Raw genomic sequence first — 71,361 nt, 5'->3', positions numbered from 1 at the left:
AGTTACATAATATAGCAACATTTCAGTGAACTTGTTCCTACTACATCCATCAGAAATTAACAGACCATAGTCATTTCTGGGCATCCCCAGAACGTTAAATAGCTTATCTGTTCTTGGATTATTGTTCCCCCTTCCTTAATTGCTCTCTACTGCTAGTTCCCCTACATTCTACATTATAAACCATTTGTTTTACATTTTTCAAAGTTCACATTAGTGGTAGCATATAATATTTCTCTTTTTGTGCCTGGCTTATTTTGCTCAGCATTATGTCTTCAAGGTTCATCCATGTTGTCATATGTTTCACCAGATCGTTCCTTCTTACTGCCGCGTAGTATTCCATCGTGTGTATATACCACATTTTATTTATCCACTCATCTGTTGAAGGACATTTGGGTTGTTTCCATCTCTTGGCAATTGTGAATAATGCTGCTATGAACATTGGCGTGCAGATATCTGTTCGTGTCACTGCTTTCCGATCTTCCGGGTATATACCAAGAAGTGCAATCGCTGGATCGAATGGTAGCTCTATATCTAGTTTTCTAAGGAACTGCCAGACTGACTTCCAGAGTGGCTGATCCATTATACATTCCCACCAACAATGAATAAGAGTTCCAATTTCTCCACATCCCCTCCAGCATTTGTAGTTTCCTGTTTGTTTAATGGCAGCCATTCTAACCGGTGTTAGATGGTATCTCATTGTGGTCTTAATTTGCATCTCTCTAATAGCTAGTGAAGCTGAACATTTTTTCATGTGTTTCTTGGCCATTTGTATTTCCTCTTCAGAGAACTGTCTTTTCATATCTTTTGCCCATTTTATAATTGGGCCGACTGTACTATTGTCATTGAGTTGTAGGATTTCTTTGTATATGCAAGATATCAGTCTTTTGTCAGATACATGGTTTCCAAAAATTTTTTCCCATTGAGTTGGCTGTCTCTTTACCTTTTTGAGAAATTCCTTTGAGGTGCAGAAACTTCTAAGCTTGAGGAGTTCCCATTTATCTATTTTCTCTTTTGTTGCTTGTGCTTTGGGTGTAAAGTCTAGGAAGTGGCCTCCTAATACAAGGTCTTGAAGATGTTTTCCTACATTATCTTCTAGGAGTTTTATGGTACTTTCTTTTATATTGAGATCTTTGGTCCATTTTGAGTTAATTTTTGTGTAGGGGGTGAGGTAGGGGTCCTCTTTCATTCTTTTGGATATGGATATCCAACTCTCCCAGCCCCATTTGTTGAAAAGACCATTATGGCTCAGTTCGGTGACTTTGGGGGCCTTATCAAAGATCAGTCGGCCATAGATCTGAGGGTCTATCTCTGAATTCTCAATTCGATTCCATTGATCTATATGTCTATCTTTGTGCCAGTACCATGCTGTTTTGGCAACTGTGGCTTTATAATAAGCTTCAAAGTCAGGGAGTGTAAGTCCTCCCACTTCGTTTTTCTTTTTTAGAGTGTCTTTAGCAATTCGAGGCATCTTCCCTTTCCAAATAAATTTGATAACTAGCTTTTCCAAGTCTGCAAAGTAGGTTGTTGGAATTTTGATTGGGATTGCATTGAATCTGTAGATGAGTTTGGGTAGAATTGACATCTTAATGACATTTAGCCTTCCTATCCATGAACATGGAATATTTTTCCATCTTTTAAGGTCCCCTTCTATTTCTTTTAGTAGGGTTATGTAGTTTTCTTTGTATAGGTCTTTTACATCTTTGGTTAAGTTTATTCCTAGGTACTTGATTTTTTTAGTTGCTATTGAAAATGGTATCTTTTTCTTGAGTGTCTCTTCAGTTTGTTCATTTCTAGCATATAGAAACATTACTGACTTATGTGCATTAATCTTGTATCCCGCTACTTTGCTAAATTTGTTTATTAGCTCTAGTAGGTGTATCGTTGATTTCTCAGGGTTTTCTAGATATAAGATCATATCATCTGCAAACAATGACAGTTTTACTTCTTCTTTTCCAATTTGGATGCCTTTTATTTCTTTGTCTTGCCGGATTGCCCTGGCTAGCACTTCCAGCACAATGTTGAATAACAGTGGTGACAGCGGGCATCCTTGTCTTGTTCCTGATCTTAGAGGGAAGGCTTTCAGTCTCTCACCATTGAGTACTATGCTGGCTGTGGGTTTTTCATATATGCTCTTTATCATGTTGAGGAAGTTTCCTTCAATTCCTACCTTTTGAAGTGTTTTTATCAAAAAGGGATGTTGGATTTTGTCAAATGCTTTTTCAGCATCTATTGAGATGATCAATTGATTTTTCCCTTTCGAGTTTTTAATGTGTTGTAATACATTGATTGTTTTTCTTATGTTGAACCATCCTTGCATGCCTGGAATGAACCCCACTTGGTCATGGTGTATGATTTTTTTAATGTGTCTTTGGATTCGATTTGCAAGTATTTTGTTGAGGATTTTTGCATCTATATTCATTAGGGAGATTGGCCGGTAGTTTTCCTTTTTTGTAGCATCTTTGCCTGGTTTTGGTATTAGATTGATGTTAGCTTCATAAAATGAGTTAGGTAGTGTTCCATTTTTTTCAATGTTTTGAAAGAGTTTGAGTAAGATTGGTGTCAGTTCTTTCTGGAAAGTTTGGTAGAATTCCCCTGTGAAGCCATCTGGCCCTGGGCATTTATTTGTGGGAAGATTTTTGATGACTGATTGGATCTCTTTGCTTGTGATGGGTTGATTGAGGTCTTCTATTTCTTCTCTGGTCAGTCTAGGTTGTTCATATGTTTCCAGGAAATTGTCCATTTCTTCTACATTATCCAGTTTGTTGCCATACAGTTGTTCATAATATCCTCTTATAATTTTTTTAATTTCTTCAGGATCTGCAGTTATGTCACCTTTTTCATTCATTATTTTGTTTATATGGGTCTTCTCTCTTTTTGATTTTGTCAGTCTAGCTAGGGGCTTGTCAATCTTGTTGATCTTCTCAAAGAACCAACTTTTGGTGATATTTATCCTTTCTATTGTTTTTTTGTTCTCTATGTCATTTATTTCTGCTTTAATCCTTGTTATTTCTTTTCTTGTACTTGGTTTAGGATTGGTTTGCTGTTCATTTTCTAGCTTCTTCAGTTGATCCATTAGTTCTTTGATTTTGGCTCTTTCTTCCTTTTTAATATATGTGTTTAGTGCTATAAATTTCCCCCTTAGCACTGCTTTTGCTGCATCCCATAGGTTTTGGTATGTTGTGTTCTCATTTTCATTCGTCTCTATATATTTAGCAATTTCTCTTGCTATTTCTTCGTTAACCCACTGATTGTTTAGGAGTGTGTTGTTTAACCTCCAGGTATTTGTGAATTTTCTAAGTCTCTGATGGTTATTGACTTCTAATTGTATTCCATTGTGGTCAGAGAATGTGCTTTGAATAATTTCAATCTTTTTAAATTTATTGAGGCTTGTTTTATGTCCCAGCATATGATCTATTCTGGAGAAAGTTCCGTGAGCACTAGAAAAGTATGTGTATCCTGGTGATTTGGGATGTAATGTCCTGTATATGTCTGTTAAATCTAATTCATTTATCAGATTGTTTAGGTTTTCAGTTTCCTTATTGGTCTTCTGTCTGGTTGATCTATCTATAGGAGAGAGTGATGTGTTGAAGTCTCCCACAATTATTGTGGAAACATCAATTGCTTCCTTTAGTTTTGCCAATGTTTCTCTCATGTATTTTGTGGCACCTTGATTGGGTGCATAGACATTTATGATTGTTATTTCTTCTTGCTGAATTGCCCCTTTTATTAGTATGTAGTGGCCTTCTTTGTCTCTCAAAACATCCCTGCATTTAAAGTCTATTTTATCTGAGATTAATATTGCTACACCTGCTTTCTTTTGGCTGTAGCTTGCATGAAATATTTTTTTCCATCCTTTCACTTTCAGTTTCTTTGTGTTCCTGTGTCTAAGATGAGTCTCTTGTATGCAACATATTGATGGTTCATTTTTTTTGATCCATTCTGCGAATCTATATCTTTTAATTGGGGAGTTTAATCCATTTACATTCAACGTTAAAACCGTGAAGGCATTTCTTGAATCGGCCACCTTATCCTTTGGATTATGTTTGCCATATTTTTCCCTCTCTCTATTAATATCCTTTATTGTACCCATACCGAATCTATTTAGTACTGAACCTTTCTCCAAGTCTCTCTGTCCTGTCTTTGTTTCTCTGTCTGTAGGGCTCCCTTTAGTATCTCCAGTAGGGCAGGTCTCTTGTTAGCAAATTCTCTCAGCATTTCTTTGTCTGTGAAAAATTTAAGCTCTCCCTCAAATTTGAAGGAGAGCTTTGCTGGATAAAGTATTCTTGGCTGGAAATTCCTCTCACTCAGAATTTTAAATATATCGTGCCACTGCCTTCTCGCCTCCATGGTGGCTGCTGAGTAGTCACTACTTAGTCTTATGCTGTTTCCTTTGTATGTGGTGAATTGCTTTTCTCTTGCTGCTTTCACAACTTGCTCCTTCTCTTCTATGTTTGACAGTGTGATCAGTATATGTCTCGGAGTGGGTTTATTTGGATTTATTCTATTTGGAGTTCGCTGAGCATTTATGATTTGTGTATTTATGTTGTTTAGGAGATTTGGGAAGTTTTCACCAACAATTTCTTTGAATACTCTTCCTAGACCTTTACCCTTTTCTTCCCCTTCTGGGACACCAATGAGTCTTATATTCGGACGTTTCATATTATCTATCATATCCCTGAGGTCCATTTCGAGTTTTTCAATTTTTTTCCCCATTCTTTCTTTTATGCTTTCATTTTCCATTCTGTCATCTTCCAGGTCACTGATTCGTTGTTCAACTTCCTCTAGTCTTGTACTATGAGTGTCCAGAATCTTTTTAATTTGGTCAACAGTTTCTTTAATTTCCATAAGATCATCCATTTTTTTATTTAGTCTTGCAATGTCTTCTTTATGCTCTTCTAGGGTCTTCTTGATTTCCTTCATATCCCGTACTATGGTCTCATTGTTCATCTTTAGTTCTTTGAGTAGCTGCTCTAGGTGTGTCTCTTCTGGTCTTTTGATTTGGGTGCTTGGGCTTGGGTTATCCATATCGTCTGGTTTTTTCATATGCTTTATAATTTTCTGTTGTTTTTGGCCTCGTGGCATTTGCTGAACTTGATAGGGTTCTTTTAGGGTTTCTAGACCAGTTGAAGTCCTTATCTCTAATTTATCAGATCTACAGCTTCGTGGAGTACACTTTCTCTAACTAACCAGCAGGTGGCGTCCACGAGCCACCTGTTCTCCACAAGCCAGATCTCCCCTGCTTAGCCTTTTTGGTGAGTGGGGGAGTGAGTCTTGTGGGGCCCAATTGGTGTACCAAGCTTGCGTGTGTAGTTGGTGTTGCCTGCCCTGTATGTGGGGCGTGTTTCTGGGCAGTCGGGGAGGGGGGGTGGCCCTAACAATCAAATCTCCCTGATGATCCTAGAGTTTTAAAGCTACTGCAATAGTCTAATCCTTCAGTTCAGTCCTGCCACAGTTTGTCTCTGCCACTGACCCACAAGTCTTTGGTATTGGCGTATGGCTCCTGAGACTTGCAAGTGGGCCCCTCTTCCAGGCTGTGCACCCCGGGTCCTCTGTTGAGGGATGACTGTGCTATGTCACAGGTGAGTGCCGTCCCCCCAGGGCAGTTCTGGGCTGCTGGGCTGTGTTGGGAGGCTCCCAGTCTGCTCAAATGATGGCTGAATAGGGCTCTGTTAATTCACACTGCTCCCCCTTCCCAGCTCTGGGACATTCAGCTGAGGTTGCAGGGAAGGCTAATGTCCACGCCCAGTTTTGTGGTGTGTGCCTGTTATTTGAAGCACTTCCGTCACACTGGGTTGTCTGGGGCAGCTCTGGGCTATGGGGCTGGCGATGGGCAGGAGTGTTTCCTGTCCACCAGGATGGTGGCTGTGAGCGGACACCCCCTTTTTCTTGGGAAGTTGTGTTGTTTAGTGAATTTTCTCAGCCACTGGATTATTGCCTTTTGTCTCAGAGCTCTCTTAGTTCTGCTCTTGACTTGACGTGCCCAAATTTCAATTCTTTGAAGCTTTCTGTATTGAGCTTCTTAGAGTAATTGTGTTAGAAAAAGCAAAAAGGATTTAAAAAAAAAAAAACGGCCCTCCTCAGAGATCTAATGGGTTACTGAAATGCTAATAGACAAAGCAACCAGGGCCATTAAGGAAAGGTGCACAGGGCAGAGAGATCAGCCTTGCTTCGGGATTTGCATATGCGCCTCAAGGCCTGATCTCCGCCCTTCCCCTTTCTGTGTTCACCAGAACTCCAAAAATCCTCTGCTTTTATTTTGGAGTTTTTCGTGTTGTTTTTTTTCTATGCCTGTCTTGTCTCTGCTGGGCTGGCTGCTCTCAGAGTCTCTGGTGTCTGGTCTCAGTCTATCTATGGTTGGAGTTTGAATCAGTAGAATGAGTTTCCGATAAGAGCAGCCACTGCAATTCTCCCTTCTCCTTCCTGGAGCTGACAGCCCCTCCTCCCCCGGGACTGAGCCTGGCAGGGAGGGGCGCGGGTCCCCTGGCTGCAAAAACTTACAGATTTCGCTGATCTCAGCAGTTCCACGTTTTCATGAGTGTTGTATGAAGTATGCCCAAAGACAGATTGCTCTGTGGTGTCCAGTCCACGCAGTTCCTGGCTTTTTACCTACTTTCCTGGAGGAGTAACTAAAACATACAGCTCACCAGTCTGCCATCTTGCCCCGCCTCCTCTCTAGTGTATTTTTAAGCTCTTCTGTTGTGCCTTTCATTCCCATAAATCCTGTTATTTTTTTTGCATGCTTTCAAATTCTTCTTTATGCTCTCCAAGTTTCTTAATATCCTTTATCTCTTTTGTCATATTTTCATTCATCTCAAATTAATTTAGGAGATTAATTTGAACACCATTGATTAGTTGTTTCAAATCCTGTGTCTCATCTGAAGTTTTAATTTGTTCCTTTGGGCCATATCTTCCTGTTTCTTAGTGTGGCTTGTAATTTTTTGCTGGTGTCTAGGCATCTGATTTTCTTGATGAGTTTACTCTGGAGGTCAGTTTCTGTTTCTTGCCTAGGTTTTCTTGGTGATTGGCTTTTTAAAAAAATTTTTTATTCAGATTGTTCACATATACAATTATTCAAAGATCCAAAGTGTACAATCAATTGCCCATGGTACCATCATACAGCTGTGCATCCATTCCAACAATTAATTTTTTTTCCATTTTTAGAACATTTTCATTACTCCAGAAAAGAAATAAAGACAAAGAAAGGAAACTCAAATCCTCCCATACACCTAATCACACCCCCTCCCTTATTGATTCATAGTGTTGGTATAGTACATTTATTACTGTCTATGAAAGAATGTTAAAATACTACTAACTGTGGTATATAGTTTGCAATAGGTATATTTTTCCCCTATATGCCCTTCTATTATTAACTTCTAGTTATAGTGTTATATGTTTGTTCTAGTTCATGAGAGAGATTTCTAATATTTGTACAGTTAATCATGGACACTGCTCACCATAAGATTCACTGTTTTATACATTCCCATCTTTTAACCTCCAACTTTCCTTCTGGTGACATACGTGACTCTGAGCTTCCCCTTTCTGCCACATTCACAGACCATTCAGCACTGTTAGTTATTCTCACAACGTGCTACCATCACCTCTGTCCATTCCCAAATGTTTGAGTTCACCCTAGTTGAACATTCTGCTCATAATATGCAACTGCTCCCCATTCTTTAGCTTTGTTCTATATCCTGGTAACTTATATTTCATATCTATGAGTTTACATATTATAATTAGTTCATATCAGTGAGACCCTGCAATATTTGTCCTTATGTGTGTCTGTCTTATTTCACTCAATACAGTGCCCTCAAGGGTTTTTCATCAACCCATTTTTTTAAAAGACAGTTTTGTTCACACACCATACATTCCGTCCTAAGTAAACAATCTTTGGTTCCCTGAATACTCACGTATTTATGTATTCACCACCATCACCACTATCTATATAAGGACATCTCCATTTCTTCCACAAAGAAGGAGGAAGAGTCAAAGATGGTAGAGAAACAAAAGAAAAAGAAAGAGAGAGAAAAAACATGATAGCTAGGAAGCAACAAAAGGAAAGATAGCATTAAATAAAGTAGAATAAAGAGTCAGACAACATCACCAATGCCAAGAGTCTCATACCCCTCCCCTTTGCCCCCCCCCATATGCATTTAGCTTTGGTATATTGCCTTTGTTACATTAAAGGATGCATAATACAACGTTTCTGTTAATTATAGTATCTAGTTTGCGTTGATTGTATTTCCCCCACAATCCCACCCTACTTTTAACACCCTGCAATATTGACATTCATTTGTTCTCCCTCATGTAAAAACATATTTGTACCTTCTATCACAATTGTTGAGCACCCTAGGTTTCACTGAGTTATACAGTCCCAGTCTTTATCTTTCCTCTTTCCTTCTGGTGTCCCACATGCTCCTAACCTTCCTCTTTCAACCATACTCACAGTCATCTTTGTTCAGTGTACTTATATTGCTGTGCTACTATCTCCCCAAATTGTTTTCCAAATCTCTCACTCTTGTCTTTTCCTTTCTGTCTGTAGTGCTCCCTTTTGTGTTTCCTATAGAGCAGATATCTTGTTCACAAACTCTCTCATTGTCTGTTTGTCAGAGAATATTTTAAGCTCTCCCTCATATTTGAAGGACAGTTTTGACGGATATAGGATTCTTGGTTGGTGGTTTTTCTCTTTCAGTATCTTAAATATATCACCCCACTTCCTTCTTGCCTCCATGGTTTCTGTTGAGAAATCTGCACTTAGCCTTATCAAGCTTCCTTTGTATGTGGTGGCTCACTTTTCTCTTGCTGCTTTTGGGATTCTCTCTTTATTTTTGACGTTTGATAATCTGATTATTAAGTGTCTTGTTGTAGGCCTATTCAGATCTATTCTGTTTGGGGTACACTGCACTTCTTGGATCTGTAATTTTATGTCTTTCATAAGAGATGGAAAATTTTCATTGATTATTTCCTCTATTATTGCTTCTGCCCCCTTTCCCTTCTCTTCTTCTTCTGGGACACTCATGACATGTACATTCCTGCATTTTGTGTTGTCATTCAGTTCCCTGAGATGTTCATATTTTTCCATTCTTTTCTCTATCTGTTCTTTTGTGTGTAGGCTTTCAGGTGTTTTGTTCTCCAGTTCCTGAGGGTTTTCTTCTGCTTCTTGAGATCTGCTGTTGTATGTTTCCATTGTGTCTTTCATCTCTTGTGTTGTGCCTTTCATTTCCACAGATTCTGCCAGTTGGTTTTTGAACTTTCGATTTCTACCTTATGTATGCCCATTCATCTCTTTTGCCATATCTTCCCTAAACTTTTTGAATTGATTTAGCATTAGTTGTTTCAATTCCTATATCTCAGTTCAAGTGTAAGTTTGTTCCTTTTACTGGGCCATAACTTCACTTTTCTTAGTGTAGGTTGTAGTTTTCTGTTGTCTAGGCATCTGGTTTCCTTGGATACCCCAACCAGGTTTTTGCAGACCAGAAGGGGCTCAGGTCTTAGAAGGAGGAAATAGTATCCAGTTTCCCTGAAGGTATGTCTTAGAAGATTGATACACCCTGTGAGGTCTCAAGCCACTGTGCTTTTCTGCCTAGCAGGTGGTGCCTGTCAGCCTGTCACTCCAGAGTGTTGTAAGGAGGTGTGGCCCATGGCTGTTTTCCCCTAGGCTCTGGGGTCTGGTTCTGAATGGAAGGCAGGTAGTAGAGCTTGGCACCACCTCTTTCCTCTTAGGGAAAATACACTCCCTAGGGAGATATCATTTGCATTTGAATAGTCTCTCTGACTCTGCTGTCTCCACCCTTGTCTGGGTCAGAGCAATGGGAACTGAAAATGGCTGAGGCTCTCTCCACTGAGCTGAAAAATGGACAGAAAGACCCTCTTCAGGGCCAATCCACAGCCACCCTCAGTTTCACCCATCGGCCAGAGATAGCACCTGGTCCTCTGGGCTCCCCCTCCCTCCCAGAGAGGTCCTCCAGCTCTCCAAGTTCAGTCATCACCAAAAGCCTCTGTCTGCTTTTTGGGGATTCATAGCTTGTATTGAGCAGTAAACATTTGTTAATTAAAACCTCAGTTGGAGCTGGGTTGAGGTATATTCACTTGTTTAGAGAGTGCTGCTCTCTATCACTGTGAGGCTTTGCAGTTCAGGCTGCCATGGGGGAGGAGCTCTGAGTGCGGGTCCGCAGTTTTTATTCTGCGATCTCGGGCATGCCTTCCAATCTAGGTTGGTGTATGATGTGTGGGCAGTCTCATTTGTCCCCCAGCAGTTATTCCAGATTATTTACTAGTTGTTCCTGGTTGTCTATTAGTTGTTCCAGGGGGGCTAACTAGCTTCTACTTCTCTTCATGCCACCATCTTCTTCAGTGATTGCCTTTTGCAAAGCTCCCTTTGATACTTGGTTCAACTTATTCTAGATCTTTAGATTAGCTTGTATTTAACTGATCAGAGTTTTTTCAGCTCTTATTCATCTGATTCTTGCCCTAGGTATTTGGGACAATTTTTCAGATTGCAATATTTCTGTAATTATTTCACCCTGAGGAGAAAGCTTCTTTTCCCCTGTTTCTCCTCCTGGAATGTTGATCTGTTCTGTTTGTTTTTTATTTTCCTATATATGTTTTTAACACTCTTTTCATTATTTCTAGCAGCTTTTACCTGAAGAGTTAATTCTGTGAGGAGGGTCCTCTGGAGAGGACTTTCCCAAGTCAGTTTTTCCCAGTCAAAACAGGCCCAGGGACCCACAAAGGGGGTGTATATTGGTTCCAAATTGCTGAGGGGAAGAGACCTGGAAGGAAGACAATCTTCTCTTTGAGGGCTCCCTGAATCTGTGCTTTTCTGGCCCATCCAGCAGATGGCATTCTTCAGCCAACTGTTGCCTGCAGTATTAAGGTGGTGCTGTGCCTTTAATTCTCAACTGACTCCACTCCTGCCAGAGGCATTGTTGACACAGAGGCTTCTCACCACCTTTGGCCAGGGCAGGTTGAAACTGTTGCTCAGCTCCCAGACTGTGTGATCTGAATTTCCTAATTAAAAGCTGCAAACTACACTAGGCCATGCCCCCCACCCCTGCCCTTTTCTTGGGGATGAGCTGCCCTTCAGCAAACTGTTCTCTGCTGCTCAATGATGGTACTGCATCTCTCAGTCAACTCTGCTTCCTCCCCTGCTGGGGTGGGGCTGAAATGGAGGCTGCCAGCTGTCCTGGGTGCATTGACACTTAACTCTCCTTAGAGCTGGAAAACAGCAATCTGAATTTGCTAATCAGAAGCCACAATCAGTACCAGCTGTGTCCCTTGTCCTTCCTGGGAAAGAGGACTTCTATTTCCAGCCAAGGGGAGCTCCCCAAGCAGCCTGCCCCACCAGTGGGGGATGGGTACCAGCCTCCATAGTGTGGAGAGATCTACTCACAGATCTTCACCGCAGTTTATCAGTCTTTCCCTTCCGTTCTTCCCTGGGTGGTGCATGGTGTTCTTCTGGTCTCCCCAGTCCCCAAACAGTTGTTTCAGACAGTTCCTGGCTGCTCACTAGCTGCCCTGGAGGATGAACTGAATCCTAGAGCTCCCTATTCTGCTCTCTTGAATCTAAATTAACTTTTAGTGTTTACATTTTCATGGCCAGGTAAATGCTTCTCATAGCTGACTCATATAGTATATTAGGCTTACTTTTTCCTCCTTGCACAGCTTTTTGTTTTTTCTATAGTTGAAATTTGTCTAGTTTATTATTTGCTGTGTAATTTATACTAATCTGTATTCAAATTCTTCACAAGCTGTCTAACTCTCCTCTTAAGAAGTTCAATCACTTCAAGTATTATACCCATTTCTTCTTCTTGGAGTTCTGTCTCCTGGAATCCCCTGACCTACTCCAGTCTGGATTGGTTGCTCTCTAGCTTTGCTGTTCAACTACTAAACTGGGATCTCCCTTCACTATTGTTCTGCATTCTCTTTGCCACTCTTATGTGGAAGCCCCTCTTTTGGGGGGAATCTCATATCTTTTTCTTTCTTAGTTTAACCTTTGTTTTGATGGAGCACATCTTCAAGTAGCTCCCTGAGAAAGGGCACATGGGAATTAGATTTATTTGTGACTGTGTCACATTTGATGATGTTTTTAGTTTAATTTCATACATCAGGAGTAGTTTGGCTGGGTATAGAAATCATGGTTGAAATAATTTTCCCTCAGACTTTGAAGGTATTTCTCCATTTTCTTCTTGCTTCTTGTGCTGCTGTTAATAAGTCCAAAGACATTCTGATTCTCAGTCCCTGAAAATAGCCTGTTGTTTTTCTCTTTAAATCTTTGACAATATTGTCTCCAGTATTCTGAAATTTCACAATGATATGCCCTCACACAGGTCTGTTTTTCTCCATTGTTCTAATCATTCAATTGGTCCTTTCAGTCTGGAACTTCATGGTCATCAATTCTGGGCAGTTTTCATGAATTATTTCTTTGATCATTTTATCCCTTTCCTTTTCACTGTTCTCTCATTCTGTTGGAACTTCTAAAATTTTAAAGAATTCCAAAATTCTTATCCTTTCTAATTTTCTCTTTCTGATTTTAGTCTATTTTCAGGGAGATATCTTCACCTTATACTTTAAATGCCTCTATTGAGTTTGTCATTTCTGTTGTAATAATTTTAATATATACTTTTTGTTTTTAATTATTCAATTTCATAGCTCCCTGTTACTATTGCATAGATGTAATACCTTCTCTTATCTCTCCAAGATAGCAGTTTTAAAAAGATGTCATCTCGCTAAGTAATCTGTCTCCTTCAAGTTCCTTTTTTTTAAATCACTTTACTTTGTCTTGTCTTTCATGGTAGAGGCTTTCCTCATATAGCCAGTGATCCTTAGCTGCTTGTCCCATTTAATAGTAGGGCATTAAATCACCAGTTGGAAGCTGTGGGTAATTGTGTAGGACTGGCTGACTCTGTACTTCAGAGATGGAGTTTGGTTGGGTCATTTCCTTCCTCAATATCATTAGATCTTTTTGTTTACTCTGCTCATATTTCCTAGGGTAGACACTTCTAATTTCCCTGGAAGGTATCTGATGGATCTGGTGTTCTGGAGTAGAGGGGTTGTAAATATATCTACATGATGTTCATTTGAGCCTTCATTTTCAGTATGGTAGCCTCTGACATTTATGTGGCTCATCCCTTCCTATTGAGAGACCCTCTGTCTTTCTCACTCCAGAAAATTAAACCTAAAATATTCTGCTTGGTGGGAGAGAGAAGACCTTGGGGTCTAACTGCTTCCTAAACAGACTTTCACATAGTCCTCCTGTCCTCACAACCCCTTTGCCACCATTTCCAGATATATCCCGGGTGCTGCCAAACCCCGAGTCTTTGAGGTTTTGCAGTGTAAGCTGGGTTGCTTTCTGGCTTTCCTCTATGAGGGGAGTCAGGTCTCTCAGATGTGCCAGAGGCTTCTCATCCAGATGCTTTCCAGATTCCCATGCTTGTTGCTGTTATCTCTTTTCCTGTTCTCTTTGACATTGTAGGTTTAGACCTAAAACAAACACACAACAGCCAACTAACCAACAACACTTTTTGAGTAGGAAGCACAGAGATGAATTCATGCATCCATCCAAAAAGATCCCAGATATATCTTGTCTGTGTTTGGGAAGACTCAATTTTGAAAAGATGCAAATTCTCCCCGAAATTAATTTGTAAATTATGTTAGTGACAACAATTAAAGCCCCGAAAGGATTTTAATGAAATTTGACAGACTTTCTAAAACTCATATAGAAGAGTAAACGACCAAGAAAAGTCAAGCCAATTCTGTACAAAAGGAGAAGGGATGGAGGAGTGACTCTACCTAATATTCCAGATTTAGTGTATGTTATAGTAATGAAGTCACAGAGTTATTGGCATGGATTAGACAATTAGGCCAATGAAACAGAATAAAGAACCCAGAAATTGACTTGGCTCTATATGGTGGATCAGTTGAGATCCCCGCAGAGGACAGACGGCATCCTTGAAAGGTTAACTGGAAAGAGTTTAGTGAAGAGCTCTTCATGGCAGAGTGAGCAGAGTTCAGGGACCCAGCCAGGGATGATGAGGCAACCAGAAACTAGCAGCAACACAGAGCTGTTACCACCAGCCTGAGGGGCAAGGAAAGGAAGATGCTCTAGGAACTGAACAATGTTAGAAGAAGGAACAACTCACAGAAGGAATGCAGACAGCATCCAAACCATGACTGGCCATGCAGGGTGGAAATGAGAGAATAAATGTCCCCATGTCCCTTTTCTCCTTCCCTCCTATCTCCTGCCTGTGCCTCCCACTGACTGAACCCAACTAGAAGCCAGAGGGCAAGGAGATCAGGCAATGCAGGTCGTAGGTGCCTGCAGCAGGGCGAGAAGGATGAAGGGCAGATTCAAAGGGGCGAATAGAGAAATACCCAACTACCCACCAGATACCAGAGGTCCCACACTGCCTTCATCAGACTCCACCCTGCCCTCGGTTCTGAGAATGACATGGCCCCCCATCCCTGCCTTCTTGACTCTTGGGGGTATCACTCTCCACTCCCTGTTTACTGTTGTCCCTGCTTTCAAAAGAATTCTCATTGTCCATCTGTCATTCAGGGTGATCTTTGATAACACACCTCAGCTTTCAACAGCTCCCCATTTCCTACAGGCCAACACTTGTCTTTGGCTCCACCGTCCCAGGTGCAGCCTCACAGACCATGTGTGATATCTCCCGGGTCCCACGCTGCTCCATACCTCTATGACCGTGGCCCCTGCTGTCTTCACCCCCTGGCAGACCTGCCTGCTCCCCTCTCCTGCCTCCTGTCCACTGAGGAGCCACTGTCTCTTGGAAAGCTCTCCTCCTCCAAGCTCCTGGCCCTCTCTGAGTTTTTAGCTGCTTTTATTCCCATGTCTGCCCCTCTCGACTGGTCTGTGAGTTTTCCCAGGACAGGACGTGTGTCCCCACTCCCAGTACAGGTTTGGTGGGACCAGGTGTCCATGAATGCTTGTTGGATGACCAAACTAGGGATTGAACAAGTGCTCCGGCTTTTCCAAAGCTCTGAAGAAGAGGGAGCTCGGGTAGTCGGCCTCAACATTCATTTCATTTCTTCACCTGCTATGTATTGTGCACTTACCATGTGTCAGACCCTGGGCTTGGTGCCAAGATGCATCAGCTAACACAGATGGGACTAGAGTCTTGGGGAACCTTCACTGAACAAGTAACTTCACAAATGATTATTTAACTTGAGTTGTGAAGGCCTCGTGGAAGAAATGACATTTACAGTTAGGAGTGGTGATGTCCCAGTGTATGGGGCGAGTTCTGGGAAGAGTGGGCCTGGTGGTGGGAACGGCAGGGGCAAAGCTCGGAGGAGGGCGAGGTGCTGCCGGTTTCAGGAGCCGACAGGAGGCCATGGGAGCTGGAGGGGGGAAGCTGGGCAGGTTAGGGTGGGGTGGGGGGTGGGGTGCAGCTCTGCCTGGGTGCTGGAGGCAGCCAGAGGTGAGGAGAGTGTGGATAAGGTCTTGGGGTGAGGGTATGACATGATCAGATTTGCATTTTAAAACTTCTCTCTGGAGTAGTTGACAGGGGCCTGAGGGCTGGGGTTGGGGTATCTAGGGTGACCCCCTCACCCCATCCTCTGCTGGTGACTAGTGCTTTTTTTTAATCTTAAAAGGACAATTTATTATCATAAGAAAGTTTGTACAAATGTCTTGTAGAACCCAAGGACAGGCGTCAGGTGGGTACTGATGGGAGATTTGTCCCTGGTTACTCCATTGAGGATCGCCTTCCTCTGCTTCCTGGCCCCCCTGGGCAGGAAACGACCCCCGGTGGCTCCTGAGTTACCCATCCAGCCAAGTGGAGAGAGTGACTGTGTTCTTACTAATTCCTGGCAGGAGAATCTGATTGGCCCAGCTTGGGTTGAAAGCTCCACCTTCATCCAATCAGCTCTGTCTAAGGGTGGGTGGCAGGGCCACGTTGTACAAAGTGGCTGCAGGGGCTTTGTGGTTAAAGTGGGGGGAAGCAGTTCTCATAGGCCAGTCAGCCACTTCAAATTGTGTGGTGACCACCTTTTAAGGCAGCCCTGGGGGCTCCTGGAGTCTGTACCACCCACCCCTGAGGGAAGCCTCTCTCCCCTGAGCCCCGCCCTCCCCCCCCCAGCCCAGGTTCCCCTCAGAGGCCTTCGCCGCCGTGGCCCCACGTCCTTGGGGAACCGGCAGCCTTTACCAGTTACCTGCTCCAGGCCTGCCAGGCTGGGACCCCCCTTGCTGAGTCAGGTCCAGGACTGGTGATTTGGTTTTCTGTCAGAGGGGCCTAATAGCAGGTACCTCACTCCTGTCAGGAGGGCCTGGGCCCATGTTTTCTGAACACTCAGCACAGGGCTTGGCACATGGGAGCAGGTCACTCGCTGAACCGAATCGAAGTAAATTCTCAAGGTTTGGGCAGGAGCCCGTCAACCAGGCAGACCAGGGTTCAAATCCCCGTTCTGCCACTTGGGCCCGGTGCCGTGTCTGTAAATTGGGTAATAAGTGCAGACGTCTCCTAGGGCAGCTGTGCGAATGAGACAAGGTTGTGAGTGGAAAGGACCCAGGCCCCTGCTGCTGGATGCCATAGGCTTTTGGAGTGAGGCAGCAGGGGGTCAGATTGGGGGTTAGATCGCAGCTCTGTCTGCGAGCTGTGGGCCTTGAGCTAGTGCCGTAATCTCTCTGAAGTTTCATCTTCATTTGAGGGTTGGCAAGGGCGGAGGAAGTGTCTGAGGGTGGGGTGGGGAGGAAGGCTAACTGGCAGATGGTTTCAGCAGCGGCCCCAGGGCCCCAGGGATCAGCCCCACAGGCCTCAGACTTGCCAATCAGCCCACCCTGAGAGGCCCCCAGTCCAGGCCAAGGCACCCCTCGGAAAATGGGGTGGAAGCTGTCCCCCAAGCTTCCTGGGGGGCCCGAGGGGAAGTTGCCCCCTCCCCCTTCCCAACTTCCACCCAGCCTCTGCCCCTCAGGCACAGATGTTTGATTTCCCTCTTTCGAGGAAATAGATCAAAGAACCCCATGTCTCCCCAGGGCACCACTCCCTTCACCTTTCACCCACACCATAGCCATCCCTCATCCTCACCTTCACTCGATGACAAAGGCAGCGCCATCTATCCCCATTTAAGGGATGGGAAAACGGAGGCTCTGGCCAGGCAAGTCAATGCCCCCCGAGGGCTGAGGGGCTGCCTGTTTTGGCTGCTCAAGCAAATTCCCTGCAGTGGGTCGGCTTAAACACTGGGAATTTATTTGCTTAAGGTTTTGAGACTAAAAGAAAGTCTGAGTCAAGGCGTTATCAAGGCAATGCTTTCTCCCCAAGACTGTGGCGTTCTGGGACTGCAGTGATCCTTGGTCCTTAGCTTGTCACATGGCAGCGTCTCCTGGTCTCTCCCTTCTCTTCTGGTTCCGTTGAATTTCAGCCTCTGGCTGCCCCCTGTGGCTTTCTCTCTCTCTGTCTGAATTTTATTCTGCTTATAAAGGACTCCAGTAACAAGATTAAGACCCATCCTGACTGGGCTGGGCCATACACACGTAACTGAAGCAGCCTCATCTAAAAGTCCTACTTAAAATGGGTTCACGCCCACAGGAATGGATTGAGTTTAAGAACGTGTTTTCCTGGGTACATACAGCTCCAAACCACCACACTGCCCACCAAAGCCTCTCTTCAGGCCAGGACCCTCTGTCCAGAGCCTTGGGAATAGCCACGTGGCCTCCCCTGCTTTCCTCTCCAAGAGGCAGCCTATGTTTGTGTCCCCTTCCCAGTTACAAGAGTAATGCATGTTTGATGTTGAACAATTGGAGAGAATAGAAAAAGATTTTTTTTTTTTTAATTCTCTCAGTCTTTTAACCAGAGGTAAAAACTTAATATTTTGTTGTCTGTCTTTCTCTTGAGTCACTGTCTATCTTTGTATCTTTCCTTCTTTCTTTTGCTTTCCTCAAATGACATCAGCATACCTAGATTTTCATGACCCTTTTCCCACATGGATAAATACCGTTCTCCAACTGGCATTCTTGCTGTAGGTTCTACGGGCTCTAGGGGGTCTGTGGACCTCTGAAAATTGAGCACAAAATTATGTCAAATGAGAGCACCCGCAGCTTTCATAAAACTCTCAAGGGAGCCTGGAACCCAAATAAAGGTACAGAACCCCTCTTCTGCCTATGATTTTTCAGACTCCCCTCTCCCTGAAAGGGGCTAACTAGACATTGGGCCCACCATGGGGGCAACTGCCAGGCAAATGTGGTCCTGGATGTGGGGACAGGATTCCTTGGTTTTCTGGGAGAGGTTTGGACCCACCTGCATCCGGGGCTTGTGAGAATACAGATGCCCAGACCCACAGCCTGGCTTCTGCTCACTCTGCAGGGAGGACCCTCCAAAGAGCCCCCCAGCTCTACCCTCTTGTGTCTCTAAATGCTTTAAAGGCTCCCTCTGGGTTCGGAGGTGCCTCTGAGTGAGTCAGGTGGCTTCCTGTGTGGTTTCAGGGCAGAGAGCCTGAATGGAAGTATTGCTTTCTTCCACCCACAGGTATTTATTTAGCACCTACTACATTCCAGGCAGCAAACTTGGCCCTGGGGTTCACGGTGAACAAAATAAGACCTCCATCCTCCTGGAGCTGGATCCTAGTGGGGAGGCAGACAACAGCAAATAGGTGTGCTCTGTGCCAAGTGGGATCAGTGTGGGGGAGGCAGGGTGGAGAAAAAGCAGGAAAGGGATAGAGAGGGAGGGAGGGGGCTATCTTAGATAGGTGACAGGGGAGACCACTCTGAGCAGGTGATGTGAGCAGAGAGACCCAAAGAAAAAGAGGCATGACCATAGAAAGTTGGTGGTGGAGGTGCATTCCAGGCTGAGAGCGGATGGCAAGCACTAGGCTGTGTCAGAAACAGTAAGTAAATTCCCTGTTCCCTGTTTTCCCACTGTAATGGGTCAGCTCTGGAGTGTCAAGGGTTAATCTAGCCAGCCCTCAGCTGAGGCCACGGCGGGGATGGGGTGTGAGGGCCCAGCTTGAGATTATTCTGGGCCCAGGGTTGCCAGATTTAGCACATAAAAATACAGGATACCAAACTTTGCACGGGATACACTTATACTAAAAAATGGTTGGTTGTGTAACAAATTCAATTTAACGAGGTGTTCTGTATTTTACCTGGCCACCCTATCTGGGTCTGGGCAGGGAGAAGTGGGCCTCAAAGTGAGCTTCAAGGCGAGCAGAGATTGGTTCCACAGGAGCAGCTGGTGTTCCTTGCAAAAGCACTGGGGCCTGGAGGGCGATGGGGAGCCAAGCAGGATAAAGAACAGGGAGTGGCAGGCTGGGGAACACCTCTCAGAAAAGCTGCTGTGTGCAGGGGAGGAGGGATTTGGGTGTGAGGGGTGATGAGGGGAGAGGGTGGGAGGTATCCAGGCTGTGGCGAGGTCCAGGAGTGGGGTGCAGAGGCCCGAAGCAGGGCAGTGGCTGTGGGGAAGGGGTGAGGGAAGTGGGAGGCATGGAGGCAGCTGAGCTGAGGGTCAGGAATGACTCCTGGGCCTGTGGCCTGGAAAAGGGGGACAGTCATGGGGCACACAGAGGGCAGAGCCTGTTAGGTCTGGGGTAGTGAGGGGTTCAGGTTTGACTCTGCCATGTCCCAGGAGGTCTCTGGAGGCAGGTGGATGTGCAGCTCTGGAGTCCAAGCATTTGGCATCACCCGGCCAGACGTGATGGTGGAAATGTTGAGTGTGACCAGCTGGGGGACGAAGGCAGGACGCTGAGAGCCCAGCAGGAAGGTGAGCTCCAAAAGGGGACTGGGAAGATGGGAGGGGGTTGGAGGAGGGCTTGGTCCAGACTGCCAAGGGGAGGAGCGTGCCTAGAAGGAAGGTGTCTTTAGTGGGAGCAGATGCTGCAGAGGGGCGGAGACGTGGCCTTTGGATTTGGTGACCAGGGCAGTGGTGCAATGTCAGGGAAAGTGGGGGAGGGGAGGGCAGCAGAAACCAGACCATATTCACTTATTCACTCACTCATCCAGGCATTGATTCATTCATCCTTTCAACACGTATTTATTGAGCACCTGCCATGTGGGGACGCAGCCGTGAATGAGGCAGTTGCCTGCCCTCATGGGGCATCGAGTCTAGTGGGGGAGCTGGACAACATGGAAAGTTAACAAGTAAATGTGTGCAGAGTATCAGATGGCAATAATTGGGATAGGGAAAAATAAATCCGTGGAGGGAGGGGGAAGGGTTAGGGGGTCTGGTGGACGGAAGAGAGACAGGAGAGGAGGGAGAAGTTAAGCTGAGAAGGGGAGGAAGGAGTGGGGACGTTGTGGGGAACTGAAAGTGAGGAAGCCCTCACTCAGTGGCTTCTCTTTGAGAAGACAGAGACGGAGCCACCTTCAGAAGAGACTGAGAGAGAGGGAGGGAGAGAGAAGGGGCATGGCAGGGGGCCTGGTTCCAGAAGGGTCAAGGAAGCCAGAATGATGGTGGCTGATGGCTGCGGGGATGGCCCGCATAAAAATATGTGGGAGGGGCCACAGTGCGGTAGCCCAGGCCTGCCTTCTTGTGATTTCCTCAGCAGTGGAGGAGGTGGGGAGGCTGCTTTGAAGCGGTGTGGGGGTGGTGGGGTAGGGGGAGGGGAGGGGAGGGCCGCGAGGCTGTCAGAGATCCCATTTCAGGACCTGGGTCCAGCTTGGGCAGGATGGGGATAGAGGCAGCCAGGGTACCCAGAGGGGAGGGGCTAATGATTTAGGGTGGGTGGTCACCAGACACCAACATCACCCAGGGCAGGGGTGAGGCTTGGGGCAGACAGGAAAATGGTGCCAGGGTCCAGAAGGATTGAGTGTGTGTGGGTGGGGGGGATGGGGAGCAGGGTGGCCCAGAGGGGCAGAGGATTTAAATGGGAGACAGAAAAGGAACTGTCTGGGGCAGCATCTGGAAGCAACCTCACTCTGGATAAAGTAAGCATTAGGCCAAGGGGAGGCAGCTGCGATGGGATTTCAGGGAATGGGGAGCAGAGGAGAGAAAAGGCAGCATTAGGGAGCTGGCCCTGATGTAATCCTGGGGCAACATGGCCCCTATGACAATCATGTGTCCTCCATCCCTCCCCCACCACAACTCCCATTGAGGCCACAGTGGTATTCCAGGAGCAAGAGAGAAATCAAGAGGCTTCCCTTACCTGTTCTGCTGACTGCACATTAAGGCACATCAGTTAAGCCTCTTTCTTGTCTTGAATGTGGTCGAGGTGTCAGACGGACCAGCTGCTGTCTGTTTCCCTCCGTGGTTCTCACTGCGCAGCCAGGCCTCTGGGAAGCCTGGGGAAGGGGCAGGCAGAGCCTTCTCACCCATGGAGCCTGGGCTGCAGCGGAATCCTCAGCCCCGTTGCAGCTGCAGGGGAGGCAAAGTGCCTGGCCCTCTGCTGGTCTACAATCTCCCATGGCTCTCTAGGACCTGCAGCCTCACCTCCACACTCCTCAGCCTCTTTGAGGCCTTCCAGGTAACCCTCTTGCATCTTCTCATCATGCACGTCCCCCACTGGCAGGGATGGAACATGCTCTGCATTTTGTGACCCCAGGTGATTGCTCAAGGGATTCCTCCTCCTAGCAGTCCCTCCCTTCCTTGTGCCCCTTTCTCAATCCTGGGTCCTTCAAGACCCAGCTTCAGTGCCCCTCCTCCTGGAAGTCCCAGCTGCCAATCACTTTCTATTCTCCTGCATTTTTTTTGTAGCCAAGATGTTAGCTTCCAGGCTGTGGGCTCCCCATGGCAACTGGTGCATGGAATTGGCACCGGTAAAGCTTTCATTGAATTTTCTACCCTGTTCACATTTAATTCACATATATTAAGCACCTACTATATGCACATACTCATCCTTCATAGAGATGTGGTGATGTCAGTATCAGGAAACTGAGGTGAGAGGCTAAGGGCACCCTGTAGTCAAATGGCCACAAGTATCAGAGCTGGGAATACACTGAGCCCTTTCTGAGTTCAGAATCCGGGTCTTTCCATCCAATCCTTTGTCCTTCCAGCTGGAGCATCTTGTGACTCTTCTGTCAAACTGGCTCTGGAAGGCAAGAGAGAGGAGTAGCCTGCAGTTTCCACATTGACTTTGATTTTAACCCACTCTTCTTTACTACAGGCATACTTTGTTTTATTGCATTTCACTTTTTGCCACTTGCAGATATTATGTTTTTTTTTTTTTTAACATATTGAAGGTTTGTGGCAACCCTGGGTCGATCAAGTCTACTGGTGCTATTTTTCCAATAGTGTGTGCTCACTTTGTTTCTCTGTGTCACATTTTGGTAATTGTCATAATACTTCAAACATTTTCATTATTATCGTATCTGTTTGGTGACCTGTGATCAGTGATCTTTGTGTTACAATTGTAATCATTTTGGGGCGCCATGAACCGCACCCATATAAGATACCTCCTTATTGCCTGAGACACAACAGTATTGAAATTAGGCCAATTAATAACTCTACAGTGGCCTCTAAGTGTTCAAGTGAAAGGAAGGGCCCTACATCTCTCAAAAAAGTTTAAATCAAAAGCTAGGAATGATTAAGCTCAGTGAGGAAGGCATTTTGAAAGCTGAGATAGGCTGAAAGCTAGGCCTCTTGACCAGTTAGCCAAGTCTGAATGCAAAGGAAAAGTTCCTGAAGGAAATTAAAAGTGCTACTGCAGGGAACACATGAATAAGAAAGTGAAACAGACTTATTGCTGATATGGAGAAAGTTTTAGTGGTCTGGATAGAAGATCAAACCAGCCACAACACACCCTTAAGCCAAAGCCTATCCAGAGCAAGGCCCTAACTTTGCAATTCTTTGAAGTCTGAAAGAGGTAAGGAGGATGCAGAAGAAAAGTTTGAAGCTAACAGAGGTTGGTACCCGAGGTTTAAGGAAAGAAGCCATGCCCATAACACAAAAGTACAAGATGAAGCAGCAAGTGCTGATGTGGAAGCTGCAGCAAGTTGTCCAGAAGATCTAGCTAGGATAAACACATTTTAAATGTAGAGACAACAGACTTAAGTTGGAAGAAGATGCCATCTAGGACTTTCCATAGCTAGAGAGGAGAAGTCAATGCCTGGCTTCAAAACTTCCAAGGACAGGCTGAGTCTCTTGTTAGGGGCTAAGGTAACTGGTGACTTGAAGTTGAAGCCAGTGTTCATTTACCATCCCCCAAATCCTAGGGCCCTTAAGAATTATGCTAAATCGACTCTGCCTGGGCCCTATAACTGGAACGATAAAGCCTAGATGATAGTGCATCTGTTTGCCACATAGCTACTGAATATTTGAAGCCTACTGTTGAGACCTACTGCTCAGAAAAATGATCCCTTTCAGAATATTACTGCTCATTGACAATTCATCTGGTCACCCAATAGCTCTCTCTGATGGAGATGTACATGAGATTAATGTTTTTTTTTCATGCCTGTCAACACAACATCCATTCTGTAGCCCATGGATCAAGGAATCATTTTGACTTTCAAGTCTTATTATTTAAGAAATACATTTTATAATGCTTAGCTTCCATACACAGTGATTCCTCTGAAAGATCTGGGCAAAGTAAATTGAAAACCTTATAGAAAGGATTCACCATTCTAGGTGCCATTAAGAACATTTGTGATTCATGGGAGGAGGTCAAAATATCAACATTAACAGGAGTTTGGAAGAAATTGATTTCAACTCTCATGGATGACTTTGAGGGTTTCAGTGGAGGAAGTGACTGCAGATGTGGTGGAAATAGCAAGAAAACTAGAATTAGAAGTGAAGCTTGAAGCTGTGACTGAATTGCTGCAATCTCATGATAAAACTTGAAAGGATGAGGAGTTGCTTCTATGGATGAGCAAAGAAAGGGGTTTCTTGAGGTAGAATCTACTCCTGGAGAAGATGATGTGAACACTGTTGAAATGACAACAAAGGATTTAGAATATTATATAAACTTAGTTGCTAAAACAGCAGCAGGGTTTGAGAGAATTTTTGAGAGAAGTTCTACTATGGGTAAAATGTTATCAAACAGCATCGCATGCTACAGAGAAATCTTTCATGAAAGGGAGAGTCAATCAATGTGGCAAACTTCATTGTTGTCTTATTGTAAGAAACTGCCACCAGACACTCAAGCCTTCAGCAGCCACCAAACAGCCATCCACACGGAGGCAAGACTCGCCAACAACAAAAAGATTACTACTTGCTGAAGGCTCACACGATGATTAGCATTTTTAATCAATACAGTATTTTTAAATTAAGGCATGTACATTGCTTTTTTAGACATAATGCTATTGCACACGTAAAAGACTGCAGTATAGGTAAGCATAACTTTTACACGCATTGGGAAGCCAAAAACATTTGTGACTCACTTTATTGTGATATTTGCTTTATTGCAGTGTTCTGGAACCAAACCTGCAATATATCTGAGGTATGCCTGTTTTATTATTTTTCTTGTAACAAAAGAAATTTGTGCTCAGGGCTGCCTGTCACTTCTAGTGCTCTTTCTGTGACACTCCTTTGCCTATGTTCTGGGTAGATTCCCTGAGGCAGAGGACGGGGAAGTCATCTGGGCCATCCCCCTCCCTTCAGGTACAGAACTGTCTCAGCAACAGTTCACCCTGAAATCCCAGGACTGATTCTCATTGGCCTGGCTTGGGTCATGTGCTCTTCCTTAAACCAATGAATGGGGAGGGGGATCCAGTACTCTGATTGGCCAGGCCTGGGTCACATGCTCCTGGAGGCAGAGAATGGTGCCATTCCCACTCAGACTACATGGACTGAAAGTGTGTGTATGTGGGGGATTGGTGAACCCATAGGAGAATAAAGGTGCTATTTACAGAAGTGAAAATGGGTAGAGGCATGGACAGACACAAAGTTCCACTCATAAATCAAACCTCTCTTCCTGGGGACTGGGTGTGTGCTCAAGTCTTGCAGGGGAGAGGGCAAGTCTCTCCTTCCTTCCCTGGGAGGTGGTGAGTAGGGGGAGGATGAGTGGGGAGTAGCTAGAGAGGACCAGGGACCAGATCCTGTAGGACCTGAGCCCATCCTCAGGATTTTGTCTTCTCTTTCCAGGGTGGTGGGAGCCACTGGAGGATTTTGAGCAGAGGAGTGCCATGATCTGACTTGTGACTTTTGGTGACCCTCACGTTAAGTGTAGACTATAGGGGCAAGTGTGGCAACAGGGAGACCCTGAGGAGGCTCCTACAATAATCCAAGCTGGAGATGACGGTAGCTGGACCAGGGTGGAAGCAGTGGAGGTGGAGAGAAACGGTCACAAATATTTTGAAGCCAACAGGACCTCTTGACAGACTACATGAGGGGAGAGAAAGCGGAATCAAGGATGACACCGAGGTTTTCCGACTGGGCGAGTGGAGGAAGATGAAATTAGCATTACCTGAGAAGGGGAAAACTGGGAGGCAGGCTTGGGGGAGAATAATCAAGAGTTTGTTTTTGGTCATGATCTACTTGGGATGCCAAGTGAAGATGCCTGGGTGCAGTTGGATTTGAGCCTGGAGGTCAAAGGAGGTCATCAAGGAGGGAGGTGATCAGTGGTGGAAACTATTTAAAGACCTGGGACAGAACAGTGAGCGGGGGTAGATGACATGGCCTGTGGCTCGATTTCAAGTCTCATCTCTGTGAAGTCACCCAACTAACCCCCTTATAGCTATGGTTTCATTGACTACTAATAATCCCATGAGGTTGGCAGGAATTATTATACTTTACAGATGAGAAGACAGAGCTTCAGAGAGGTTAAGTGACTTGCCCAAGGCTACACAGTGAGCCTAGGCCTTAGTCTGAAAACAAAAAAGTGGGATGTCAGCAAGGAAGAGGGAAGCAGTTTTATCAGGCAGGATAAGGGCATGTGACAGAAAAGCCAACTCAGTTTCAAACTGGCTGAAACAAAACAAAGCAAAATAAATAGGCAATAAAAGTATTGGTTCATGGAACTGAAAAGGGTTTTTGCTTCAGTCACAGCTAGATTCAGGGGCTCAAAGGATGGCGTCAGAAATTCTCTCTCTGTCTCTCAACTCGGATTTCCTCTGCTTTAGCTGCATCTCAGAAAGGCTTTTCTGACTCCATGTCGAAGGTGGTCACCACGTGTCAGGACAACTGGATAATCAAGCAAAAGAAAAAAGTTGGACCCCTACCTCATACCATATGCAAAAATTAACTCCAAAATGGATCAGTGACCTAATATAAGAGCTACAACTACAAAACTATTAGAAGAAAGCATAGGAGTAACTCTCTATTAGACCTTGGATTAGGCAGTGGATTCTTAAATTTGGCACCAAAAGTATGAGCAACAAAAGAAAAAAAATAGATAAATTGAACTTCATAAATATTAAAAATGTGTGTGCACCAAAAGACATTATCAAGAAAGTGAACAAACAACTGAATGGGGGAAAATATTTGCAAATCATTTGTTTTGTAAGGGTTTAGTACCTAGAATATATAAGGAACTCTTACAATTCCACAGCTAAAAGACAACCCAATTTAAAAATGGGCAAAGGATTTGAATAGACATTTCTCCAAAGAAGACATACAAATGAAAATAAGCACATGAAAAGATGTTCAACATCATTGGTCATTACAGAGAATGCAAATCAAAAGCACAATGAAATAACACTTCATATCCACTAAGAGGCTATGATAATTTAAAAAAAATAACAACGGAAAATAACAAGTGTTGATAAGAATGGAGAGAACTAGGAACCCTCATTCTTTGCTGTTGGGAATGTAAAATGGTACAATGGCTGTGAAAAACAATTTGGTGGTTCCTCAAAAAATTAAACATAGATTCGGCGATTTCACTCCTAGATATATATGTAAGGGAAATGAAAACATAAGTCTGCACAGAAATTTGTACACGAATGTTCACAGCAGCATTATTTACCATAGACAAAAGGTGGAAACAACCCAGATGCCCATCAACAGATGAATGGATAAACAAATTGTGGCATATCCATGCAATGGAATCTTATTCAACCATAAAAAGAAATGAAGTACTGACATATGCTACAACATGGATGAACCTGGAAAACATTATGCTATGTGAAAGTAGCCAGCCACAAAAGGTCACATCGTGGTATGATTCCTTTTATATGAAACACCCAGAATAGACAAATCCATAGAGACAGAAAACAGATTAGTGGTTGCCAGGGGATGAGGGGAGAGAGGAATGGGGAGTGATTACTTAATGGTTTCGGGGCATTCTTCTGAGGGTGGGAGATGAAAAGTTTTGAAACTAGAGAGAGCTGGTGGTTGCACAGCAGCATGAGTACACTAAGTGCCACCGAACTGTACACTTTAAAATGGTTAATTGTATGTTGTGGGAATATCAACTCAATGAAGAAAAAAGAAAAAGGTGGTCACCATCAGCTTAGTTTTCATTCTATTAACTTCTACCCCTAAAAGCTTAGGGTGGGGGTCAGTCCTCCCACCCCCAGAACCATGGAGGGAGCATCGGGGAGGGGCAGGTCCTCACGGGAAAATCTAGCTGTTGTTTTCAAAGGAAGGGAGGATGGAGGGTGGGGGTGCCCCAACAAAGGAGGAGAGCTGGTGTGTAGGATGAGGGGCTGCCCAGAAGATAGTTCTGGTGTCAGGGAGCATGGTTTTCTGTGACCCTCCTCCTCCTCCTTCCTCCCTTTACTCTGCCAGCCCTAGGAAGCAATCCCAATACTCCTCACCTTCCCCTAAGTGCGTGCTGGATGATATAAAAATCCATCCCAGGCAATCAAGGGCTTGATTTCTACTTCTGGTTTGGTCGCTGGCTCCTGCTCTCCCTTCCAGCCACTTGGGCTCCTTGCTACTTCTGGATATGCTCTGCCCAGTCCACTCTGGGCCTTTGCTCGTGCCATTTCCTCTCCCTGCAATGCTCTCCTTACCATCTCCACATGCTGCCATCCTGCAACCCTGCCAGCCTGCAAAGGGGACCACATTGCACTGGAATTGGCTGCTTGTGGGCCTGTCTTGCCCACTTTCCTGGGAGCTCCTAGAGGGCAAGGAACACGCTTTTCTCTGTGTCCACAGCCCCTAGCCCAGGCAGATAGGCAGGAAATATTGGATGAATAAATGCATGATGAATGAATGACTGAACTGTAATTGAATGATGGAAGGGAGAGAGTGAAGGAGGGAGCGGGGTAGAGAAGAAGGGAAGGAAGGAAGGAATGAAGGAACGAAGGAAAGAAGGGAGGGAAGGCGGGAGGGAAGCCCAGTTCAAATACTGTCCTTCTCTTGGGAGCCTCCCGGAGTCCGTGCTCTAAAGCCTAAGGTAGGTGATTTTTATTCCATTTCTGGATGTACTGCCTTATCTCTCGTTTCTATGATTCCAGGAAATATGTTCCTGGAATCATTTCTCTCTTTTCTAAATCATTTCTATTATTTCTAACTCATTTCTCCCTGCTTCCCCATCCTCTTCCCACACCCTCCCTGGCCCTTTGGGCATACAAAGGGCTTACTAACTAACCAGTGACTTAAAAGGCCTTGTAAACCTATCTGTGTCCACCTCCCAGGAGGATCAGTGTTTTTCCACTGAATAGGGGAAGGTGTAAATCCATGTTCTCTAACAGGGGAACTGGGGCATAAAGGAAGAATGGAGAGGGTGAAGGCAGACAGGCTTCTGAGTTCTCCAGAGAAGACGGGGGCAAGGGACATTTGTGGACGGCCTGCTGTGTGCCGGGCTTCATACGCACCTGAGTTTGCTTCCCCGGTGGCCCTGTGAGACGTGCATTAGACTTGGAACTGCACAGACGGGAGTTTTGAGGCAATTTTGTGGTCTCCACTCCCACTTGGCTCCAACCAGCCTGCCCTCCCCACCTCCACCTTGTCCAGGGCAGCAGGAGGAGGCCCAGCTTTGGGGTCAGACAGAACTTTGGTGGTGTGCTGGAGCTGATGTGTGCTGCCTGCTATGAGCTTACACGAGGCAATTGGAAAATATTTGGGAATTTTGCATGTCCATTGTTGGTAGATTGACATTGGCTTTAGTGGGAGTATTTACACCACAGAAATTGGCAAACACTAAAATTGGGGCTTTTTTTTTTTGAGTCAGCTTATTAACACACCACTGCCTGGGCTTCAATTCTAGCCATGTTTCTTAGCAGCTGTGCAACTTTTATCTTAACACTTCACCTCTCTGAACCTCGGTTTCCCTACCTGTACAATTTTGAGGTCCTCAAACTTTCCCTCTGCTACTCTCTGTCTTGCCAGCTCTCCTTTTCCCATCCTACCTCTTTCCATCTACCTCTCTCCATCACTCCACCAGCTACTCCTGATGCTTTCTACACTGAGTCACCCAACCAAACACCCTCTCTGTTTGGTCTCTTTCTTTCTGATTCTTTGTCCTATGGGCATGTTTTCCTTCATATTTCCATCTGAAGATTTCTCTATCTCTACTTTTCTTGAACTCTTCCTCCTGCCCTCTCAAGAAACATTTCAAAGTCTGTTTAAAAAACAACACGGCAAGTAACTTTACAGTTTTTTTTTTTTTTTTTGAGAACAGGACGTGAGAAGACCATGTTGAATTTCCTGTGTGAAGTGATGTGTGGGCTTTCTGAGCAAAACAAGGGTCAGGCTGTGGTCCTGGAGAAGCCAATGCCAAGATCATCTGGAATCAGGCCTCAGACAGTGCAGCCCATGGGGTGCCCAGGCCACTCCTGCCCTCCCTGGGGACAGGTTTTCCAGACATGTGCTGGGAGAGGGCTGGGACCGGCACAGAATGTTCCACCACACACCGCAGTCGCGCCCCATTTACCCGGTCCCTCACCACAGGCCTAGAGGGGGCCCTACCAAGCCAGACCCTGCTCCCCACTCCCTGCTGTGGGCATGACTGGGTGAGTCATCCCCCTTCTCTGAGCCTCAGTTTCCTCACCTGAACGATGGTGGGACTAATTGCAGGTAACACACCCAGCAGAATGTGCTGAAGTAACATGAGTTATCTGTCCAAACAGGGAAAGAGGGGAAGGGAGGTGTTCCCTGTAAATACTAAGTGAAGTAGTCTCCCATTACATGGTAAAACCGTGATTAATTGAACTTCTCTTGATGGAAACTTCCAATAACTGGGTGTTGGGCCTTAGGCAAGTTACCTAAGCTATTTGTGCCTCAGTTTCCTAAACTGTGAAGTGGGGTTTATAATAGGACCCACCTTATAGGAGCACTGCAAGGATTAAATGAGCTATTACTATTATCAATTATTTACACATCCCTTTCCGACAGGTGACCTTTCAAGATGAAATTTAAGGAGGCCTCTGAGGGGAGCCATCTCTGAACATCGCCTTTCCGAGGCATCTGCCTTTGAGGAGCTGTTCCACCTGCCGCAAGGCTCTGAACTCTCCGTGGTACCTCAGGGCCCTCGTCTCTAATTTGGGGGAGTAACGGTCCCCCACCCAATGGGTGGGTGTGAAGCTCGCGGGCAACGCTTGAAAACCAAGCCGCCTCCATTACCAGCGCTTCTCCCACTGGTGGCGCTGTAGAGTCCCGGGGTGAGCCTGGCCACGCCCCTTTCTCCAGGGGCGGTACCAGAATTCTGGTCACGGTGATTGGTTTGGGGCTGGGCATGTGACTTAAGCTGGGCCAATGAGAGCACGACTCAGGATGCAGGCATCCCGGGGACGTGATGGTTGACGTGTGCTGAGCGCCTCCGGAGTGCCATGCTTGGTGTTCTAAGCAAGTTTGTGTGTGATTTCAGTGACGCTTCGCAGCATTGTTTTTCCCGTTTTCCACATGGGGAAACAGGAGTCAGAAGCCTGATTTCTGGTCCTGGTTCAACCTCTGACTCTGTCTGTGATCCTAGGGAAGTCCTCTCATTTATGTATTCCAGGAACATTCATTGAGTGTGTTGGGGAATAATAATGGCTAACATCTAGGCACTTCAGGACAGAGAGAAATGCTGTTATTCCTATTTGGCAGGTAGGGAAACTGAGGCACCAAAAGTTCATGCAGCTACTAAGGAGTAGAGCTGCATTTTGAACCCAGTTGTCTTAATTTATGTCCATGCCCTTAAACTATTAAGTTAAGTGTGCCATCTCTGCTGAGCAGGGGCAGCGTCCCACCCTCATGAAGCAAGGGTTGTTAGGGTGATGGTTCCAGGCCTGTGAGCCCGTTTCCCAGAAGGTTCTAGTTTTAAGAAAGCAGGGTGGGCTGTGTCCTGGAGCTGGGAATCCCTGTCCTGACCTCCCTTACTGATGACCCTGGACATCGTGGCTGCTCCTTGAGCCTCGGTTTCCCTAGCTATGGATGTAAGGGGTTCTCAAAGAAGCTGCTCCAAGCTCTTTCCACTTGCTGGGATGAAATGGGCTCTTGGCATGCCCCACCCCTGTCCTCGTCCTGTCCTTTCCTCCCCTCCCCTGGGCCTGACCCTTCCTCTGGGGGCTTGCTCTTAGAAACAGTGGGCCATAGATCTCCTTGCCTCCCTCTTCTAGTCGGGAGAGGCAGACAGACGGGGCAGGTGAGATCCAAAGGTCCCGGGTTCGTACAGATCCACTGCCCACCAGCCACGCAAGCCTGTCTGGGCTGTGGAAAGGCAGGCTTTTTCTATTGATCCATGTCGTCAGCATGGGGAAGGCAGCTGTTCTCCCAATCTGGAATCGATGTAACCCAACCTAGCAGATGGGGGTGGAGGGTTCAGAGCCAGGAAATAGTTGCCCTTGAGTTTGGGAAACACAGGCCAAGGCCACCAGACAGGGTTTGCTTGGGGTTTGCTTTAGGGGTTAGCTGGCATGGTTGGGCTGCAGAGCATGCTGGGAAGCCCCAGCCTGCGGGGAGGAAGATGCCTGAGTCATGGGCTTCTCCCAGGCTCAGGGCCAGCTTAGATGCTTTGGCAACTTTATACTTCATCTCATCAGCCCCTGACTCTGAATATGGTGAGTGGTCTGGTGGTGCAGGTGTGACAGTCTTGGGCTGGGATCATCAATGGGTCCTAGCCCCTGCTGTGACACTGATCTGCTGTGCAGCATTGGGCAAGTTCCTGCCCCTCTCTGGGCCTCAGATTCTCCAGAAGTCAAAGCAGAGTTCAGACCAGTGGTCATAAGGATGGTCCAGCCCTGCCCTCAATGATTGTGGTGACAGTGTTGCTTCTTGTCTGGACAGGTTGCACTCCCCATTGAGGGCTCATTGGGAGGTCACAGCCCTGTCATGACATAACTGGCCCATTTCACTTGCTGGTCCTTGCCATCCACATTCCTAAATCCCACCCATCCCCACACACTCCTACCCGCTCCAGGCAAGTTCCCTGTAAAGGGCCTGGTGATACTCAAGAGGAGGCTGTAGCTCACCATGGGGTCAGGAACTGGGTCTGTGGTTCTCTCTGTGGGGCTGGGGCTGGCGCCCAGGAACCTCTGCTGGGCTTCCAGACAGGGTCCTTGTGGTGGCCCCTGGAGCTGGGATCTGGTATTTTCTGGGGCTAGGAGTAATGGACTGGGGTTCTGGGATGGGTCCTAAGTTCTGGACACTCCCTGATCTTTGGCCCTTAATGTCACCATCTGCACAAGGGGTACAGTGGGCTGGAGAAGCTTTAAGGGCCCTTTCTAGACTGCTAATGTTCTCATGTGCTCTCTTTGCTCTCTATATTTTCTAGACTTTCCCCTCTCTGCTCCCACCTTCTCTCTTCCTTGCTGCTGCTCCCTTCTTGGCATCTCCCCACCACCACCCCTGCCTCGCATCCCACCTGTTTAATCCTCATTGTCTCTTGACCCAGACTGGACCTTCTCTCCTCCCTCCCTCCCACCCTTCACCTGCCTCTATTGCCTTCCCCCCCTTTTCCTTCTGTCAAGACTCTATCCATCCTTCAATGTCGTGTCTGCCATGGTACTGGGCGTGTCCCCCTCAGAGCTCCCACAGCACTGGCTAGAGCCTCTCCCACCCTGCAGGCCTGGGTACCATTTGGGGTGGCCCCTCACAATAGGGGGATCACTCCATAGAGGCTGGGGGCACTCCCAAACCCAGAGAGACAATGAGGTCCCTGAGGACAGGGACTAGGTTTTCTTCTTCATCATCTTCCTCAAGGTGAAGAAAAGTAGCTGCTTAATATTGACGTGCTTGATGGAATCAGGCTGCGGTGCCCTTTGAAGGGAGAGTGTGGAATAGCTTGTTTGCTTTTGGGTTTGGTTAAAGAGGAATGAACTGGACTGAGAGGTTTTATCCTAAACCAAGTGGACTTGACTTGAGTTAGATGGGCTTCAGCCACCTGGGCTGGGTTAAGCTGGGTTATTTGGCCTCAGTTGGGTTAGGTTGGCTAAACTGAGTTAGATTGGCTTGGTTAGTAGGGTGGGACTGGATTAGTTAGATTGGACTGGTTAGGTGAAGTGGCTATTTAGTTGAATTGGGTTGGGTTATTTGGATTGGGAGAGCTGGGTTGGCTTGAGGTAGGTAAATTGGGTTGGTTTGAGCTAGCTGAGCTGACTTTGTTTGGGTTAGTTTAGTAGAGTTGGATGAGTTGGATTGGTTTGGGCTGGTTTAGTTGTATTTGGCTGATTAATTGGAGTCAGCTAGGTTATTTGTTTTAAGTTGCTGAGATGAGTTGTGTTGGCCGAGTTTGGCTAGATCAGTTGGGTTGAGCTAATTAGTTGAGTAGGCTGTATTAGGTAGGTTGGGCTAGCCTACTTGGGTTGGGCTGGTTGGTTGAGTTAGGCTTGGTTAGTTGGTTAGGTGATTGGTTTGGGCTGGGTTGGGCAGGGTTAGTTGGGGAGAGCCAGTGGGATGGGATAGGTCATTTGGGTTTCTAGAACTGGGCTAGCTTAGATTGGTTGGGTTAGTTGGTTTGTCTGTGTAGAATAGGTTGGCTTAGTGGGCTGGATTATGGGATGGCCTGGCCTGGCCTGGGTTCCGGGTTGGCTGGGGGATAGCCACAGTGTTCTGAGTTCTGCTTAGTCTCCAGTTCTGAGCCAGGGCGGGTGGGGGCTGGTGGATGCCTTGGCCACAAATAGCTGTGGGGAACACAAACAGTTTGGTCTTCAAAGACCTCAGTGGTGGCGGCTGTAACTTTCCACCCGGCCCCAGCAAGCACGTCTCTGGGCCTTGTGTTCGGGCCCAGCTGCTGCTTCCTTTGTGAGCAAACCACAAGGTGGGGGGCGGGAGAGGTGGGGAGCATGGGGTCTCTGAGCCTCTCATCTACAGGATCCTGGAAGGCAGCAAGTCTTGCCAGGCATCCTCCAACTGAGACACCAGGTGCTTTCTGCTAACGAGAAAGAAAGAGACCCCGGGATGGGCGAGCAGAGCATTCCCCTCCCTGCGGCAGCCCTGGCATGGCCGATGTGCCAGGACTGGCAGGGGTGGGTGAGACCAGGAAGGATTGTGGGGAGGCAGGAGCGGAAGTGGGGGTGATGGTTTAAATTACAAGCCTGTAGAGCTCGTGGGGTCTCTGGGACCTTGGTTTTGGCACTACTGTGATGGTAGTTGGGCCAGATGTTCATTCATTCATTCAAAAAATTATTTCTTGAGCACTCACTGAGCAAAAAGACCTGATATGCAGGAGTCAAAGGAGGGAGAGCTGGCAATGGCTGCAGAGACAGGCTAAGGCTTCCTGAGGGGCTGTGTACCACCCCTATTGCCCATTTCCTCACTCTCTCTGCTCAGCTGCTTCTTTTCCTCCTTTGAAGGCAGATCAGACCCCTCCTGTGCCCAGAGTAGGTATGCCCTGTGGGCAGAGGCGCAGTGGTGGCCAAGCCCAAAGAGCAGAGCCTGGCAGTCACGGCCCAGCCCCTCCTGGCTTCCCTGTTGCTAGCCTTGCACTGCACCCCACCTTCCCACAATGCCCCTTGTCCCTGGGAAGGCAGAGCAGGTTAACAAGTGTAAGCCCCCACTTTACAGATGGGGAAATTGGGACCCAGAGTTTGGGAGTGACTTGCCTAGGGCACACAGCACATTGGAGGCAGAGCCAGGACTCAAGTCCAGATGTCCTGCTTCCCCATGCCAGGAGCAGTCGCATGGCTCAGCGGAAAGTCCTTGAGTTTGGGATTCAAACAGCCCTAGGCTTGCTACTTACATCTGTGGGCCCTTGAACAAGGGTCTTAATCTCTCAACTTCAGTTTCCTCTAGGGCACTGATTCTCAACCCTGGGTGATTTTGTCCCTCAGGGGACACTTAGCAATGTCTGAAGACATTTTTGGTGTCCCAACTGGGGGTGCAACAGGCTTCTAGGAAGTAGAGGCCAGAGATGCTGCTAAACATCCTATAGGGCACAGGACAGTCCCCACACAACAAAGGATTATCCATCCCAAAATATCGATAGTGCTGTGGTGGAGCAACTCTGTTCCACTGGCCAGCTGTCCCAGTTTGCCTGGGACAAGGCATTCCCTGGGACAAGGGACTTTTAGTGTTAGACCTGGGACAGTCTGGGGTAAACCAGCCTGGTTGGTCACCGTAGTTTCCTTCTCTGTAAAACGGGGTGTCACTACCCCCTCACAGCATTGCCATGAAGCTTATGGGAGACTCTATGCTGAGGGCAGAGTACAGTGCCAGGCACAGAGTTGGCACTCAGTAAACCAGAATGGGTGCCAGATGCATGATGCTTACCATGCTCTGTCTTCCTGCAGATCTGTGCTCCAGCGTTTCCCTGGAGGGCCCTGTTTTCCCATCCTCTGTGCCTGGCACAGCTTCCAAGTTCCCAGACTAAGCTCCTCCGGGAAGCCGTCTCTGACGGGACAGTGGATCACAGACCTCTCCCTCCTCTGACTTCCCCCCACCCCGCTGTCGGTCCTGCCTGTGGAGCACTGGCTCATCTCATGTCCTGTTTAGCCTGTTTAGCTGTCAGGTGTCCCGAGGGTTGAGGGTCTTTCTTCTTCCCAGGTACTTCAACTCATTTTCCTGGAATTACCAGATTCTTCACTCATGCCCCAACTAGACTGAGAGTCCCCAAGGGCAGGGGCTGTGTCAGGTGTATCTCTGTGCCCTGATGCCCAACCCAGGGCTTGGCACAGAGGAGCAAGAGCAAACTTCCACTGGATACATTTCTGGTGCTTTTCTCAGGTGACAGGTGCCACCTTTGAGCTCTGGAGACACTGTCTTCTCTGCTTGTCACTCTAGCCCATCAGGCCTGGTGCCGTGCTGAGTACATGGTAGAGACCCTGGTGGGACTGGAGACCAGGACAGAGCTCTGCTGCAGAGTTCTTTCAGCCATGAGGATTGTCAGCAGTGAAGTCAGTAATGTGGCAAGAGGTTTGCAATAAACTAAGTGAAAAAGATGTGTGCATCGTGGTAAATTACATTCATTTGAAGGACATGTTTTCTTGACTTGAAATTGCACTTTGGCTAGAAGAGCCGTTCAACCAAGATGGTGGTGTAAGACACTCCCCAGGGTGCCATTCCCTCACAGAATCTTTGAACAACTAGCAAAAACTGGCAGAGCCATCTTCCTCAAAATTCCAGGAAACGGTTACAGGGTTGCAGTAACTAGGCAAGTGCCCAACTAAGAAAGTGCAGCTTTGAAAATGGCAGGAGAAGCTCGTGGTGCCCCTTCTGGTCCCTCTCCAGTCCCTCCCCAGCATGGTGTGGAGCCAGCCTGTGCTCCCACTTGGGTCCCTGGTCCTGTTCTGGAGGGAGCAGGACCTGTGTGTATACTGGGATATGTCAGTGCCAATCTATGGGGTGACAGCCTGAAAGACTGGTCCTGGGGGATCCTCTTGCCCTGCAGGCAGAAGCAGCTTGCAGACTGCTAAAGCTGTGTAAGAAACAACAAAGTGAAGCAGCCTGGGGCAAAGGACTACCTGCATTAAGTCACGCAATAGAGCACCCAGGAAGGGGAGAAAGTCTATTTCATAGGGAGTAGAGGAGGCATTTGAATTGCTGTAAGTGGGGGAATTCTTAAGACCATGAACAAACAAAAGCCCAGGACAAGACACAGGCTCAGAAAGGACAGAGAGGACCCTGCACTTCACATTCTCCTTGGGCTGATCTTCTTGACAGAAGGGTTAAGCTCTGAAGGAGAGCATTTGCCAAGACAGAGCCAATTTGCAAAGACCCTGAAAGATGTTTCTGCCTTGGTTTGTTTTTGTTAGCTCCTGGCATTCAAGGAAATTTCTGTTATATTGCTAGCTGGATACAAACTTAAAGAATACACAGCTCAGGGACTAAATCCCAGAGTTAACACTTCAAAATATTGAAAGGTACAGTATGTAACAAGATTTTGCAAGATAGGTAAAGAAAAAGGAAACAATGGCTCATCTAAAGGAACAAGATAAAAATCCAGAAACCATCAATGAAGAAGACCACACTTTTGATATAACGGATAAAGACTAAAGAACTAAAGGATATCAGGAAAACCATGATTGAACAATATGAGAGTCTCCATAAAGAGATAAAATTTTTTAAAGGGAAGCAAACAGAAATGCTGGAGTTGAAGACCACAATGAATGAAATGAAAAATTCCCTAGAGGGTTTCAATAGCACATTGGAACTGGCAGAAGAAAGAAGCAGTGAACTCAAATACAAGAAACTGAAATGATTCAGACTGAGAACAGAAAGAAAGAAGAATTTAAAAAAGTGAACAGAGACCTGTGGGACACCATCAAGTGTACCAATATACACATTATAGGAGTCCCAGAAGGAGACGAAAGAGAGAAAAGTATACCGATATACACATTATAGGAGTCCCAGAAGGAGAAGAAAGAAAGGGGCAGAAGGAAGATTCAAAGAAATAACAGCAGTAAACTTCCCAAATTTAATGAAAATCATGAATATGCACATTCAAGAAGTCCAATGACCCCCAAACAGAATAAACATAAAGAAAACCATGGCCAGACATATAGTAATGAAACTTGAATGCCAAGGACAAGGAGAGATTCTGAAAGCTCTAAGGGAGTTTCGAAAAGATTAAGTGCTGATTTCTCATCAGAAACCATGGAGACAAGAAGGCATTGGGATGAATATTTAAAGTGTTGAAAGAAAACATTGCCCATCAAGAATTTTTATGTCCAGCAAGACTTTTTTTCAAAAATAAGGGAGACTAATTGTTAAATTGCACTTGGAAAGTTATCACTTATATGTAAATATGTTATGTTCCACAATAAAAAAAAAAGAGGGAGGGATTAAGACATTCCTAGATAAACAAAATCTGAGGGAATTCATCACCACTAGATCTGCCCTACAAACAATGCTATAGGGAGTTCTGATTGAAAGGAAAGGATACTGGACAGTGGATTAAAGCAACATGAAGAAATAAAGCCTCCAGTAGAGGTAACCATGTGTGTGATTACAAATGCCAGTACTATTGTATTGTATTTTTTACTATTTTACTCCACTTTTTACTTCTTACAGGTTGAAAAATGCAATTGCATGAAAAGTAATGATAAACCTATGGTTTTGGACATATGATGTGCAAAGATATAATTTTTAGTATGTACAACAAAAATGTGGGGGTGGGGGACAGAGGAGTAGAGGAATGGTATATGTGTATGCTGTTGACTTAAAAGTTGGTGTCAAATCAAACATGATTGTTATAGATTTAGGAGGTTAAATTGAAGCCCCATGGTAACCACAAAGAAAATATATAAAAATATATACAGAAAGAAATGAGAAGTGACTCAAATGATACACTACAAAAGATCAAATAAATATGGAAGTAGGCATTAATGGAAAAATTGAGAGCCAAAAATGTTTGAGATTTACAAAGACCAAATAGCAAGATGGCAGTAGAAAGTCCTACATTATCAGTTGTTATTTTAAATGTAACTGGATTAAACTCTCCAATCAAAAGGCAGAGATTGGCAGAAGGGATGAAAAAGCATGATGCAGCTATATGCTGTTTATAAGAGACTCACCTTAAATTCAAAAACATAAGTAGGTTGAAAGTGAAAGGATGCAAAAATACATACCTTGTCACTAGCAACCAAAAGAAAACTATGGTAGCTATACTAATATCAGATAAAACAGACTTTAAAAACAGTTTCAAAAACTGATATGAGGAACAAAGAAAGTCACTATATACTGATAAAGGGGTTAATTCAACAAGAACACTAAACAGTTATAAATTTATATGAACCTAACAGCAGAGCCCCAAAATATATGAAGCAAATATTAACAGATTTGAAAGGAGAAATAGGTGGGCTCTTATGTTAATGTTAAGAGACTTCAGTGCACCTCTTTCAATGCACCTAGACAGAGGTTAATAAGGAAATATATGATTTGAACAACACTAAAACCGACAAGACCTAACAGACATATAAAGCACACTTTACCCAACAGCAGCAGAATTCACATTGTTCTCTAGTGCACATGGATCTTCTTTGGGATTGATCTTATCTTAGGTCACAAAACAAGTCTTAATAAATTAAAAAATACTGAAATCATACAGTGTATCTTCTCCAACTACAATGGAATGAAGCTAGGACTCAATAACAAAGGGAGAACTGGAAAATTCACAAATATGTGGAAATTAAACAGTGCACTCTTAAACAACCAATGGGTCAAAGAAGAAAGCGCTAGGGGAATTAGAAAATATCTTGAGGCAAGTGAAAATGAAAACACAGAATACAAAAACGTATGGGATGCAACAAAGACAGTGCTGAGAGGGAAATTTCTAGCTCTGTGTGCACACATTAAAAAAGAAGAAAGACCTCAAATCAGAGACCTAACCTCACATCTAGAGGGTCTAGAAGAAGAGGAGCAAACTAAACCCAAAGCTAGTAGAAGGAAGAAATAACAAAGACTAGAGTGATACAAATGAAACAGAGACTGAAAAAACAATAGCAAGAATCAACAAAACCAAAGAAAAAAAGAGAGGGGACACAAATAACTAAAATCAGAAATGAAAAGGTGATATTTCTATCAACCCCACAGTAATAAAAAGGATTATTAGAAGATACTATGAACAATTGTATGCCAATAAATTAGATAACCAACATGAAATAGACAAATTCCTAGAAACAAGCTACCTACACTGACTCAAGAAGAAATACAAGATTTCAACAGACCAATGACTAGTAAACAGATTGACTCAATAATGAGAAACCTCCCAACAAGGAAAAGCCCAGGACCAGATGGCTTCATTGGTAAATATTCCAAATATTCCAAGCAGAATTGACACCAATCATGCTCAAGTTCTTAAAAAAAAAAAAAAAAAAAAGAAGAGGGAACACCCTAACTCCCTCTGTGAGGCCAACCAGAATACCAAACCAAGAGATACCACAAGAAAAGAAAATTACAGACAGATATCCCTTGTGAATATAGATGCGAAAATCCTCAATAAAATACTAGCAATCTGAATCCAAAAGCACATTAAAATAATTGTATGCCATGATCAAGTGGAATTTATCCCAGTTATGGAAGGGTGTTCAGGATAAGAAAATCATTAATGTAATATACCACAGTAATAGGACAAAGAAAAAAAACATGTGATCAGCCTAATAAATGCAGAAAAGGTATTTGAGAAAATCTAGCACCTTTCTTGATAAATTATTGAGAAAACTAGGAATAGAAGGAAACTTCTTCAACATGATAAAGGGCATATGTGAAAACCCCACAGCTAACATCATACTCTGGTGAAAGACTGAGAGCTTTCCCTCTAAGATCAGGAGAAAGACAGGGATGCCCACTGTCAACGCTGTTATTCAGTATTGTACTGGATGGTCTAACCAGAGCAATTAGGCTAGAACAAGACATAGAAGACACCCAAACTGGAAAGGAAGAAGTAAAACTTTCCCTAATTGCAGATGACATTATCTTATATACAGAAAATCCTGAAAAATCCACAGCAAAGCTACTAAAGTTAAAAAACAGATTTAGCAAAGTTACATGGTTCAAGATCAATGTGCAAAAATCAATAGTGTTTCTATACTCTAGTAATGAACAATCTGAAGAGGAAATCAAGAAAAAAATCCTATTTACAAGAACAAATAAAAGAATCAAATTTCTAGGAATAAATTTAGCCAAGAATGTAAAGGACATATACACAGAAAACTATAAAATATTGCTAGAAGAATGCAAAGAAAACCTAAATAAATGGAAGGGCATTCTGTGTTCATGGATTGGAAGATTAAATAGTATTAAGATGTCAGTTCTACTCAAAGCAATTTACAGATTCAATGTAATCCCAATCAAAATTCCAACAGCCTAATTTGCAGAAATGGAAAAGCCAATCATCAAATTTAAATGGAAGGGAAAAGGGCCCCAGATAGCCAAAAACATTTGGAAAGAGAAGAACAAATTTGGAGGACTCACACTTCCTGATTTTAAAACTTATTACAGAACACTAGAGGAAGCAATGCAGAGGGGTGGAAAATGGCAGAGCTGCAGATGTTACTAGACGAGGAGATCCCATCTGGCAAGAGGGTGCTGATAGCGAGTTACCAGAAGTTGACTCGAGTGGCTGACTACTGTGAGAACAACTACATACAGGCTACAGACAAGAGAAAAGCTTTAGAAGAGACCAAAGCCTACACAATCCAATCCCTAGCTAGTGTTGCTGATCAAATAAATGCACTGGCCAACAATGTACTCCAGCTGCTGGACATCCAAGCCTCTCAGCTTCGGACAATGGAGTCTTCCATCAATCATGTCTCGCAGATGGTGGACATTCATAAAGAGAAGGTGGCTCGAAGAGAGATTGGTATTTTGACAACAAATAAAAATACATCAAGAACTCACAAAATAATAGCACCTGCAAATACGGAGCACACTGTGAGGTGTATCTGGAAACCTATTGACTATACAGTTTTGGATGATGTGGGCCACAGTGTCAAGCATGGGAATAACCAGCCTGCAAGAACTGGCACACTGTCAAGAACAAATCCTCCTACTCAGAAACCACCAAGTCCTCCCATGTCAGGCCGGGGAACACTGGGAGGGAATACTCCTTACAAAACCCTGGAACCTGGTAAACTCCCAACAGTTCCTAATGACTACGTGAAGAGACGTGCAAGGCTTGGAAGTCAGCACAGTGCAGGCAGGACAGCCTCTTCAAATCAGAGACGGAGGACACACGGTGGAAGTAGGGAGGAAGTGGAAGCCAGGAGAACAGCGGAAGCAGTGTTATTGGCATTCCCATCGCTGTGCCTACACCTTCCCCCCCTTCGGTTGGACCAGCAGCCCTGGGCTCCACTCCCGGCTCCCAGTGCGGCACAATGACCAGGCAGATGTCTTGGCACAGCTCTACCACCTCTTCGGCCTCCTCCGGGATACAGACAGACTCCCTCTGTGACCGCCCAGCTTTCTGCTCAGCCTCATGTTAACGGAGGTCCACTTTATTCTCAAAATTCAATTTCTATTGCTCCGCCCCCTCCCCTTATGCCCCAGTTGACTCCACAGATTCCTCTCACAGGCTTTGTGGCCAGGGTGCAGGAAAACATTGCCGATAGTCCAACTCCACCCCCACCACTCCACCAGAAGACATTCCCATGTTTGATGATTCTCCACCTCCGCCACCACCACCCCCAGTGGATTAGGAAGATGAGGAGGCTGCGGTAGTTCAGTATAATGATCCATGTGCAGACAGAGATCGTGCCTGGGCCCCTAATAATTACATTGAGAAAGTTGTTGCAATATACGATTATACAAAAGAGAAGGATGATGAGTTGTCCTTTATGGAGGGTCTGTTCCCTGGGAACTATGTTGAATCAATCATGCACTATACTGATTAAACTTTTTTGCTTTTAAAGTAGATTATTATTACTCAGTCATACTGTGGGACTCTTATGGTTAATGGAATTGTCTTAATATGTTTTAAAATGTGCCCATATTTTCAGGACATACTGTTTTATTGGTATCTTTGAATGTCTTCACATAAGCATAAATCTTTGAGGCAGTTTGTGTATTGCTAAACAGCATTTTTTAAAAGAGGCTGCCCAGAAGTGATTATGCTTATGTATTTACTTACTAACTGTTAACTTTATGACCAGCCTAAATATGGGGAAGTGGGGTATATAAATATTTAATGAATCTTGATTCAGATTGTCCCATTATATCTAACACAGTTACTAACACTGTCAGGCTAATATTAAAATGCTGGTGCTGGTCAAACTTTTCATTTAGATTCTCTCATTCTACAACTATACTGTTTGTTTAAAGCATGCAGACAAATTTATGTATTGAAATATACTTTAAAAAATCCAAGATGCTTCCAATTTGTTAATATTTTACCTGGAGTACTCATCCTTGTCTCTAAATGAATTGAGTCTCTAAGACCTTCATGTGAAACAAAACAAACACAAAAGCATGATCTGTAATGTAATTTGTATCTAAGTTTTTTAATGAGTGAATTTGAATTATAATTTTTTCCATTCATAAATATGTAAGTGAACCAAAGGTCTTTGTCCTTTCCTTCACTGGTTTGGTTTAAAAAAAAAAAAAAAGATACTGATTTATTGCAGAATTTAAAAAAAAGCAAAAAATTATTACAAAGCCACAGTAATAAAAACAGCATGATACTGGCACAGGACAGACATATGGACCAATGGTATTGATGTGAGAGTTCAGAAATCAACCCTCACATATATGGCCAATTGATTTTTAACAAGGGTACCAAATCCTCTCAATTGGGAAAGAATAGTCTCTTCAACAAAAGGTGTTGGGAAAACTGGGTTTCCATATGCAAAAGAATGAAGGTGGACCCCTACCTCACACCATATACAAAAATTAACTTAAAATGGATCGAAGACCTAAATATTAGAACCAAAACCATAAAATTCCTAGAAGAAAACATAGGGAAGCATCATCAGGACTTTGTGTTAGGCAGTGGTTTCTTAGACTTTATACCAAAAGCATAAGCAGCAAAAGAAAAAATAGATAAATGGGACTTCATCAAAATAAATTTTATACATCAAAGGACTTCATCAGGAAAGTAGAAAGACAACCTACAGAATGGGAAAAAATATTTAGAAACCACATATCCAATAAGGGTTTAATATCTAGAATATATAAAGAAACCCTACAACCCATCAAAAAATGGGTAAAAGACTTGAAACAACATTTCTCTAAAGAATATATACAAATGGCCAAAAAGCACCTGAAAAGATGTTCAACATCATTAACCATTAGAGAAATTCAAGTCAAAACCACAATGGGATACCACTTAATTGTGGCTAGAATGGCTAATATTTTTTATAAAACAAAAATAAGTGTTGGAGAGGATGTGAAGAAATAGGAACACTCATTCATTTTTGGTGGAAATGTAAAATGGTGCAGCTGCTGTGGAAAACAATTCGGCAGTTCTTCATGAAGTTAAGAACAGAATTACCACAAGACCTGGCAATCCCACTGCTAGGTATATTCCCAAAAGAATTGAAAGCAGGGACTTGAACAGATATTTGTAAGCTGATGTTCATTGGGGCATTATTCATATTTGTCAAAAGACAGAAGCAACCCACATGTCTATCAGCAGATGAATGGATAAACAAAATACCGTACATACATACAAAGGAATAGTATTCAGCCATAAAAAGGAATGAAGTTCTGATACATGCCTCAACATGGGTGAACCTTGAAGACATCGTGTTGAGTGAAATAAGCCAGACACAAAAGACAAATATTGTATGATCTCACTGATTTGAAATAATTAGAACAAGAAAATTAGAGTCGGAAACTAGAATACAGGTTACCAGGGGAAAGGTGAGAGTAGGGAGTGGGGAGTTAATGTTTAATGGGTATGGAATTTCTGTTTGGGATGATGGAAACATTTTAGTAATGGATGATGGTGATGGTACAACAACATTGTGAATGTAATTAACAGCACTGAATTATATAATTGAATGTGGTTAAGGGGGGGTTGAATTTTAGGTTGTATATATAAGAATAGAAAATTTAAAGCAAACATAGGACTATAAAAACAAATAGTGAACATAATGTATATTATGAACTATAATTAATAGCTTAATTATAATAATATTGTTTCATCAATTGTAGTAAGGGTACCACACTAATGCAAAGTGTTAATAATGGGGAAAACTGTGTGTGGGAGGGAGGTATATGTGAGCTCTGTATTTTTTGCATGATTTTTTGTAAACCTACACCATCGCCAATAAAAAAAAAAGGTGGGTGGGAGGCTTTGGCTGTTGACATCAGAAGATGATGGACATTGGCAGGAACTGTCTCTACCTGAAGGGGGTCTGAGGGGGGAGGTCAGACCTGCAGGAGCCTTCTCTGACTGTCACTACCCTGCAGTGTACCCTTGGGTCACGTTCCTTCTCTGGTATCACCTTGCTCATCTCTAGAATGTACCTCCTTTGTTCTGTCACCGCATTGCATGGGTGAGGAAACAGGGTACTGGGGTCCATCTGACTGCTCTGGAGCCTCCAGGGCAGCCTGCTTGACCCAAGGTGGAACTTTCTGGATGCATCTCCCCCAAAGGTGGACACTGAGTGGAGAAAGCCTACAACTGGAGTTCAGGCAGATCTGGCTTGGAATCCCAACACTGCTGCTCATTAGCCGTGTAGACTCTGTCTGGCCTGTTAACCTCACAGAGCCTTGATTGTCCCATCTGTGAACTGGGGCTGCAGTAGTTGTTCCGAGGGTTGGTGATGAAGGTAGAGCCTGCTACAAAACAGGTGCCTAGTGCATGTTTGCTTCCAGTGTTGAGCTGCAGGCTCTGGCCCAACTTTCCCAGCTGTCTTATGGTCTGATGGTCAGAGTCTAGGTTTTAGAGACAAGCAGATTTGGGTTGCATCCTGTTGACAAGTCCCTCAACCTGAACCTCAGCTTCCTCATCTGTGAAATGGGACAACAGCTCCATACCTCCCTGCGTGTTTGGGAGGCTTACACGGGAGAATGGGGGCAATGAGGCAGAATGGTTCTGGCTCTGTTACTCAGGTGATTTGCTTGACCTCCCTGGGCCTCTGTCTCCACGTCTGTAAACTGGGGAGAGTAGCCATACCTCTTTGCAGGCTTGTTGGGAGGACCCGGTGAGATAATGCCACCAGGAGCCTGACTCGGGAGGCCTAGCTCAGGTGGGTGCTCAGTGTGCATCAGCCGCCTCTGATTACCAAACCCCTGGTGCGAGGAGGTGCCCAGGGAACTTGAATCCCACTCCCCTTCCTTTTCTATCCTGATGCTCCCCTGCCCTCCAGCTCCCTCCTCCCAGGCTCTCCCAGCGGCCACCGAGAGAGGTTCCTGCCACCCAACAGAGACCCACCTCTGTTCTCGGCACCTTTGAACACCCTAGTACCCCGTCACTTCTGCCCTGGGACCCTCCCTATCCCCACTTTGGCCACTGCCTGCCATGCCCACTGGGAGACAAGGTGAGCTTCTCTGCCCAGGCTTGGGTTGGGCCGGGTTGGATTTATTTACTCTTTGCCAAGGCTGGTTTTTCTCTCACTGGGGTGAAGACCTCCTGGTTGCCCATATTTCCTGCCTGGGTTTTCCTGCCCCACCCTGAGCCCCTCCACCCTTGCCACAGGCTCTTCCTCCACCTACCCTCCCTGGCCACCAGAAATCAGCTCAGGAACCTCCCAGGGCCCCTCAGGTCCTCCCTAGCAGGGAGTTGCGCCCGTGGGCAGCCAGTGCAGGCTGTGGTCGCCCTTTGGCCCTGATGGCAAGGCCGCAGACTACACAGCAGGCAGCAGTTACAGAACACAGCAGAGCCACTGTCCGGCCGGGTCTAGCCGGGCAACTCCATCTACAAAGAGATGCTTTCTGCTTCAGACACCCCCGTCCCATTGTCAGAGGCGAGCATCCTGGATTTGGCCGGGAGTTGGGGCTGTGGCACACCCCACAAATCATGGGCATTGGGTCCGCTCTGTGGTGGACTGTCAACCCAAGATGATTTTTCCCAATTCCAGCCATTCCGGTAACTACTTCATGCCTTTTCTTCTTCTAAATTAACACCACACATACTGTTTCTTGCTTAATATATTTTTAAACACATTATTACTCTTTTTACTTCAAGCTTAGCCTCATCCTAAGAAGTTCTATCTGTTAAACCACAGGTTGAATCACTAGAGATGTTTCCCCCTAAAACATATTAAATTACCATGAAAATAGCAAATGCTGGTCAGTGTATGGCCTATTATGTGGTTCTTGGAGAACAATGCACAGGGTGGTCAATATGGGAGGATCCCCTGGCGCATCTCTTCTTCAGCCCCTGAGATGACACAGCCTGTCCCCTTCTGAGCCATCCACAACAGCAGGAATGCTGATGGTTAGTTAACGTTGTGAGAATTCACTGGGACCTGAGCTCAGCTTTGCCCAGCAATTATGAGTACCCAGTTGAGCTGCAAAGTCCGGCTTGGCTTAGCCCGGGAGGTAGGACAAATAATAATAGCCCCATACATTAGCACAGCACTTTACAGTTTGCAGAGCCCATTCTCAAATCCTGGGTTCACCATGGCCAGCTGAAGACTACATGGCCAAAAAGGATAGGGTTGAGATTGATGGTCAAAGTTATAGAATGTTTAGCTGGGAAGGTCTAAAGTTTGTCTGGTCTTGTGTTTCCCAGAGGGTGGTCTATGAGATGACGATTTTAAGTGTGGTTCCTAAATTTCAATATTGGTCTTGATTTCCAACTGATGGGGCACTGAGCCGCAGAGTGAGAAAGGAATGCTCTTTTCCATCTTGTTCATGTCTTTGATGACCATCAAGGCAAAAGTCTCAGGTCCTGGAACGTCTTTATCACCTGTCCAATACCTGCTAATCTCCCACCTAAGGCAAGGGTCTCAGAGCCAGAGGCTTCAGCAGACAATAGGATCTAGTTGGAATTTTAAAATGTTTGTGGAAGGCAGAATTCTAAGATGGTCCCTCAAAGACCCTCACCTCCCCACAGTGTACACCCTGTGTAATCCCCTCCCCTTAAATGTGGGCAACCCTGGTGGCTATGATGTGTTATCACTCCTGTGGTAAAGTTACCCGTCAATTGACTTTTAGTTAATCCAAAGGGAATGCATCCTTGGTGGGCCTGACCTAATCAGAGGAGCCTTTAAGAGCAGGTGGCGTGTCAGAGAGATGGGCTCCCGCCGGCCTAGGAGAAAGCGAATAACCATGTTGTGCACTGCCTCTGGGGACCACGTGGCAAGGAACTGTGGGTGGCCTCTTAGAGCTGAGGGCGGTCCCTGGCCAACAGTTAGCAAGAAAATGGGGACCTCAGCCATTCAGCTACAAGGAACTGAATTCTGCCACCAACCAGTGGAGCTGGAAGAGGACCCCAAACAAAGGTTATAGATTGTAGCTCCAGCCAACAGTTTGATTTCAGCCCGGTGAGAATCTGAGCAGAGGCCCCAGCTAACCTGACCTACAGAAACTGTGCGATGATAAAGGTGCATGGTTTTAAGCTGCTAAATTTGTGGAGCAATAGGAAAGTGATGTTTTGCTTTCCTTGTATTTATTTTTGCAGGTATTCGATATTGGTTTTCTATTTAGTAGCAATATAATGTTTCCTTATAATTTTTAGAAACCAAATTAATTCAATTCATAAAATCAGTGTAGTGGATTTTAAAATGACCCCAAATTATTTGACACTCATCAAGGGGTGGGCTTTGGGCAGACTTGTGTCTGCTTCCACCAATATGGTCAGATCAAAGTGGTGTGATGCGACTTCATGGATAGATCATGAAAGGCCCTGGTTCTCCCGGGACACTGGTAGCTGGCTTTCTTTTAAGAAGTCAACTACCCTGAGACCACCGTGCTGGGGAGGCCACATGTCGGTGTTCCAGCCAGCAGCCCAGCTGAGCTCCCTGCCGATGGCCGTCATCACTGCCCGCCGTGTGAGTGAGCCAGCTTGGACGTCCAGTCTGGCCCAGCTGTCAGATGACGTGCAGCCCTGGCCGATACCTCACTACAGCTACACAAGAGACCCCGAGCAAGAAATGCCCTTGCCAAGCCCTTCCCAATTTCCTGGCCACACCCTCATGAAAAAAATAAAATGCTTGTTTTCAGCTGTTGACATTTTAGTGTAATCTGTTATGCAGCAATAGTGACAATTAGTGACACGTTCATGTGGTTCAAATATGAAAAGCATAGAATGTCTGCGATCAGTTGTGGGCAAGGCCTGCTCAGGGGCCGGGGCTCTGATGAGCTGCTACAGCCTCTTCACCCACAGCCTTGCCCATGACAAACATTTGCTGAGCAACTACTGCACACTGTGCTTCAGGGGCAATTTAGGCATTCCTGAAAGAGGACCTGAGGAAGTGGGGAGGGGAAGTTCACAGCCTGATTAGAAGGAGGGGACAAGAGGAAACTGACAAATCCCAGCACAGGGTACACTGCAGGTTCTCCTTATGATTCTTGCAATGAACCGGCTCCCCTGAGAACTCTTTCATTCATTCCCAAACACTCTTGGAGCCCGGTGCTGGGCTCTGTGTGTCCAGGGCTGAAGAGGAGGGGCGTGGGTCTCTCCCCTGTGGCACTTGCAGTCCGGCGTTGTATGGAGGGTCAGCCGTGCCAAGGGAGGTGGAAAGGAATCAAGTCGTCGTGAAGGCCTGCCATAGGGGGAGCCTTTAGTTATCTAAAAGCAAACATTTAACAGTATGCACTTAACATATACCAGACACCATTCTAAACATTTTAGGCATTTAAATCTCCTGGAAGCCAATCGATGACATTACTATTATCTCTGTTTTCAACATAGAAATTGAGGCTCAGAGAGGTGAAATAACTTGCAGGGAAGTGGCAGAGGTAGGGCTGGGCCCGGGACCTTTGACGCAGAGCCCAAACTCCTACCCACCACCATTTCTTGCTTCCCGAGGACCAGCAAGACTGACCCTGCAGAGGACACTCTGGGTCAGAGAGTTGCAGGAGCAAAGATTTGGCAGTTGGGAGCTGCGGGGGCAGCCCGGGATGGGCGCAGGGGAGAAGCGGGAGGTGAAGCTGGGCTTGAACGCCATCAGAAGTTTAGACGCAACTGTGATGTTTATGGAGACGCCCAATCAGAATCTGGTTCTCCTCTCTCTCTTGAGAGGAGAACCCCTTTCTTCACAGGAATGTACTTTTTTTTTTTTTTTTTTTTTTTACAATATAAATGAGTCTGAATATCCTTTTTAACAAGGTAAATGTCTCTGATCAGAGCTGGCATCCCTCAAAGGTATTTCAATTTGCAAAATGTACAGAGAAGCCAGAGCTGTCATCTAGTTTTCAGCTCAGGGATCGCTTCAGCCAAGGAAGGCCCTTGGGATGACTGGAGTTTACGAGAAACAGTCTCCTGGGCGGCCCACGCCACAGGGCCCAGGAGGAGGGGACAGGAGTGTGCATGGGGGCCGAGAGGCTGGGCTCTCAGAGCAGGGCTTGGAGTGGGTCCTTCCTCCATCCTCTAAGAGACAGTCCCAGGCTTCTTGCTCTCCTGGGAGGTATAAATGAGATTTGTCTGTTAGAGCTGGAAGGGTCTTCTGATTTCCAGCCCAGATGAAGCCCAGAGAGGGCAAGGAACTTGTCCAAAGTCACACAGCTGGAGATTGTGACTTAGACTCCCAGCCCAGATCTCTTTCCCCTGCCCTGGGGCTCGTTTACACTTAGAGATAAAGGATTGATCAGAGCTCCAGAATGTCCCTGTGTCACCCCCCACCCCCACCCCTTGCACCTCTATCACACTGGATGGATTTATATAGAGATCACTGTCCTGAGCATTAGGGAGAGTGGTGACATTTCAGGTCTGGGCTTCCAGGCTTTCTCCATTCTTGGATCACACCATCAGGCAGTGGCCCAGGGCAGGACAGCCTTGAATTGGGGTCCTCTGGATGCCTCTGAGGGGGCTGGGAGGAAGGGGATAAGGAAGGATTATCCAGCCTTGGGAACGCCTCAAGAGAGCTGAAGTGGAAAAGAGTCAGACTTTCAGAAGGGCATCTGGGGCCCTGGGGGAGCACTGGACTGGGAGTCAGAGCCCCTGTGTCTGGTGTGAGTGGCCACTGCCTTCCTCTTGAGCTTAGACATTCATTTCATTTACTTAGAGGATGTCCACATCCCTTGCCCTGTGCCAGGAAAGGGAAAGAAAAATGAAACCAATCTGGTCAGTTACAGGAGCTCACTGTTCAGCAGGGGAGAGAAGACATGGGAATCTTGCTAAAATATAGTTTGACCAGGATCCCAAGGAAAGTAGAGAGGGAGGGCTGTCGGAGTTGGGGTGGGGAGAGAGGAAGCTGAGCAGAGATGGCAGAGGAAGGGAGTGGGAAACGTGGGGTGGGAGCACTGGAACATAGTCCTTAGGAGGGAAATAAATCTTGGGAAAGTGTGCTCAGTACCAGATCAGAGTGGGCCTTGGATGACCAGCTAACGATTGTGGACTTTATTTTGTAGGCAACGGGAGCCATCGAAGGCTTTTGAGTGAGGACCTGTGGATAAGTGTGTGAATCAGGAAGAATTATCTTTTGAAGGTTTAGTGACCCTTTTTACTCCTTGGTCTCAGCTTCTTCTTCAGTAGCCTGAAGGACTCAGACTGTCTTAGAGATGGCAAATACCTGGCACATGTACCACTGCTTTCCTCAGCTGCGTCCCTGACAGGCATCACTAGTCGATCCCTGCTCTTTCAGCTCCGCAGCACTCCAGCCAGCCTCTAGCAATCACACGGAACCAGCCTGCACAATGGTGCTGAACGGCCATCTCTCAACAGGATGATGGTAGTGATGCTAATTGTGATGAAGACAGCAGCACTTTTCAGAGGAATAGCTTTTGTCTCATCTTGTCTTCTGATCAGCTCACTACTCAGGGCATCCATTACTGACTCCAGTCTTCCTAGGAGGGAAACTAAGGCACAGAGAGATTTGAGCAGTGTCTCCAAGGCCACACAGCTTTCTGCAAAAGCCTTTCCCCGGCTGATGCCCCAGCACCAAGGGCATAACCCCACTTCTTGGCTAAATCCCACCTACCCTCCAAGCCCAGACTGAGGAAGGATGATGAGGGTGGGGAGGCTCCAGCTTTGCCACTATCCCCAGAGCTGCTGGGGGCTCTCTCCCGGCCCTGGCTGCAGCCCCGGTGGTCCCAGACACAGAGCGCAAAAGGGCTCCTGGAATTGTTGGCAGAGGACAGGCGCCTAGTTAGTTAGAAAAACATGTGGCTTGCTCTTCCTTCTCCCGCCCCCTCCAGCCACCACCTCCTCCTAATTCAATTTCCCTTGGAAAACAACGGTTTCAATGAAGGGGGAAACAAGATTTTCCGAAACTTTTGTTAAGGTTTTGCAAAATTATTACTCCCTAAACTAGCAGACTCCCTCCCCTTTCTTCCCTGAATAAATGTCTCTGGGACATTTTCACAAAGTCAAGTCCTAGCTGGATGTGCCCCTTGCCGCCCCCTGAGGCTGCTCACCCCAGATCACATCTAGGCATCAGCTGGGCATAGGGCCCATAGGGGTCTCACCCCACTCCTCCCCCTGATGGCCCACCTCCTCTTTTGGTGAGGCCAGGCCTGGGAGGAGAGGAAGGCAGAGGAGAGCTGAGGCAGGAGCTGAACCCTGGTGGACGCTCCCTGAGCTAGCTCCAAGCTGCGTCTTGGGGTGTCCCAGCTGCTCCCATAGATGAGAGCTGGGAACAGAGAGCGGAAGGAGTCTGGCTGAGGTCTCAGAGCACTGCAGCAGAGGACAGAGGCAAGATTGGACCCTGGACTCCAAGCTCTTTCTCAGCGGCCTCACCTGGGAGCTCTGAGTTGGCCTCTGTCTTGGGCCTGAAGCCTTGGGGGCCTCCTGGGTGCAGGGCCTCTTGCTTGGTCAGCCTCCAACCTGGGCAGTTGCCAGTCCACGTGGCAAAGTAGGGATTCTGATCCTCCTTCCTTCTCCACTTCCTAAGGGAGCTTTTTGAGGCACCGGGGTGGCCCAGCTGCTGTGTCTTGGCTCTGCTGGTCACCGTGGGCCTGCGGATGACCCCTCGATCAGATGCCCTGGGAGGCAGGCAGCCAGCCAGGGTCAGAACAGCAGGACCCCTCTGCCAAGCACGGAAGCTTCTGTCTGCTGTGCTCTGCCTTCTTTTTTTGGGCCTTCTGCCCTCTCCTGATGCCCTCTCATGACACTCAGTGATCCTCCATGACCCGGAGCAGTGGGCAGCCTCCCCAGTCCTCCCCTCACTGCCCCCTTTGGGAGCTCCCCCACATGTTGCCGAGGGTGTCTCCCATTTAACGCCCTCTTCCAGGCAGTCCTCCCTGGTGCTCCCCAGAATGCTTCTCCCAGATACTTCCTGACGAGGACTCCCACCAGATGCCCTGCTTGGCCTGCCCTCCCACACCCTTGGCCCTCCCATCTATCAGCTCCCATCCCAAATCCCAGTCTTTTCCCACTGCAGTAGATGAAGCCTGATGAGCTAATTCACACCCAGGTGTGCCACACTAGCCAGCCTGGCTCTCCTAGAGGGGGCTTGGATCTGGGCTGAGATTCAGGGCTGGTACAGCTCCCTGCAGGCACACCCAGGGGCTCCCGCCCCATGCCCGCCATGTGTGGCAGCTTCAGGCCGGTGAATAGGAAGGATGCTGGGCAGTGGGCAGCTAGAGGCAACCCCTGTTTCCTATCGTCGGCAGCCACAGCCTCTGGCTGGAAGAATCTTGGAAGTGTCTAGCAGTCTCCGCAATTGTCCCCAGTGACCCTTAACTTGTGGTGTTCACTCCCCATGGGAAGTCCCTTCCCCCCCACATGGAGCAGGGCTGACATATGACCAATCGGCTATTGTGGAAATGCAGTGTGACTTCTGGGCTAGGTCTAAAAGACATTGCAGTTTCTGCCTCGTTCTCTCTGGGAGGGCTTGCTCTGAGCAAATCCAGCTGCGGTGTAGTGAGGACATTCAAATTGCCCGAGGAGAGGCCCACGTGGCACGGCCCTCCAACAGCTTGTATCAGCTCACCAGCTGTGTGAGGGAACCGCCACAGAAGCAAGCCTCCTGCCCCAGTCAAGCCTTCAGATGAGTGCAGCCCAAGCCAACAAATCATTGCAACCTGAGCCAGAAATGCCCAGCTAAGCTGCTTGGGATTTCCTGACCCATGAAAATTGCAAGATAATTAGTGTTTCTTGTTTTAAGCCATTAACTTTAAGGAAAATTTTGCACGACAAAGATAATTCATGAACCAGCCTCCTTTACCACTAGAATCCTCCTGCTGCATCTCACTGCAGTCATGTGCCTCAGCTTTGTTAAGAAAAATTATCCCAAATTGGAAATTCAATGTCAGATTGTTTAACAGGCCCACAAAGAGTATTTAATTATCTAATCTACCTTTGACATAGTGTGTGCTATTGATTAAAGGGCGGACTTCAGAAGTTACATGTTGACATATAGATTTCTGTTCTAGTTTGCTAATGCTGCCATTATGCAAAACACCAGAAATGGATTGGCATTTATAAAGGGGGCTTATTTGGTTACAAAGCTACAGTCTTAAGGCCATGAAGTGTTCAAGGTATAATACATCCAAACTGGCACAATTTCTATCCAGTAGAACACCTCAAAAGATTAAATTGTTTTTTAGCCCTTTAGACCTTAACCAGTTATGTATCTAACCAAGCCATTTCATTCCAATGTTCTTTCTCACATATTTGTAACTCTGTTCCTCTACTTCTCCCTTGAATTAGCTTTACCGTCTTACTGGTTCCCTCATTCATGAGTTAAACAAATTTTGACATGTATTCTATCTACATTTGAATGAGGCTTAGGCTTTTATGTTTTTGAAATTATACTTTGACTGCTTACATACCCCCAGGAATGAGGAACTCACTACCTATCAAGGAGTCCAGGAAACTTAGGACAGCTCTAACAACAGGCTTAGGAGTTCTTCTTACCCTTATGGCTGCATCCTCCAGCCCTGGTTCTCCCTTTGGAGCTTTAGTAAGTGAGCCAAACCCCTAATTCCCATGACAGCCCTTCAAATTTGGTAATTTCCCATTGCTCTGCACTGTAGAGTACATATTTTGTAACCAGGAAAAAAGTTATTAAATTTAAAAGAATATTGTGGTCTAAGTTTTGCTTCTGTGAATTGATGGAGAATGGGTTTGGGGAAGAGCCATTTATTGATGCTGCTCTGTGCCCAGGCCTACGCAGCTAGGCAAACTCGAGATTGGCAGGGGTCCACTCTGACCTTCCACTCAATCCCTTATCCTCAGGCTCCAGAGGGCTCTCACTCCGTAAAACTTTCACCCACTTGCCTGGTTTCTTTTCATAGCCTGGGGCTCCTGGGATGAAGGCCAGCTCCCTTCTGCCTGGCTTGGCCCGGCCCTCCCCGTCCAACTTGGTCTCACACCACCCTCCCCTTGCCCTCTTCACTCCAGGCACACTTTTATTCCTTTGGTGCCTTCCACCTCAAGGCCAATGACTGTTGTTCTCTCTCCCTGCAGTGCATCCTTCATCTCCAGCGGCACTTCCTCTTTGCCACGATCATTTCTCACCCCCAACAGTGGCTCTCAGACCTCCTGTACTTTACCCCCCAACCCCCAGCACTCATTAGGTGGCAATTTGACATTTGCTATTGGAATGATTTGATTGGTGCTGGCTGCCCGGACTGGACTGCAGGTCACAGGAAGACAGACCACCTCCACCTTGTTCTATATTTTGTCCCCAGGACTCATGCTGGGCCCCATACTCTGGGGAGGCAGCAGGGAGAGTTTTCTGAGCAAACGAACCAAGGTCTCATCACCAGTGGTGACAGCTCGGAAGGCTAACACCGAATGTGCTGGACTCGTGGTCCAAGGTTCCTCCCACTGCCCTGTGTCCAAGGAGGCAGTGGGAGGCTAAACCATCTCTTGTTAGAGCAAATGGAAGGGCCTTGGCCTCTCTGCACACTCGCGACTCGTAGCTTGGGTTATATGAAACACAATCAAATGCTCCCTCTTTGATTCTCTAAAGAAAGCAACTTACTAGCCAGAGAGATGCCTTGATGCCCACTCACACTTCAGCTCAGCCAGAGGGTTTTCTGTATTTTAAAAATATAAATATACATGTATATTTATTTATTGAAAAAATATTATATATATTACCTCTATCTCACAATAGAGATAAATGCTCATTGAGAAAAGTGGAAATCACTACTCAAGTGTGGCAATTAAAAGTGGAAGTCCTGCTGCCCCCCTTCCCAGAAGTAGCCATCACCAACAATTAAGTAGATACTGTATGTGTCCCAAAAAATATGTTCTTAAAGCTAACCCATTCCTGTGGGTGTGAACCCATTGTAAGGAGGATCTTTTGATGAGGTTACTTCAGTTAAGCTGTGGCCCAGCCCAGTCAGGATGGGTCTTAATCCTATTACTGGAGGCCTGTATAAGCAGAATGAAATTCAGACAGAGGGAGAGAAAGCCACAGGGAGCAAGAAACTGACCATCAATGGAACCCGGAAGAGAAGGAGAGACCAGGAGATGCACCATGTACCTTGCCATGTGGCAGGCTAAGGACCAAGAATCTTCAGGAAGAAGCATCTCCTTGGTGATATCTTGATTTAGACTTTTTCCCAGCCTTGGACCCTGAGTGAATAAATTCCCATTATTTAACCTGACTCATTTCATGGTATTTGCTTGAGCAGCCTAGGAAACTAAAACATACCATCTACACAACTAAAATAATCTCAATTACCAGAGCTAACACTTACATGGGACTTGTTCTGGGCCCTTCTATTTTATATAATAAGCCTCACAACAGCACCATAAGCTGGGAACTTGATCTTCATCCCCATTGCGTAGGTGGGGAAGCCAAAACACACAGAAAGTTTGAGTTAGTTGTCCGAGGTCACAGAGCCAGTAAGTGGCAGAGCCAGAATTTGAACCCAGGCAGCAGGCTCCAGAGTCTGGGTTCTTGACCTGTGGGCCACTTGGCAGTCTAACAGCACAGCTGTTCAGGTGTGGAGTCTGGTGTTGAACCTTGGCTCTACCCCGTCCTAGTTATGCAGTTTACTAGACCTTTCTGGACCTTGGCTTCTTCATCTGTAATAGGGGAATAATGGTCGTTCTACTTCGGGGATTGTGCTGGTTTGTATATATTATGTCTCCCAGAAAAGCCATATTCTTTAATGCATTCTTGTAGACGCAGATATGTTAATGCTGATTAAGTTGGAACCTTTGGATTAGGTTGTGTCCATGGAGATGTGACCCACCCAACTGTGGGTGATAACTCTGATTAGATAATTTCCATGGAAGCGTGGCCACACCCATTCAGCATGGGCCTTGAGCTCTATAAAAGCTCAGATGGGAGGAGCTTACAGCTAGCTGGAGCTGAGACAGACATTTTGAAGACGGCTGTCGGAAGCTGATGCAGACATTTTGGAGAACGCCATTTTGAAATGCAACCTGGGAGCAAGCAGATGCCAGCCACGTGCCTTCCCAGCTAACAGAGGTTTTCCAGATGCCAATGGCCTTTCTCCAGTGAAGGTACCTTTTGTTGATGCCTTACTTTGGACACTTTATGGCCTTAAGTCTGTAGCTTTGTAACCAAATAAACCCCCTTTATAAAAGCCGATCCATTTCTGGCAGCATTAGCAAACTGGGACAGGGATGGTTGTATGTTAGGGAATGGAAGTGCCTGGGACAGAGCTTGGCATGGGGTCATCTCGCAGGTGCCAGGGCTTCCCACACCAGGCCTGAGATGTTTGAAGGGGAGGGTGCCCACCTCCCCCTCTGCTGCAACAAACCTCAGTGCTTCACAAGTAGCAATACCCCATCTCCTTCCCTTAGAACTGACAGCCCAGGCCCTCTGGGTTCTTGCAGATGTCACTTCTCACCACTGCAATAGCTGCCACCTACACAGCACCCACCACTCCATCCCCCCCCATTCCCCCCCACCATGTGCCAGGAGCCCAGCAAGGGCCTTTCTGCACATTACACGACTTTTGGCTACAGTGGTTTAGAGCCTTGGAGCTCTGAATTCAAATCCTTGTTCTGATTTCACTCCGTGAATGAAACAGGCCTTGGTTTCTTCAGCTGTGAAATGGTGATGGTGAGGGCACTGGTGCTTGCAAGCCTTGTGGAATTGAGAGGATGAAATGAGATGATGCTTGCATGACACTTAGCCCTCTGTCACCTGTGATACGTGGCTTCCAGATGTCAGCTGCAAGCATGATCACATTTCCTCCTTGCCACAGCTGTGCAAGTCAGGACTTTTCAGCCACAGTTTACAGCTTAGGAAGCAGGCTTACCGAAGGCCAAAGCTATACTGCTGGCATGTGCTAGAGCAATGCTGGCTCTGAGTTGGGTGCTCAGCCAAAGCAATTGCTGGCTCTGAGTGGGTGCTCCCGGCTACTGAGCTCTGTGGCCGCCCCCCAGCCCCACTGGAGCGGCCTCCTCAGGCCCCAGGACAGGCCCTAGCCTCCATCTCTAGCCCCCATCCCCCCTCACACCACCTCCCACAGCCTCTCAGCTTCAGCCCCTCCTGCCACTCCCAGCCCACAGGACACTAGGGACAATGAATAGGGGCTGAGGGGTTGAGGTGGCCACTGCCCAAGAGGGAGAGGCCTAGAACTGGTCAAAGGGATTGTAGAATTCCCAGACCTTGGAACTGTAGAAGCAGACATTCTTATGGACACTTGGGTGCCCAGAGCTCATCTCTCCATCCAGCCCTCTGCACATGCACCAGCACCCGCTGGCCTGCCTGCCAGCCAACAGTCCTCCAGCCTCTGGCTTACACACTCATTGATGGGGCACTTGCTGCCCCCTGAAGCCGCCCACTGCACTAGGGGAGCGCGTTGGCTCATTAGATCACCCTGGAAGGTGGACAGCAGGGTATCGTGCAGGCTGGTGGGAAGGAACAGTTCTAGGAAAGCCCCTGCAAAGCCCGATGCAACCCCCCTCCTTTACCCAGGTAGAGGCCCCCTTCCCAGAACTGCCATCCCTGCTATTTCCACACTGGCTTATCGAGTCCTTCCTCTGTATGTGCCAGAACTTTACAGGTCATTGAATCCTCTCAACAAGTATGTGCAGGGAGGGCTAGGATTAGCGACTGATGGAGAAACTGAGGCACGGAGTGGCGACGTATAATGCCCAAGCTCACATGGGAGTAGGTGAAGCCCATACGTGTAACCCCCACACTGGTGAAATGTCAGAGCCAGCGGGGCCCTAAGACAGGGCCTGTCTCAGGGGCCCTCAACCCTGGCTGCCCAGGAGAATCACCTGGCTAGGTTTATGTGGTGCCCACATCAGAAACCATTAGCTTGCATCTATTTTTAAAGCTCCTCAGGTGCAGCCAATGGTGAGCATCACTGATGGAGCCAAGTCCCTCATTCTACAGGAAGGGACAAAGACTCAGAGAGGGCAAGTGGCTTGCCTAAGGTCACACAGCAAATCAGCGCTAGTTTCCAAGGTCAGTGGTAAATGAACTAATTGTGCTTTGTAGGTCCGTGTGCTGCCCACCTCCACTCCTGGCCACCAGTCACCTCCTGCTACAGCTGCCCAGCCCGCAGCCTGATTTATTCTCCAGAGTGTCTGACTCATCTCCATCAGAGGCAGAGGGAACATCCACCAGGGGAAACAGTGGCAGGTATGGGGTGGCTTTGCCTGTGTCTGGAGGTTTTTCTTCCTCTTCCTCATGAGAGGGATTGGAGGGTGACAGGCCCAGAGGTCCCTGTGAAATGAGGAGGGGCTGCACTTCTGCCAAGATGTGGAGGCCACGGGGCTGGGTGCAGAGGCGAAGGGCTGGTGCCCACACTGGAGGCCTGGCATTCCCGGCTCGCATGTCACCTCTTCCACTGGCTGGTTGGGTGGATGCGGCCTTAAGCCCCCACCTCAGCAGACACCCTCCCACAGGACGGCCGGTGAGACCAGGCCTGCTGGGGGCTCCCCGCAGGCACACGGAATTGCTTGTTAATACTGCTGCGAGGTGCCGCCCCTCGGGGATAGGCGTGTGCTCTCCACAGCACTTTAAAGGCCCCTGCTTAGACTTGCTGCTTTGTTGTGTTATCCTGGCCAAGCCCTTCCCATCCCTAAGTCTCAATTTTTCCCTCTGTAAACTGGGGTGGTGGTTGAGGGGGGTGGTGGTGATTGCTGGGGTTCCTTCCTGCCCACTTGTTCGGGTTATTTTCACTGTTTCCAGAGGGGGTGGTGGTTGTGGGCTTAGGGGAAGACAAGGCCAAGAGCAGCACCTTGTTGTCTGACCTTGATCCTTGGGATACATCACAAGGAATGACCGTCCTCCCGATCCAGGCCCTAGGTGGACATTCAGGATGGGGGCGAGGGGGGACTTTCCTGGGGGCCCGGCACAGGGGTCCAGGCTGGCCCCTCCCCTGGCTGCACAGGGTCTCCCTGACCTGGGGTCTAGAGTTTGCCCAGACCACCGGCACTCCCATTTGTTGACCACCTACTATGTGCCAGGCCCCATGATGTGCAGTGGTAGGACCCAGCCTGACACTCAGGCCTGAGTGGCCCATGAGGCTCTGCACTTAGCCCCACACTGCCCTACTTCACTAAAATAATATGAATGCTACCTTTCTCAAACACCCCACCAGGCTCCTGGGAGTTTAGGCCAGTTGGCTACAAGCCTGGCTCAGGAGCCAAACTGCTGGGGTTCAAATCCTGGATCTCGCATTTGCTGTGTGACCTGGGGCAAGTTACCTAACCTCTCTGTGTCTCAGTTTTCACACCTGTAAAATGAGGCTAATGACTTCTTTCCCATGAGTACAGTATCGAAATGGGGGACGGTTAAAGAGGGATAATTTTATGATGGAGAAACCTGGCAAACACAACCTCAGCCAGGTGACCAAGGTCAACACCAACAGAGACAAGTCATGTGGGTAATATGAGCCCCTGATATGGTGTGATGACAGCACTTTACGTCTATGGTCCTCCTCCCCTGAGCTCATAACCCCTCTGATTATAAGAAAAACACTCGAAAAATTCCCATGGAGGAGCATTCTACAAAATACCTGTCCAGTAACCTCGAAACTGTCAAGTTCATCACAAACAAAGGAAGTCCGGGAAACAGTCCCAGCCAAGTGGAGCCTAAGGAGACATGGTGACTAAATGTGATGTGGATCCCCTGGATGGGATTCTGGGAGAGAAAAAGGAATTTAGGTAAAAACTAAGGCAATATGAGTGAAGTGTGGACTGTAGTTAATGATAACATATTGTTCTAGTTTGCTAATACTGGAGAATGCAAAACACCAGAGATGGACAGGCTTTTATAAAACGGGGGTTTATTTCACTACACAGTTACAGTCTTAAGGCCACAAAGCGTCCAAGGTAACACATCAGCAATCGGGTACCCTCACCGGAGGATGGCCAGTGGCGTCCAGAAAACCTCTGTTAGCTGGGAAGGCAGCTGGCGTCTGCTCCAAAGCTCCGGCCTCAAAACGGCTTTCTCCCAGGACGTTCCTTTCTAGCAAGCTTGCTTCTCTTCAAAACATCACTCCCAGCTGCACTCAGTTTTCTTCCCCCGAGTCAGCTCATTTATATAGCTCCACCGATCAAGGCCCACCCTGAATGGGCGGGGCCACGCCTCCATGGGAACATCTCATCAGAATCATCTCCCACAGCTGGGTGGGGCACATTCCAAGCAAATCCAACCAGCACCAAAACTTCTGCCCCACACAAGACCACAAAGATAATGGCATTTGGGGGACACAATACACTCAAACCGGCACACATATCAATATATTGGCTCGTTAATTGTGACAAACGTACCACACTCATGCAAGATGTTAAAAGCAGGGAAAACTGGGCGAGGAGCCTATAGGAACCCTCTGTACTATCTTTGCAATTTTTATGTAAATCTAAAACTGTTCTGAAAAGTAAAGTGAATTTTTAAATGGGATTAATAATGGTTCCCACCTCATAGGGTGGTTGGGAGGAGATGTGAGTGTGCGAATTACCCGGAACAGTACCCGGTATGAGCAAGACTTCCCATTACTATTATCATTATGTTGTTTTGTTCTTGCGGCCCCAGGCCCAGGTCCTCAGCCCAGAATAGGGTGGGAGTAGAGCAGGCGGCTGCGGCTGAGGTTTGCTCTGCATGCAGCTCCCGGCTCCCTGCGCGCCCCGCGGCCTGGAAGGATGGGGGAGGGCCTGGCTTCTGAGCTGGTGGCCTGGGGTGAACGCAGCCCCATCCCTGCTGGCTGGCAACCTTGAGTGAGTGAAACACCTGCCTGAGCCTCCATTTCCCATAAAATGGGGGCACTTGCCTCAAGCTCCTGTGGGCTGGCTTGGTAGTGCTTGCTCAGTAATAGGAGCAAGTGCAGGAGCAGGGCTGTGTTTAGGGGTCAGAAGAGGGTCCTGGACATGACAGTCCCTTGCCCAGTGTCCCTCACTCCCCACCCCTGCAAAACTGCCTGTCTCTTGGCCTCCAGATGGAATCTAGGAGTGGGGGGCAGATGGCCCTTCTGGTCTCTGGAGGAGGCAAGCCAGGAGAAGGAAGGGGCCTCGTTACCAACTGCTTCTCCCCAAAGAAAGAGTTGGGGCCATGGGCAGTGGGGAGACTGAGCCAGGTGTTGGCAGCCACCTGCCCACATCTGGAGCCAGGCAGTGGGGCCGTGAAGAGGAACTGAATGGGGTTAAGAATGGAGGGGCAGGGCATCTCCTGCCCCCGTAGGTTCCAGAGCCCTAGCTTCCCACCTCGCTCCCAGCCCATCACAGTGCCTGCCACCCCTACTTTGGCAAAGCTTGTCTCTGAGGTTTGAAGTCTATTTAGTCTCCTATAGTCAACTTATTGCATTCAACTCCTTGGCCTTGACCCCAGCCGCAGACCAAGCCCTGATTCCCGACACACAGTCCTGGCCACATGCCGAGCCCTGACCCTGGTCTCAGATGGACCCATAACCAAAGCCACAGAGTCCTGACCCCAGGCGTCCATGCCAGAGACGTAGGTGTGGGTCACGTAGAGGCTGGCTGCTCACTCCCTGAGGCCAGTGATCCAGGGATGTCCTCCCCATGTGGCTCCCAGACAACATGGACAAGCACCAGAATGCCCTCAGTGGGCCTTCAGGGATGTGGCTGCTGCCCAGGCCTACACCACCCTGCTGTGTGAACCTGGGCACACCCCACCCTCCCTGGCCTCAGTTTACCCTTCTGCCCCATGAGGGATAAATAGATATCTTCCCAGATCTGACAGCTGGTGATTCAGGAGACATGGAAGGCCTTAGCAGACATGTTCCCATATCGTTCCCAGATCTCGCTCCCCTAGTTTAAGTTCCCCCAATTCTGCTCTCTTGGCCCCCATCACACGGCCCAGTGGTTAGAAACAGCCCTTGGGATCACATGGGCCTGGCCTCAAGATCCAGTTGCCACATCTTTGCCAGGAACCTTGGCGAGTTCCTTAACCTCTCAGCGCCTCGGTTTCCTCATCTGTGAAATGGGGATTGTGGATGTTGGGAGGACTCACGTGGGGAGTTCTTGGAGCACAGCCCGGCATAAGTAAAGGGTCAGGAAGTCAGAGCCAAGCATACTGTCTTGCACAGGATTCCTGGGCTGCACTCAGCTCCAACAGCATTAAGATACTGTAAGGCTTGTTTCTTCCCTTTCTTGGTGGGGAACTAGGCCTAGGGAGATTGAACTCCTTGCCAAGAGTGGGAGCAGAGTGTCACATTGCAGACCCCCTTCCTCAGACCCCCATGGAAGCCACTGGAATCCTTCTCCCTGGATAACCCTGGACAGGACACTTCCCCTCTCTGAGCCTCAGTTTCCCCCTCTGCAAAAGGAGGCAGTGGGACCAGCTCCTCCTGCCCCTCCTGCTGTGCTCCCTGCAGTAGTCCTTGCTGCTACTGAAAAGGACCTTGCTGCTGGGGTAGGAAGTTATGACTGGATGGCAGGTCTTGAGAAACCTCTGGAATGTGGTATGAAAGTTTGGGGCCCAGTTTTGGTACCAGGGCCCCCCTTCTCCCCTCCTTTCTTTTCATGACATTTCACCAACTGTTTCTTCCCTTAATCCAAACCATTGTTTTTCCAGGGTGAAATTTAAATCAAAGCCACATGTTTCCCCCAACACACCCGCCTTTGCCAAATGGAAGTGTGTTCTGGGGAAACAATAATGACCCTTGTTGAAGGAGATTCTGAACTCTGCAGAGATCATCGGGCAAAAGCTGTCTGGCAGTGGGAGACTAGGGGGCTCTCAGTTGGCCCCCTTGGGATGGACTTAGGGGATTTCTAGGCTCCAATGTGGCTCAGACTGGGACCAGGGGATGAGCCACAGTGCTGAGTCTGGGGTCTCCATCCCATGAGCCATGGGGTGATGGGGGGGCATGCAGGCACCTCTGCGGAGGAGGTGCACAGGGTCAGCCCAGCGAGCCTGGGCCATTTAGGTGACTCAAACCATTGCAGCTGTGTGGCTTTGCGGGTAAGCAACTGGACTTGGCGTCTGGTTTGGCTCTGACTCTCACTCACTTGCTGTGTGACCTTGGACAAGTGCTTTAACTTCTCTGAGCTTCAATTTCCTCATTGGCAAAATGGGGGCTGTGGTGAGGATGACGCAGGTGAACGGCTCTTGTGAGGTGGGTGAAGCGCCAAGACCCCAGGATGGTGCTGAGCCAGGAGGCAGAGAGTGGCTGAGGGAGGGGAGGGCCAGGCAGTGGACCCCGGATGGTGCAAGGAGGCCCTGGAGTGGAGGGTCAGGGGAACACCTGGACAGAGAGAGATCCAGCCTAAGCCTCTCCCCAGGGGCCACTTGGCCAGGGGCTTCCCCAGGCCTGGCCACTGTTTTGCATAGTCTGGCTCTCCCAGGTGGGCCGACAACTTGGAGCCCCTAAGAGAGAGAGGTTGGGAGAGAAGGGGGCACCCTCCCACGTCCCCATACGCAGAGCACTGGCCCCGCCCCCCCTCCACCCAGGCGTATGTCTACCGGAGGCCTGGGTGCAGATGGAGACACACACGCAAATGTCCCCGGGCCAGGCTGACATGCAAAACGTAGACGAGACAGACCCAGGCCCAGACACAGCTTTTCACACTGGGGACAGACCCGCAGACAGGAGTGTACGTGCATGGACAGACAGACACGCACCCCCACTCATGCTGAACGAGGGCCGAGGACGGCTCTCTCTACCTGTTTGGTCACTCCACAAACACAGATGGAACACCTACAAAGTGGCACCTGCTTTGTCAGGTCCCAGACACAAACCAGACACAGTCCCTGACCCTGAAATGCAGGTTCTAGGGAGAAAAAAAAAATCAGTAATGTTTAAGTCATGACTGTTTATCACACGTACATGAATTTGCTCATTTGATCCTCGCAACAAGCCTTTGGGGTTGTGGGTGTTTTAGGGGTAAGGAGTGTTGGGGAGGAAATGGGGGCCTGGAGGCTTGGGGTGACCTGCCTGAAGTCCCATGGCTGGAGGACAGTGTCAGCCAGAGGGTTAGGACAGGGCTCCCTTCTTCCTTGAAGTGGTGTCCCCCACCCCCCATGGCCTGAGAAGGTCTGACATGCTCAGCCTGGGGCAGGCGGCTGTGGGGCCTGCAGAAGGGCCTGGGGTGCTGCCGTTAGCACAGCTGTGACGCTGGGCAAGCCACTCTCCTCCCACCCTCTTGGCTTCTCCTAGAAGAAATTATTCTGCCCATTATTCAGAAGGGGACCGAGTCTCTGAGGGGGAAAGGGGCTGCCCAGTGCCTTTGAGGCAGCACAGCCAGGCTCTGTGGGCAGGGCCGGGGCCCTCTCAGTCACAGGTGTCACAGACACGGAAGGGGCTGTTCTCTGGGGGCCTGGGAATGGGGCACAGGCCTCCTGCCTCTCAGGCCCCCAGATCAATCAGTCAATGAGTCCTCACTGACCCGGGCTGTTCCATCCACCAGTCAGCACCCCTTGAGTGCCAGGATAAGGGCGGCAAGCACTGGGGGCCCTCAGGCACCAGCACCCACCTTTCCCTGCCTTGCAGTCTCTCTTTACCCCTAACCTGCAGCCTGAGGAGGCCTCGAGACAGCCAGCCTGGACGAGAGAGACACAGGGAGGGTGCAGAGGCAGTGGGCAGCGCGCCCATGGCCAAATGCCAGGGAGAGCCGGGCAGCAGGACCTGCCCTCGGCCACTCGGAAGGTGGCGGCCCCTGCTCTCCTGTCCCGGCCTGGCCTTGGGGAGGGCTGGCAGAGAGATGTGAGCTGGAGGACACCATCCTCCAGCCCCTCCCTAGTAAGCCAGCATTTCTGGGGTTCTCTTTGGGCCAGCCTTGCCCTAAAGTTGCACACAGTCTGTCCTGGTGCTTCTTCAATCTGTCCAACCAGCTTGAGGAGCTTTATAAAATGCAGATTTCTAAGACCTCTCCCAACCTGCTGAATCATACTCTGAGGGCTGGAGCCCCAGAATCTGTACTCTTTTCAAAGCCTAGAGATCCAGATGAAAAGCCCACACTGAGAACCCCCGGCTTGGGGCCCTGGTTACAGCTGATAGTTTTCTGACTCCCACGGTGAGATGCTGTCTGATTTAATCCCGTGTCCTCTCCCCAACCGCCTCCAGCGCAAGGGATCCAGCAGGTGCTCCATAAATGTTTGGCAGGGACACCCGTGGGCCCGGAGAGGTGTACCTGCACAGCCCTGGTGGGCCGTGTGTCCTTGGGCCTGGCTCAGACAGTCTCCGAGGGCTGAAAGTGAGCCACTGACCACGGGGGTGTGGGAGGAGAGGGGGTGATATTACTCCTCAGGCATCTTTGGGGTTCCCTCAGTTTACCCTCAGGGCCAGGACATCGGGATGCCATAACTAAATGGGGGTCACAGACTGGACGTGGAGGGGCCCTTCCCCACCTAAGGGGAGGACGCTCTGTCAGACCCCGAAGCAGCCCCAGCCTGGCCCTGAGGACTGTGCTGGAGAGAAGTGAGGCTCCCGTCTCCTCGTTGCCCCCCACCCCCGCTGTGGGGGAGCAGTGAGGGTGGGCGAGGAACAGGTGTTCAAGGCTCCTTCCAGCCACTTCTTAGAATCCCTGCGAGGCCCCCGGTGGGTGAGCTCATTTACGGGAAGGGAGGTTGGGGGGCTCTCGCTTTGCACCCAGGCCGGCTGGGGGGGTGGCAAGTGCGTCAGCAGCCCCGGCTCTCAGCCTGCCTCCGGAAACGCCACCCTGGGGCTCAGTCACGAACCCAGGCGGGCAGGGAGCAGCCAGAGCGCTGAGGGGTGTCAGGTGACCTGCGAGGAAGCTTGGCTGGGGGCCTGGAGGCTGCACCCGGGTGAGAGTGAGGTCAACTTCCCCCTTCCCGGGCCTGCACCCCCACACCCTGCTGGATGTCTCTCCTGCTGTCTGTTTGTCCATGCACTGTCCCCTGGCCCACCACAGGCTCTGGATCTCCACTGGTTTCCCCGGTTCTGTGAGGCCTGAGACCCCCTCAGCAGCCTGCCTCACCATCGACCACCAGCCTAAGGGGGCTTCTGGGTCAGCGGCCTGGGTGGGGGCTGCAGACTTGAGCCAGGGCCAGGTGGGGAGAGCCCTGTCCGCCCCACCTCCCTCCTGCCTCCCTCCTCCACTTCTCTCTGCAGCTATTTAAAGCCAGCGGTGGCCGTGGGAAACTTCTTCAGATGTGTGGTTTCGTCTTCGGCACAGGGAAGGGGCGTCTACTTGCTCTCAAGTCCGGTGACTCATCCAGAGTGAGAAAAGCCTTTTTGTTGTTTGACGCTCGCTCGAGGCTCTGTGGCCTGAGAACCTGGCCCAATGGGGCCTTCCCTTGCAGGAACTCCTGGAAGGCCGGGGGGTGCAGGCAGCCACCCGTTTCTCTCATCACCTGACCCTGGGAGCCCCGAGGCCATTGGTGCCCCTTGAACTGAAACGTCCTGCTCATAGGGGCTGCCCGTATGGGAAGGTGCCCAGCCTGTAAAACCACCTCAGCCAACACCTCCTCCAAGAAGGCTCCCCGGATTCCCCCCAAACCTCAATCCATCTCCACTTCAGAGACTCAGTCCTCTGATGCTCAGTCTTCTCATCTGCAAAGTGGGGCAATGGGTTTGAGCTTGCAGAGTGTATGAAGGTGAACAGCAGAATGTATAGCACAGGATGAGACCCACAGTAGGGGCTTCACAAATGGGTTTTGTGACTAAATAAGATTTGCTAACATTTATAGAGTGCTTTCCTCAAATAATCCCATTTAATACTCCTAACACCTCTAGAAGTGGTCACTAGCACTATTTTCATTTTACAGACAAGGAAACTGAGGCCCAAGGGGGTCAAGCAACTTGTGCATCATCTCCTAGCTAGTGAGTGGCTGAGCGAGGCCATGTGGCAGCAGAGCCCAACCATTAACCACGGAGTCACCCCGTCCTGGGAGCCTGGTAAACGGTGGCTGGTAAAGGGGTTTGGATTCCCAAGAGCTATAAAGAACGTGCCTCTCCCGTTCAGGGCCTTTGCACAGGCTGTTCTCTCGCCTGAAGCACTGTGCCCCGCCCCCACTTGCCTGACTGTACCCTCCTCAAGCTTCAGACCTCAGTTTGAAGGCCACTTCCTCCTGGATTGGCTCTATTGGGTGCCCTCAACAGCACACAGCACCCCTTGGCATACTTTTTGCAACTGCAGTTAAATCATGATTCGTGCCATTTCTGCCTGTTTTCACCCAGACTGTGAGTGTCCCCAGGGTGGAGGCAGGTCTGACCCCTTTATCACTGCATCCCCAGGGCAAGCACAGCACATGGCACACAGTTGCTTTGCAAGGTTTGTGGACTGAGAAAGCACCGTGACGGAGGTCAGAGGCTGGGAAAAGTGTGGAGCGTCAGTCACTGGTAAAGTTTTCCAGTAACTTCTCTGTCGTAATACAGAAGTCCCTTTGGTAACCTCTGGGGAAAGCAGACCCCTGGCTCTGCTGCTCCATGGGGCTTGGGGGTGACAGGAGAATCCCAGAAGGGCCACACAGAGGACCCGTTTTCCCCCAGTGGTGTGTGACCCTCCCCCCACAGCCACGGGGCTCCGCAGGTTACTTGCTTATGGTCCTGGTGCACCATGGAAGTCAGAGGATGGGAGTCTGGCCTGGGCCCCCCCTCTCCCTGCCATCCCTGACAGTGGCTGAGATCCCATGGGGACCCTTCATCCTTGAGGGGTGAGAGGAGGTCACCAAGACCAGGGCAGGATGGCGCACACCCCAAAGGGTGGGGCGGGGGCCAGAGGGAGGTTCCACAGAAGAAGGGGGTGCACAGGGTCTTGGGTCTCCAGGATCTGAGAGGATCCTGCACCCCCGAGTGATGCGCTGAGAGCGAGGCTGGGCTGCCCCAGGTTGCTGAGCTGCAGTCACTGTCCAGTGAAGAGGATGCCTGAGGCACTGCCACGTGGGCAGACCGTGTGGCCTTACACCTGGACCCAGGGAGCAGAGGCCACGCAGCAGAACACGGCACCCTCCCAGCAGCCGCGCCTGTGGGGCTGGGGGGTGGGGGCAGTTTCTCAGCCACAGGAGCAGCCAGGCCAGCCGGGAGGCCACCTTTCTTCCCGTGGAAGGGACCACAGCAGCTGTCGGCCTCAGCCTCAGGGACAATCAGTGGCCGTTGGGTGTAGCCATACCAGCAGCAGGCAGGAAGGAAATAACAGATGACCGTGGAAGAGGCCACACCAGCCACCACGCCAGGCAGACGCGTGCAGAGGACCAGAGTGGCCACACCAGCCAAGGCAGCATGCTGGCCACAGACGCCAATGTTCCGTTTTGACGTCAAATGCTCTTAAGTACGCCGGGGATGCTTGGGGCTGGGGTGCCATGGCCTGCGGGGGGCTAATACCCCTTTCTCCCTTACGGGGCTCTCTGGGCTGCTTTGGAGACCTTAGAGAGAGGCAGCAGATGCCCTCGGAAGCTCGAGAGGCCTTGACATGTGGGGACACTGCATGCAGGAAGCTGAAGGTGTACAGTGGCCTGGGACACTGTGCAGGCCCTGGGGTGTAGGGGGGCGAGGCCTTCTTGGATGGGTTGTCATCCTTCATAGCCCCAAAGTGCTTCTCACCCCCTCTCTCCAACCTCTGGGCCTCCCCCACCCACAGGCAGGGTCCGTTGCTCTCTCCAGTTCACAGGTGAGGACATGGGGGCTAACTTGGTCTTCGGGGGGCAGGGATCTGAAAGCCAGCTGCAGGCCTCCATTGCTTGGGCAAGTTCTTGTCCACCAGGCAGATCGATGTTCTTGGAAGCAGAGGAAGGGTGAGTGGGGAGGGGCTGGCTGCAAAGAGAAGGATGTGGGGGAGCAGAGATGGCCGGCCCTGGGCCCGTCTCTCCCCTCTCGGGCCCTTCATTTCTTCATCTGTGACACAACACCCTTGGCCTTGACACCCTCCAGGGACCTCCCAAGCTCGGGGGTTTTGCACTAGGAGGACAGGCAGCTAAGGGGTGGGGTGGCCAGGCCAGCCTGCTCCTCGCCAAGGTCTTTGCAGCTCTGTGACCCCAAATGGAGCCAGAGATGTCAAGTGACCTAGTCAAGGTCACGCAGGGACTTGGGCGAGGGGGAAGATGGGGTCTTCGGGTGATGAGAGGTGGCCAGGCCCTGGGAGCTCAGGCATGTAGGCGCCCCCTCACCCGCTGCCTGTCTCCTGTTGAAACGCTCAGACACAGGAAGAACCGTCTTCGCCGAAGCCACAGCTGCCTGCCCCAAAGCAGAAAGCCGCAGATTCACTGAGGCCTGAGGCCCCTGCTCTCCCTGTTTCCAGCTGTCGGCCTCAGCCTCAGGATTGTGGGTGCGTCCCCACTGCACAGAGGGGATGGCTGAGGCCCAGCAAGGGCAAGGGACTGGCCCAAAGCCTACCAGGGAGGCCACACCAGAACAGGGGCTAGAATCCAGGCATCCTAACTCGAGGTTCCCTGCCCTAGTGACCCTCCCCGCCCCAAGCCCCCAACACCAAAAAAACACAAACGTTTGTTGAAGGTCCCAGAAATCAGCTTTGGTTTGTCTGGAGCTACTCAGACCTGTGTCCACCCAGAGCTGATCCTGCTCCAAGTCTGTCTTATGGTTCAGCCTTGACAGCCCCAGGGACCCCAAGCATCACCCACAGCAGGGACACTAGGCTCTGTCACCCACAGAGCCTCCAGGAAAGCCCTAGAGAGGCTCCTGGGGCGGGAGCACACCCAGGCGGGGGCTGAGTGCCAATACTCTGTTAGGCCTTGGTGGGGCCGACAGCTGCCTTCCAGGAGCTCCCAACCTAAGAAGGGACCATCTTCATTCTCCCCAAGCCGTTTACAGTTTGCAGAACAAGGATTTATCCTCCAAGAGGTCACAGCATCCTCACTCTGTCGGCAAAATCACAATTAACCTCCTCTTTGGGGCTGGGACCTAAGGGGCTGGACTTTAGAGATATCACCACTTCTGCAAAAGGTCCCTGTGGGTGCCAGGAGGGCAGCTTGGGAAGGGCTGAGACGGTGGGAAAGTGGGGATCAGGGAGGACAAGACGCCTGCCCAGGGTTGCACAGCAAGTTTGGGCAGGGCCAGCAGGAGCAGCCAAGCTGCTGTCTCCCTGCCCAGACCGCGGCTCTGAGCAGAGACTGGAGCTGAGTTGACCAGAGGCCTGGCGCGGACGTGACCCAGGGTGGTCAGTGCAGGTGAGGTCAGGAGCCTCTGCTCACAGCTCAGAAGCTCACCTGGTTCAGAGCCACCCTCCACCCAGGTGAGGGGACTCGCCAGGCCAGACCATCACGGGGATGAAATGACACCTCCTCACCCCCACCCCCAAACTGACACACACCCTGTCCTTTGCAAATGAGCAGGGAAGTCTGACCCGGGCCCTGGCCCAAGGCCAGTCCAGCCCAGGCTAAAGCTTTCCCATGTGGTTTGGATTGGACTGTTGCCATCACTTCCTGTGCTCCACGGCAGGTAAGGGCAGGACAGGGGACCTGAAAGGGAAGGACCCCACGGCCAGGTT

General features: G+C 48.1%; 2 long non-coding RNA genes and 1 pseudogene across 2 annotated transcripts; all 3 read left to right on the top strand.

The window, feature by feature from the left end:
* Positions 1–29,500: 29,500 nt before the first annotated feature.
* Positions 29,501–36,002, top strand: LOC119520410. Its single transcript, XR_005214170.1, has 3 exons — positions 29,501–29,716; positions 30,099–30,220; positions 35,414–36,002. It is a non-coding gene; the product is annotated as an uncharacterized LOC119520410 (long non-coding RNA).
* A 5,086-nt stretch (positions 36,003–41,088) lies between these two features.
* Positions 41,089–46,333, top strand: LOC119514473 (annotated as a pseudogene).
* A 20,283-nt stretch (positions 46,334–66,616) lies between these two features.
* On the top strand, positions 66,617–70,714 carry LOC119520407. The gene is made up of 5 exons (XR_005214167.1): positions 66,617–67,139; positions 67,688–67,817; positions 68,157–69,189; positions 69,522–69,652; positions 70,055–70,714. It is a non-coding gene; the product is annotated as an uncharacterized LOC119520407 (long non-coding RNA).
* The last annotated feature ends 647 nt before the right edge of the window (positions 70,715–71,361 follow it).

Source organism: Choloepus didactylus, chromosome 2 (genome assembly GCF_015220235.1).
Source record: "Choloepus didactylus isolate mChoDid1 chromosome 2, mChoDid1.pri, whole genome shotgun sequence".
NCBI lineage: Eukaryota > Metazoa > Chordata > Mammalia > Pilosa > Megalonychidae > Choloepus > Choloepus didactylus.
This window is presented reverse-complemented; position numbering and strand designations above follow the sequence as displayed.